This window comes from Panthera leo, chromosome B4 (genome assembly GCF_018350215.1).
Source record: "Panthera leo isolate Ple1 chromosome B4, P.leo_Ple1_pat1.1, whole genome shotgun sequence".
NCBI classification, from domain to species: Eukaryota; Metazoa; Chordata; class Mammalia; order Carnivora; family Felidae; genus Panthera; species Panthera leo.
Genome location: NC_056685.1, coordinates 78241691 through 78311423, shown reverse-complemented (window position 1 = coordinate 78311423; position 69733 = coordinate 78241691). Strand labels below are relative to the sequence as shown.

At 55.8% G+C, this 69733-nt stretch overlaps 1 protein-coding gene and 1 long non-coding RNA gene across 4 annotated transcripts; both read left to right on the top strand.

The window, feature by feature from the left end:
- The first annotated feature begins 20376 nt into the window (after nt 1–20376).
- On the top strand, nt 20377–21544 carry LOC122224583. Its single transcript, XR_006204860.1, has 3 exons — nt 20377–20599; nt 20770–20897; nt 21173–21544. It is a non-coding gene; the product is annotated as an uncharacterized LOC122224583 (long non-coding RNA).
- Nucleotides 21545–25932: 4388 nt separating this feature from the next.
- KRT80 (keratin 80) lies at nt 25933–51963 on the top strand. Of its 3 annotated transcripts, none has more exons than XM_042946618.1 (9): nt 25933–26624; nt 32459–32667; nt 37013–37073; nt 37335–37430; nt 44017–44181; nt 44626–44751; nt 45416–45636; nt 46105–46160; nt 51834–51963. In XM_042946618.1, exons 1-9 carry the CDS (start codon nt 26190–26192, stop codon nt 51845–51847), a joined length of 1383 nt encoding a protein of 460 aa, XP_042802552.1. In that variant the 5' UTR covers nt 25933–26189; the 3' UTR covers nt 51848–51963. The 3 variants fall into 3 exon arrangements, with proteins under 3 accessions (XP_042802552.1, XP_042802550.1, XP_042802551.1); XM_042946616.1 differs by lacking the exon at nt 51834–51963 and adding an exon at nt 46297–48202; XM_042946617.1 differs by lacking the exon at nt 51834–51963 and adding an exon at nt 46262–46386 and having other exon boundaries at nt 25934–26624.
- Nucleotides 51964–69733: the final 17770 nt, after the last annotated feature.

The following is a 69733-nucleotide window of genomic DNA, read 5'->3' as shown; positions in this document are numbered from 1 at the left end:
GGAGCACAATACTTAAAAACTTCATCAGTGACACGTTGAAAAAAGATAAGAACCTAATGAAAATGGTAGCACGGTTTTACACATACGAAATGGTTAAGAAACACATAAAGACTACAATAAATTAGGCATTTTACCTGGAAAGAGACTCAGTTGGCTTGTGGACGTGGGCATGGGAAGGGTTGCAGCTTGTTAGCTATGGTGAGGTTACTGCAAGTTACCCGCGAGAGGAAGGTTATCTGAAGTCCAGTGAAGGGTGGTCCCGCCTGGTGTGGGTGGGCGGCACTGGATAGATGTTAGAGTTGTACGCATTTTGTTATTCCTACACGACCCAGTTAGACTGGGTGCAGTTTTCTGTGTTCATCCACGTTCCTCACAGACAAAATTGTGCATGAGGAAACCTGAAATGCATACTACGCACGAATTGATCCATAATATATCGTGTCAAAACCAATTCTCATTTTCAAAACAACAACATCTAAATTTTTATTTGTTTTAATTATTTATGTTTATTTATTTACTTTAATAGAGAGAGAGTGAGCACAAGTGGGGGAGGGGCAGAGAAGAGAGACAGAATCCCAAGCAGGCTCCACGCCATCAGTGCAGAGCTCGATGCGGGGCTCGAACTCACGAACTGTGAGATCATGACCTGAGCTGAGATGAAAAGTCAAATGCTTACCAACTGAGCCACCCAGGTGCCCCTCAGTTTTTAAAATAAACAAACCTCACCTCAGTGTCGTGGGTTTCAGAAGGGAGCAGAGTTAAATGTGTGTGTTCAATCTGCCAGATTTAACTGGAAGCTGTCGGTTTCTTTACCCGAGTATCTCCCACAAGTAGACAGCGGGATCTTAGGGCCTAAGGACTGGTGACTCTATCTGCACATCCCCATTGTCTGGCATAGCATCTGACCTTCATTTGGTGCTCACTAATGTTTATTAAAAACAATTGACAGGAGGAGAGCCTGGGTGGCTCAGTTGGTTAAGTGTCCAGCTCTTAGTTTCAGCTCAGGTCATGATCTCATGGTTCATGGATGGAGTCCTACTCGGGATTCTCGCCCTCTCCCTCTCTCTGCCCCTCCCCCACTCGTGTTCTCCCTCTCTCCCTCTCTATCTCTGTCAAACATAAACGTTTTATTTAAAATCTGTAAAAAAAAAAAAAAGTTGACATGAAAGTTGTTGTGTAACCATTGAATGCATCAAACACAAAATTTTTGTGTAAATTTATGAGGACAGACTCTTTTCAATAGATTCCTGTCTCCAGGAGATGCCCTTGACTTCAAGGAACATACAGCCGCCAAACGTTCCAGCTGGAATTTCTCCAGTCAACAGTCCTTCAGCCCAGCTAGACACTTCCTGTTTGAAACCTAACAAGAGAGACCCAGAATGCTCTGGAAGGGGCTGCCTTCTCTCAGCCAACATTGCAGCTCCCACAGGCCCACTGGCAGGGAGCTATCTCTTCCCGGTATCTCCACATACACTGACATGGGGAGAAAGTACGTAGGCACCCCATGAGCCTCTGCGCATCAGGGCTCAAGGCCCACCTCTGTCAGTCAGGCTCCAATAAGGAGACAGCAGTCACACTATTTGAACAGAGAGAACTCAATGTAAAGAATTGTTAACCCGGTGTAGAGTGTTGACCGGGCACTTGAAAGGGTAAAAAGAGATATGACGGGACGGGCCCAAGGGGAAGCAGCTACCATAACTAGGTCTGAGGGAACAAAGAAAAGAGATTAGGGTTGTGTTCCCAGCAGGAGCAGGCAGGGGCCCTGCTGGTGCAGTAGCCAGGGGAACCAGGAGAGGGCTTCCTTTCTTCCTGCCTAATCCAATTCCAAAGCTACTAGGTGGGAAAGCAGGCATCCAGGCCAAGGTTTCTTGGGGGAGTTTCTTGTCCCAACACAGAAGACATCTGTGCTGAGGACTGTGGCTGCGAGGGGAGATTGGTTGTACACAAAGGAATGCTGGAAGAAGGAAACTAGAATGAACCATGCGGTACTGAGATTCAGATTGAAGGTATAAGCGTGCTCATGACTTTCAATATAGACAAATACATGAAAATACATAGATTTTGGGGTGCCTAGGTGGCTCAGTTGGTTATGCGTCCGACATCGGCTCAGGTCAGGATCTCACAATTGGTGGGTTCGAGCCCCACGTTGGGATCTGCACTGACAGTGCAGAGCCAGCTTGGGATTCTCTCTCTCTGTCTTACTCTCTCTCTCTCTCTCTCTGCCCCTCCCTGCTCTTCTTCTCTCTCAAAATAAATAAATACACTTAAAAAAATTTTTTAAATCACAATAGACTTAAAAAAAAGAAACTACATAGATTTAAACTGTATATGTGTGTATACATATACGCATATGCATATATATACATATAGTCCCTTACTTTCTCCATTGATGATGTTTTAGATTTTATAAAATATTATGTTTACTCTATATATCATATATTTCCATTAAGTCTCTTTATCAGTTGATGGGGGTGGGGGGAGGGGAAAGTGGGTGATGGGCAACGAGGAGAGCACCTGTTGGGATGAGCACTGGGTGTTGTATGGAAACCAATTTGACAATAAATTTCATTTTTAAAAAAAGTCTCTTTATCTCCACATTGTCCACTACCTGAACAAGTTTAGAATCACTGATCTAGAATGTTGGTCTAGAATGTTGGAGCTTGAAGGCACACTCATTCCTGTCTTAAGGGTCAAAAACTCATGGACAAGATTTCAAAAGCCATCAGCCCAGATCATGATTTCTAAATACCATTCCCCCCACAAAGGAAACCAAAGTTCCTTGGAGAAATGGCTAATTCCAGTGCCGGCAGCAAAGATGTCACAAAATGTTTCAAGATTATCTTCATCCAGAAAGTTAGGAAGTGTTTCAAGAATGGAGGGGATTAAAACAAAAATTTTTTTAGGGGCACCTGGGTGGTTCAGTCAGTTGAGCGTCTGACTTCAGCTCCAGTCATGATCTCATGGTCAGTGAGTTTGAGCCCCGCATCAGACTCTGTGCTGACAGCTCAGAGCCTAGAGCCTGCTTTGGATTCTCTCTCTCTCTCTCTCTCTCTCTCTCTGCCCCTCCTCCACTCACACTCTGTCTCTCTCTCTCTCTCTCTCTCTCTCTCTCTCCCTCTCTCTCTCTCTCTCAAAAATGAAATAAAAACATTAAAAAATTTTTATATTTATTTTTGAGACAGAGACAGAGTGCGAGCAAGGAAAGGGCAGAGAGAGAGGGAGACACAGAAAGAGGGAGACACAGAATCTGAAACAGACTCCAGGCTCTGAACTGTCAGCACAGAGCCTGACGCAGAGCTCAAACTCTGGAACAGTGAGATCATGACCTAGGCCGAAGTCAGACGCTTAACCAACTGAGCCACCCAGGTGCTCCTTCACAAAGTGCATTTTAAATACAAAGAGGAAAAAAGTAACTTACAGTGGTGGAAACTGGAAGACAGTCATCAAAGTTAACATCACCAGGGAGGCCTCGGGTGGCTCAGTCAGTTAAGCGTCCAACTTCGGCTCAGGTCATAATCTTGGAGTTTGTGGGTTTGAGCCCCGCATCGGGCTCTATGCTGACAGCTCTGAGCCTGGAGCCTGCTTCGGATTCTGTGTCTCCTTCTCTCTCTGCCCCTCCCTTGCTCATGCTCTGTCTCTGTCTCTCAAAAATAAAAAAAAAATTTAAAAGGTTTTTTAATATTAAAAAAAAAAGTCAACATCACCAGAAATGGAATAAATTGAAATCGTGCACTGCGTGATAGAATTCAGCACCTATCACTTCTGCGATACTCTGCCAAAAAGGCATAACACAAGTCTAATCACGACAAGACATCAGACAAACCCAAACCAAGGGACCTTCTACAAAATAGCTGGCTTATCATCCTCAGAAGTGTCAATGTCATGAAAATCAAGACTCAGGAACTATTCCAGACTGAAAGGGACCAAGAAGACTGACAACCAAATACACTAAGGCCTGATTTTGAATGGCATCCTTTTGCTAAAAAGGACGTTATTGGGACAACTGGTAAAACTCGAATAGGGTCTCAGGATCAGATGGCAGTGATGTATCCATGTTAATCTCCTGATTTTGATGGCTGTAATGTGGCTAAGTGAGAGAGAGAGAGAGAGAATGTCCTTGTTTGTAGAAGATACACATTAAAGTAGTTGGGAGTAAGGAGACATCAGGTCAGCAACTAACTCTCAAATGACCAAAAAATTTGTTTCTTTGTACTATTCTTGCCACTTTTCCATACATTAAAAATGATTCCAAAGAAAATAAATGCAAAAGTTTATTTCAGCTGTGGCCAAAACTCTGACGCTTTATCTCGCGAAAAACAAAGACTGTAGCCAGTTTGATCTGCCAAACCTGTTCATCTTGACGGTCTGGGTCAGGCTGCCAGGCGTGGGATGGGCAAACAGTTCTCTGTCCAGAGGATCAGGCTGGAGGTAGGGCTGGGGAGGGCTGGAATGGCAGCTTGAGCCATGGTTTATGCAAGGAAACTCAGTACTGACCATTCAGGAGGATGTTAGAAGCTATGGCCTCTAGGGTTTGGGATAGGAGAGGAAGCAAGCCAGGATTCTTTCCACACCCTACTAGGACTAAGCTCATCCTATAAAGCCCCAAAGGCTCGGAGAATGAGGAGCCCAAGGAAGAGAAGGGGAGATAGTGAGGGAGAGTGGAGAGAGAATATAACCTTTGATTTCTGGTATCGTCACACTGTTGACACATCAGTATGTATTTAATCCATAAAGTCATCAAATTCTGTTGTCCTTGGACCTCTGTGCCATTTCCCTGGGTTGTGTCCCCAGCAGGAGCAGGCAGAGGCCCTGCTGGTGCAGCAGCCAGGGGAACCAGGAGAGGGCTTCCCTGAAAGCAGGCATTCCAGACGCTAGTCACGCAGGATTTAGGCGGGTTTTTTCCTTTCCACCCAGCAAAGCTGCCACTTCATTTTTGCATGTCTTTAACAGGTTTGATAATTTCCCAGAAATAGTTCTGCAAATTTCATAAATGGGAAAGAAATACGTGTTTGTTGATGCGTACCTCTTCGGTGCAACTGTGAGCCACCATAAGGCCAGAAGAATGCAAGGACAACCTCATGTTGCACTCTTCCCACTCCCTCCCAGTCCCTAACAAGGGCTGGTCCACAGCAGGTGTTCAAGGAATGATTTTTTTTTCCTGCCTGTATGTGTTTTAACTGACTTTCTTCATGTTGGTGTGGCAGAGATCAATCAAATCACTACACCACTTCCCACCATTTTTCTGCCTGCGAAGGCTCTCTAGGGCACCTCATGCTAATCCGTGTATGTGAATGGCTAGAATCGTGTGTTTAATTACTGAGAGATGCAGCCGCAGCAATTTCTTACTTGACACATCCCCAAAGGCAAGGGAATTAAAAGCAAAGATGAACTATTGGAACCTCATGAAGATAAAAAGCTTCTGCACAGCAAAGGAAACAATCAACAAAACTGAAAGGCAACCAATGGAATGGGAAAAAGTATTTGCAAATGACATATCGGACAAAGGGATAGTATCCAAAATCTATAAAGAGCTCACCAAACTCCACACCCGAAAAACAAATAATCCAGTGAAGAAATGGGCAGAAAACATGAATAGACACTTCTCTAAAGAAGACATCCGGATGGCCAACAGGCACATGAAAAGATGCTCAACGTCGCTCCTCATCAGGGAAATACAAATCAAAACCATACTCAGATATCACCTCACGCCAGTCAGAGTGGCCAAAATGAACAAATCAGGAGACTATAGATGCTGGAGAGGATGTGGAGAAACGGGAACCCTCTTGCACTGCTGGTGGGAATGCAAACTGGGTCAGTCGCTCTGGAAAACAGTGTGGAGGTTCCTCAAAAAATTAAAAATAGATCTACCCTATGACCCAGCAATAGCACTGCTAGGAATCTACCCAAGGGATACAGGAGTACTGATGCATAGGGGCACTTGTACCCCAATGTTTATAGCAGGACTCTCAACAATAGCCAAATTATGGAAAGAGCCTAAATGTCCATCAACTGATGAATGGATAAAGAAATTGTGGTTTATATACACAATGGAGTACTACGTGGCAATGAGAAAATGAAATATGGCCCTTTGTAGCAACATGGACGGAACTGGAGATTGTGATGCTACGTGAAATAAGCCATACAGAGAAAGACAGATACCATATGTTTTCACTCTTATATGGATCCTGAGAAACTTAACAGAAACCCATGGGGGAGGGGAAGGAAAAAGAAAAAAAGAGGTTAGAGTGGGAGAGAGCCAAAGCATAAGAGACTCTTAAAAACTGAGAACAAACTGAGGGTTGATGGGAGGTGGGAGGGAGGGGGGGTGGGTGATGGGTATTGAAGAGGGCATCTTTTGGGATGAGCACTGGGTGTTGTATGGAAACCAATTTGACAATAAATTTCATATATTAAAAATAATAATAATAATAATAATAATAATAATTACTGAGAGATGGATAGTTAGCTGCCCTAAGAAACCAGTATGTTCTGGCTCTTGGAGATAAGAAGCTGACACTGGGGATAGAATAGCATGGCTAAAATATTGACTACTGCTAGGCTCACAGACCTGCCTCCCCACCATGGCCCACCCACGTGGGTCGCTGTCCGTTGTGCTGAATGGTCAGTTTGCTGCAACAAGGAAGGACAGATCCCCTGCCCAGAATCAGGAGTATAGGAGGGAGTTGAAAGTAGGCTTTCCCCATCATAGATATTCCCGAAAGCCTGAAGAAAGCTCAATGGGCCCTGATTGGAAACTGCTAGAATCTAGATAAAGGAGAGAGGTTCTCAAGGAACCAAGATGGAGCTTCAGATCTGGCGAGATGGATTTGGGAGCTCTGAGGGCAGTGAGGGTGTCCTCAGGCTGGGCCCATCCCCAGGGCTAGGGGTTCTGCCCCCAGGAGCAGCAACAGCAACAATGAACACAATGCCTTCTAGGACTTGGCTGGGCCCTTTTCAGGCGGTTCTATCTGAAAAGCATCTGCATATCACAGAGCCCAAGTCAACAACACCATCAGCCCACAGAGGTAGGGGTGCTCAGTTCAGCCCCAGGACCTTACCCTCCCAGCCCTTGGGACCCAGTTACTGGCAACGGACATCACATATATCCCATCCCATCGTGATAAGGTGGCAGCCAGGCGCGTGTCTGCTCCTGCCTGGGTCCAGCATCTGACCCCAGTGTGACCTTTCTCCTCCCCAAACTGGGCCTGACTCATGCCTCCAGAATGGGAACCTGGAGATTCCTGCTGCCCAGCAGTAGCTGACTCATAGCTAGTCCAGGGGTAGCTGTGGAAGGGACTCAGGGCGGCTGTCGGCAATCAGGGAGGAGATCCCTGTCATGTCCTGAGTATGTACCATGTACCACGTACTGCCACATTTCATTGGTATCCTGGAGGTGGGGGGGGGGGGAGGGGATGGATGGATTTCTGCCCGTTTTCTGCATGAATGAATGACATGTTATGCCCTGTGGTCCGCACACGATTCCCACACTCATGTGCACCCTGGACACACACGTGTGGACTTTGGGATTCCTGGGTTGTGAACAGGAGGAGGGAGGGAGCTGAAGCTGGCAGGAAGCCGTGATCCCCAACCTCGCCTGCAGGGGCCGCTGCCACAGACGGGAGCTCCAAAGGGGGAGAGCTCGCCTAGGGCACAGTCCTCCCGCTGGCCTGAGGCAGCAGGTGGCACCGTGGGGCTGCAGGCGGCCTGCTAGTCTTCAGGAGAAGGGGGACATTCTGGAGAGAAGACAGCCTGATTCCCTGCATTATCTGGGATGACCTCCTGCCAAGATGGGCAGGGGGCTCCAAGAGAAAGGAATAGACAGCTTGAACTCGGGAAGGGGAGAGTGGGGGGGAGGGGGGGCAAGTGAGTGGAATTGAGCCCAGGGGAACAGGAGGAGATGAGAAAGGGAAGAGGAGGTGTGGAGGGGACTGAGGAGCCAGGGGAAGGATAAGGGGAAGAAGAGTGAAATAGAGGGAGCTAGAAAGGAAACCAGAGAGAGAGGAGTAAGGAGGGCTGTGGGAGAGAAGAGGAAGAAGAAAAGTGGAAAGAGGATTCGCAGAGATGGCACGAGGAGCCTGAGAGAGTGCCTTTTCCAGAACCAGGAGCCGTCCTGGCAGGCCTCCCTTTCCCCTCTCCTGGGCTAGTCAGACAAGACCACCGTCCACCTCGCCCTGCCAGCAGCATCCCCCCTGGGGGGCTGCATTCTGCCCCAGGCCCATGTGAGGACAACCTCCAAGGAAACACGAGTGGCAGATGCCCCAGGAGGGCAGAGGCGGGGGCACTGGGTCAGGGCATCTCTCGACCTCACTCACTCAGCGGCTCCCCCGGGGTGGGGAGAAAGCAAGGACCCCTGAGATGGAGCTGGAAGTTCTTCTTATCGTCCGAATACCATTGGTCTGCTCTGGGTGGGTCCCTTCCCTCCGATTTCTGCTTCTGCGGAGTCAGAAGAGGAGCAGCAAATTGCAGAGATTTGGAGACTTTCGGAGCTAGGCGAGTCCAGGTGCCTAAACTGTCACCCCATCTTCCCCATCCTCCCAGCCCTGGGAGCCTGGGTAATGAGAGAGCAGTTGAGGCCGCAAGGAGAGAAGGAGGCCTCAGCCAGGACCGCGTCCACTGCTTTTCACTTTGGACGTGCCCCAGGCCCCTCCCAGGGCACTCCGAGAGCTTAGTGAGCATGCCCAGAGCCCACCCCCAGCCATTGTGTGGCCAGCGGAGGCCTGTTTGTCCATGGGCTCTTCCCCTTCCGGTTTCTGTGCCCTGGAACCAGGCCCAGGTAGAGAAAGCGTGTTCTTAATCGGCTACTCCAAGTGGCAGGGAGAAAGTTGCCCCACTCTCCATGTCTCAGATGAGAACACTAAGGTTTTGAGAAGCGACCTGTCTTATCTAAGGGCCTGTGGAACAAACCAGCCTTTGAGGCTTACAGGGGAGAGGTGATAGAGTCAAGGCCATGGTGGGGACCCTGGCCTGCTCTTCCTCCAGCTCTGGCTCCCTGCCTCAGGGTCACAGCCTGGCTCAGCCCCCGCCCCCAGATCCATACCCACTCCTCAATCCTCCCTCCATGAAACCTGAAGTCGGATCACCCCATCCTTCCCCATTCCCATAGCACTGCAGACCCTGCATCTGACCACAGCTCTCCCTGGCCTAAAAAGCCTTCAGTGGCTCCCACCTACCCTTGAGACACAGTACACACTCCTCAATGTGGTCGCCAAGACTGCTGGGTCACTTTCTGGCCTCATCTCTACCCACTCCCAGCCCAACTCCCCCCAGGGCCCTCCAGCCACACAAATGCTTTCAGGTCCCCAGCTCAGTCTGCAAGGCTCCACTAAGCCTTACTCCACACAGCCTCACATCACCATTCTGGGGGGTTCGAGGGCAGCCTTCACAGCTCCTGTAGCCCGCCGTGCTCCCCCTCTGAATGCCTTTCTGAGTCCCGCTCTAAGCAGGCAGGACCCACCCAATCTTTGCCAAACGATTGTCCTCAGCCCCTGGCACACTGCTCAGCACTTAGTAGGTGTTTTATAAGTTTTGTGTAATAATGGTTAGACTCTGTTTCAATGATGGTGTGTGTGGCACCCCTCTCCACCAGCGCAGGCCAAGGAGATGCTCAGGGGGGTGGGTAACCGGCAGCCACTTTCCTCTTGCCCTCCCCCCTCCCATGCTCCCTCTCTGGGCACTAAGCCTGCCCCTCCTCACAGGCCCACTGCAGTGCCGGAGGCCCTGAGGTCTATGCCCGGGACAGTTGGCTGGACAGTGAGAAAGTTGGGTGCACATCTCATCAACACAAAGCTCCCTGCACGCCTCGATCCTCTGGGACACTATGGTGGGTGGCCAAGACCGCCTGAGACTCCCCTCCCACCACCTGCCGGCAGGTTTCTGGGCCTCTGCAGAGCCCCCGCTAGGGGCTCCAAAGGGCAACATCACCTTGTTCTCAAGAGCTCTCCCCCGCTTCACTCTCTGGAGCTGCCAGAGCAGGGAGATGACGCACTCAGGCCCCACCCTTGGGAAGCTTCCCGGCTGGCAAATGAGGAATGAGCCCGTCACCCTGGGCCCAGACAGACCCAGCGACAAGGCCAGGCCAAGATGCGGGCAGACGGGTGCTGTTGGATGACGACAGCCCACAGTTCTAATGGCTACTTCTCATTAAGCACTTACTAAGTACAAGACTCCACGCTAAGCGATTTATAGATGTTTTTGCACCTACTCTTTCCCACAAGTCTATGGTGTAGCATCCTCCTTATTTTTGCAGATTGGAAAAGGAACCTGAGAGAGCTCTAGCAATCACCCTGGTTAGGCAACACACCTAACCAGTGGGAGGGCCGAAGTGCAAATCCAGGTCGGCCAACTTCAAAGCCTCTGTGTTTCCATCCACCCCAATTCATGGCCACCCCAAACTCTAGGTGGTGGGGGGGGGGTCCAGAAAAGCCTCAAGGACTCCTCACTGCCAATAGCATAACCTATCCCAGCCGAGGTGCCCCACAACCTGGCCCCTGCCTGCCTTTCTGCCGTCACCCCGCCCACACCCACCACACCTCAGATTTCTATCTGGACTTTTTCCAAGTCGAGCCCCCCAAGCTTGCTTCTGCTATTCACGCAAGCTCAAATGCCTGTCCCATTTTACAGATGAGAAAACAGAGGATTAAGAAGGCTAAGTAACTAGCCCAAGGTCACACGGTTGCTTAGAACCCAGGTCATTAGAGCATCAAGTAATAAAGCATTAATTTGTGTTACAGACAATTAGGGAATGGGAATTAGCAGGACGTGCTGCTAATGGGGCAGAAGAAAGTAGAGGAGAGAGATCAGGTGAATTCCAGAGTGGAGGGGACCAGGCCAGGCCTTGAGGAATGGCAGGAGACAGATGGGCTAACTTTAGAGAGAACAGTGTAAGAAAAGTATAAGGGCAAGAGAAAAAAGAGAGGGAGAGAGAGCATCTGGAAGGCCCAGTCCGTTAAGCATCTGACTCTTGATTTCTGCTCAGGTCATGATCTCACGGTTCATGAGATTGAGCCCCACATGGGGCTCCGTGCTGACAGTGCAGAGCCTGCTGGGGATTCTTCTCCCTCTTTCTCTCTCTCTCTCTCTGCCTCTCCCCTGCTGGCATGCATATACACATGCACTCATGCTCTCTCTCTCTTCTTCTTTTTCAAAATAAATAAATAGACTTTTTAAAAAAGCTTTAAAAGAGAGAGAGAGGTAGAGTAAGGGGTGTCAAAATTAAGAAGGCAATGTGACATGGTGGCAAGAGTAGTGGCATGGGGGCCAGGACACCCAATGTGTCCCACAAACGACTCTGTGATGTTGGACAAGGCCCTTCCCTCTCTGGGAGATGCCTTCTCTGTAAATGAAAGACTGATGAGCCTTGGTGGTCTCCAGAGTCCCACCAGGCCCAGTCATCTTAGGATTCTGACTGTGTGTGTTTCCACTGGGCCTCAAAACACAGGATCTAACACCAGACTCACTGACGTGGGGCACAGACTTGGACACCAAGTTCAAGCAGGAGCCAGCAGCCAACATGGCACCTGAAAGGACACACCGGAGGGCTGGTCCCAGTTACACACCGGGAGCTGTCCCTGTATCCCCCTTCTCCATGAATGAATCCGTGCTCTAAGCATGCCTGGGCTCCCCACAGTGAGTCCAGTCCTGGAACAGAGGGGTGAATGAGTCAAGGCGGAATTGGGTGCTCTGCCCACCAGTAGCTAAAAGCCTGGACCCCAGTTTATCCTTAGGAAAGGGGAAGAAAATGGGGATCGTTGACGAAGGGACAGAGAAAACTTCCTGGGAGTAAGGGAGGGGGTATCAGGACTAGAATAAGCTGAAGGACATTTGGGGAACAAGAAGGGTCCCCAGTCAAGACAGCGCTGCACCCAAGTACAGACTACGTTCCAGAACGCTCTTCCTGGAGTGTCTGTGGTAGAAGAGATGCCACGGGAGGGCTCCGAGTCAGCAGGGGCAGCAGGTGCATCACTAGAGACTGCGGACACGCGCGTGTGTGTACACACACACACACACACAAGCATCTGCACTAAGACCCCCATGTCAGTTCGCCCATCTCCCCACCTCCAAACTGAGCCCTTCCGACTTCTCCCACTGTCCAGAGAACATGTCCCTCATGTGCCGATGACAGGGAGCTCTGGAAGCCAAAGATCTCGCTGCCTCGCCCTCCTCCCTAGAGCTGCAATTCTGATGCATTTGCTTCCTTTCTGACTCAAGAGGCGCCAAACAGAAACAGGCCCACCCACCTCTGCGTGGCTGACTTCCACCCTCTGGAATGTGCACTCACCTCTTATCTTTCCTGCCTGTTTGACCTCCCAGTCTTGCCCTCGAGAACCCCGTCTCACTCACCCCTGAACGCTCAGTGAAGAATGAATGAGCCCTCGGGAGCCCCACTCCCTGGATGCTTGTGATTTACCAAAAGGCCGGAAACTTGAGTGCAAGTACCAGCTCCTTCACTTACTGGCGGTGAAAGCTGTAGCCTGAGTTTCCAGGTCCTACGGTGTCATGGTGAAGGCCACAGTGCTGCCCACAAAGCACGTAGCGCAGAGCCCCTAAACAAGCGCAGAATGAGCCCCGAATGAAGAGTGCTACACTTATTGCTGACACGCGTCCTGAATTTGAACTCCTTCCCTTGTCCCACTTGCCCGGCTCTTGAATAGGAAGTCCTTCTTGAAGTCTAACCTCAAGCCTTCATGACAAGGCACAAGCCGGTGTTCCGCCTCTGTTGGAGTCTGAGGACAGAGGCGGACGAGACTACACTGGCTGTTGGGAGAAGCCGCCTCCCTGCAAGGGGATGGGGCCAGGAGGGAGATTACGGAGGCGCCGGGCCCAGGGCTCCGCCATGCACCTGCCACGGCTCCAGTGAAGATCAGGAACCTGCCAGCTTACCCCACCCCATGATCTCATGGCTGTGCCTGCCAGGCGCTGGCTCAGGGAGCAGGTGCTGATGGCAGGGCCTGGGCACAGAGCCCAAGGACAAGAAGGCGGGAAGGCTGCGAGGGCCAACAACAGGGCTGTCCCCGAAGGGCTCCAACGCCAGGTCCCTCCGGCCTCCGTGTGCGGCAGTTGGCTAGTGACCCATAGTCCAAGCTCCTCCTCCCAGGCCCCCTCCCACTGCGCAATCCCCTAGACCAACGGATACGGGGAGGAGAGGCTCCCTCTTCTTCCCCAAGCGTCAGTCTCTCCCTTAGCATCTCTTTCAGCATCTCCCTGCCCCCAACTGCTGGCCCCCGGGCGGGATGCCACTGTTTTAAAGCATGGAGTTTGTTGGGCGGGAGATGAATGGTCAAATCCTATCATTCCTGAGGCTAAGTGCCAGTTTATAAAGTGACTATGAAGCCCCAAGTAGATGCCTCTGTCCCAGTTTCGGGGCGTCCTTAGAGGTGAGGACTGGGCAGGAACTCGGTCCCGTGTTCTCCCGTGTCTTGATCCTCAGTCACTCCTTCCCCATAGCTCCCCTCCACCCACCACAAAATCCACAAAATCCGTGACTGAGGTCGAAATGCCCTCCGCCCAGCCTCAGCTGGATAGGCAGCAGCCCGTGGAAGGCAGCAGGGGGACACCTGGTGGTAAGCCCAGGCCTTGGCCTTCCTGATTCCATCCCAGGGGTGAAGGGTCACCAGGGGCTCTGGACCACCAGAGGCTCCATTTGCCTCTTGATTCCAAGGTGAAGCCCTCAACCTGGGCCCAGAGCTCTGTCCCTCAGGGTACTCGTTCTGCTCCCCACCTCACTGTCATCTCAGCCCGGGCCCCCTGCCCATGCCTCCCCCACCCCCAACCAGGGAGCTCCTACCCAGCCCCCCACCTTCCAGCAGCTCGGCCCTTCTTCTCTGCCCCATCTCCTCCAGGGTTTGCCCCTCTCCCTCCTCAAACACCACACCAGCGCCAGTGCCCAGCTGTACCGCGGCCCCCACCTTGCACTGTGGGCTGAGATGTGCCAGCCACCTTCCAGGGAACCCCCGAAAACCATGACAGCACCCTCCCTCCAATCCTGGCTGTGTCCTCATCCCCCCTCCCTCCCACACACACACACACACACCACTCCATCCTCCCCTCCCCACCCCTGCCCTCCAGTCCCTCTCTGTAAAGGAAGGGGCTGGACTGAGGGCCTCTCCTGCTCAGGAGCTCTGTGAACTTGGTACTTCTCTACACTGCCCCAGGCCCAGGCCCAGGCCCAGGCCCAGCCCCAAAGCAGCCGAGCATGGAGACAAGTTGACTGTGGGCCTGCTCTCTCCCCATTAGCACCCTGGCCCCCCTGAGAAGGAGGCAGCAGGCCTGATTAAGCACCCCCTGCACTTCTCAGAATCCCCCTCCGCCTCCCCAGGGGCTCCATGCTTCCCCCTCATCTCTCTCCCCAGACATCCCAAGGGAAGGCAGCCAGGCAGACCTGGGCCACACTCCCGGAGAGAGAACCTGGCTCAAGGCCGCACCATATTTCCTTGTCATTTCCAAGTGGCCCCAGGTGGGCTGGGCAAGCGTGAGGCCAGACAATCCCCACCCAGGAGGCAGGGCAAATTCTCAGGGTAGCAGGTCACTGAGCCAAGGCTCTGGGGCACGGCTCCTAGGGACTGGCAGGTTCCAGAATAATGATGCTGCTGGGATGCGAGGCGCTTGCTGCTCCCCCTGCCTGCCCGCACCCCAAGGAAAGCCTTGTCCCTCCCGAGCCTGGTCAACACACACCCCTCACTCCACTCTGGGAAGCTTTCCCCAGCCAACCCCACCCAGCTCTTACCACCGCTTATTCCGCGTCCCCTTGGCAATTAGACCAGAGTTTTCCCTGTGTTCAGTTGTCCTTGGTTTATGTGTTGCTTTGCAAACGTTCTCAGAAAGCTTCATATTCCACAGTCATCACTAGCTGTGAGTCCCTCTCTCTGTTAATTAAGCCCATTTTGCCGGGATATGAGTCCCTGCCCTACAGAAGTGCCAAGAAAAGCTCTAGAATCGAAGTCACATCTCTCTTCCTGCAACTTGTTTCTCTTGAGAAGCAACGAAATTCTCAAAAATCAGCAGCTTCTCCCCAAGTCCAAGTTCCTGCCTTGATTGCCAGAGAGGCCCCACATAAGGTTGCATCAGAGCAGGAGTCTCCGGGGAGAACCTGGCAGGGGTCCGCTCTTCCTCAAGGGAAGCTTCTCCCTCCAGAGCACTGCAAACCTTCAGAGACCAGGTTCCCCCTTCCTGGCTGCTGGAGCCAAGCTGAGTGCTCATGCTGTGTCCCCACCACCACCACCCCTAGGTCTGCAGTAAGATGTAAGGACAACCTGGCCTGGTATTGAATCTGCACCCTAGCACTTGCTAGTTGTGTGGACTTGAGTGCTCTGGACCTCGGATCCCTCCTCTATAAAATGGGCACAATAGTAAGAACACTTAGAGAAGGTGGTCAAGACCGGAGTTGACATGCGTAAACCAGCCCGAAGCAGGCACCGTCGCGTCCCCATTTTGCAGAGGAGATCGCTGCAGGTCACTTCAAGGTGACACGGCCAGTTCAGGGGGTGCATTCATTAACCCGGAAAACCATCAGTGGGGCCCCACTGACCCCGGCAGAGTATGAAGCTCCTCTGCTTCTGCACAGAAACTTACGGCGGGAGCAGGCAGACCCGTAAGTTAGAACCCTCCGTAGGACGGAGCAGGTGCAAAGCTGGAGGAGAGTATGAACAAATTGTGGTGGGTTCGCAGAAAGCCACCAGCGGCCCCTCCCTGGCTCCCTCATCCAGTCCAAAAGGCTATTTGAATTTCATTTCAACCATAGCAGATGGATCTGTGGGGTCAGCAAAGGAGGCTTCAGCCACCAGGGTGGCTTGCCCTGGACCCTGTGAACTCCTGGGCCGCCCAGCTCCCTCACCCTCCAGGGGCGGCCCCGGACCGGAGCCTCTTGGGCACAGCCAAGCCCGCTCAGAGACACCATTCGCATTTGGGGAAGCGAGGAGGGCGTGGGGGTTGTGTGGGGGGAGGCAGGCTCCCGTCTGTGGGAGCTGATGCAGGTCAGGCTGCCAGAGTTCCAGGGCACCTGGCGGGTGGGAGAGGGGCCGCGGGGAGCCGCCTAGCCCCGCCAGCGACAGAGGGCGGGGCTCAGACCTGGAGCTTCCCGCCCGCCCGGGAATGCCATCCGCCAGCCACAGGTCCCAGCCCACACTGGGCACCGGAGGGCTGCGGGGGAGGGTGGGATGTGAGCTCCTCCCCACCCCCCGTGGACACCGGGTGGGGAATGTGTTGAGCTCGTCAACATCTCTCTGGCCACCGGCTGAGGGCTCCTGTGGCTCCTAAATGGTGGGGCAGAAGCCAGGTCATTAGACAGGGAGACTGTCATTAGTGCGGGCGATGCCACCACCACACAGACAATGGCAAACAGTCATTAGTGGCTGTGTCACAGGGGTGAGGCAACGTTGGCGGGGTGCAGGGAGCTGGGCTGGGGGAGCACACACTCGCACACTCACATGCTCATGCACACCCACGTGTGCGCACCCACACACCCACGTTCACTCATAAACGGAAGTGGGAGTAGATCCACTCACACCCTCACGTAGGCGTGTGAGTAGACACACGTCCACACACTTGCATGGCCACACACTCACACTCATAGAGAGACACACTTGCATGATTGCACACTCACCCATTTACAAGGGACGTGAGCGGGTATGCGCTCGCACACGTACACGTCCACACGGGGACAGCTGGGTGCCATCGCACACTTACGCATTCACTTGCTCGTGTGCGGGTGCGAGCAGACGCGCTCACACTCTCACAAGTCCACGCTCACGTGCAGAACGCGAGTAGGCACGCTCACACACTTGCACACTTACATGCTCACACGGAGGCGTGAGTCGGTGCTCACACCTGTTCCCACACCTCACATCAGTGTGATAGATACACTCATACGTTCACACCCTCCCACGGGGGCGCCAGAGACACATGTTCACACACTTGCACAGTCACACAATCGCTCACACACATGAGGTGTGAGGAGACATGCCCTCCCACCAAGGGCGCGAGTGCTTGCCCACTCCCACATTCACACACTCAGGGGCTGAACAGACATACTGCCCAGAAGGGCCCACAGGATCCAAGAGATGCCCCACACGCACCAGAGGGGAGGGCCATAGATCCTCCTGCAGCCGGGTACCCAGACACACAGATATCTCCCCACTGCCTTGAGATGGACTCACAGACACCCCCTCTCACACACCCCCTCCCATGCCACCCACCCCTCGCTTCAAAGGACCAGCACCCAGGATGGAGAAGGCACACGAAGCAGAAGCAGAGAGGCTGGCTGTGCCCTAAGGGCAGAGACCAGGTCTGTTTTAACACCATAGCCCCTGCACACCCCCATCCTCACAGCTAGCCGTGCCCTGCCTTACTCGACTCCCCCCCCCACACACACACAAAATGGGCCACCGTAGGCATGTTTCTAAGAACTCCTGAGCCCCGCAGTAGGGGAGAGACAGGAAGAGGAGGCTGGGATCCGAGGAGGAGGAGAGCTCCTGAAATCCAGCCTCGGTCCCAGTTTTGACCCTTCCCTCCCACCCACCCCTCCACCCATCAGTGGTTTTCACGTGGCAAGTCGTGGGCCCAGCTTCCAGTTCAGAGCATGAGGGCGGGGGCAGGAGGGAAGAGAGGCGGCCTGGAGCTTACTCATCAGACGCGGAAGGTGGAAGGCAGTGGAGGCTGAGTCCTGGGTGCAGATCCTAGCTCGGCCACGAGTTGGGCGTGTTGGTTTCCTGTTGCTGTTGTAACAAATAAATCACCATGAATTTGAAGGCTTCAAACAACAGAATTTCATTAGCTCACAGTTTCAAGGTCAGAGTTCCAAAATGGAATGAAATGGGCTAAAATCAAGGCACAAAGAGGGCTGTGCCCCTGCAGAAAGTGCTAGAGGAAGAACATTTCCTCATTCTTTTCTAGCCTCCACAGGCCACCCACTTCCTTGGCCCTTCCTCTCGAAGGCAATGGCCAGACGAGGCGGTCTCACTGCCCCATCCTTCTGCCCCCCCTCTTCGCATTAGAAAGACCCTTGTGATGACCCTGAGCCCACCCAGATAGTTCAGGATAATCTCCCCATCTCAAGCCCCTTGACTTAATCATGACAGCAAACTCCAGAAGTTAGCACAGACATATTTGGGGCAGAGCATCTTGCTGCCTGCCACACCAGGTGATCTTGGACAAGTCACTTCACCTCCCAGAGCCTCAGCGTCGTCAACGCAATCTGGAAATCACTCCTACCACATGGGTGGTCATGGGGGTTTAGAAAAGCCACGTGGATGAAGCACTGTGCCTCCCCGGGGTGGAGGGGGGGGGCGGGGAGGGAGGGCAGGGGGACTGGGTCCACGGTACCAGCCTCTCCCTTTGCAGCTTCCTGAGCATAAAGGATTCAGCATGGTGCAGGAGAAGGGTGGTTGAGGGGCCGCAGAGACTAGCAAGGGGGTCTCTGTGGGCTTGGGCAGGGGCAAGAACTGGGAGGGGCTGTGGGTATCTGTGAGGGTCCCTGGATCTGGGCAGCCGCGAGCCCCTGACATGAGGGGAGCCACCCCGTGAGGCTAGTGGCCCCCCCGCACCTGCAGTGATCTGAGCTAGGAAGCAGGGTGGGGCTGGGCCTGCCGCTCCGGCCTTCCTGCCCCTCATCTGCTGCCATCTGTTTGCAGGGCCCCGGGGCCAGCGGGTGGGCAGGAGCCCCAGCCCAGGCTGCTATTACCCTGCTAAGTGCAGACGGCAGAATGATGACCCAGGAAGATAAACCCCACATAGTGGAATCGCCCGCTCGAAAACACTCATTAGTCCCCACGTCTGCCCTGTGCTGTTTGCCCGCTCAGGACGCAGCCGTGGCATCTCAGAGAGGAGCTGAGGTCATCGGATTCCCACTGGCCGCCCTGCTCCAGCCAGTGGCCCTGGCTGGGCGCCCTGTCTGGAGTACCCCCTGCTACCCACCGCAGTCACTTCACTGGCCCAGCCCTGCACCCCACTCCCTCTGCTCCTCCACCCACCCCCCCTCCTCCTCCAGCTAACCATACAACCCCAGCTCTTCTCGCACCATCCCAGCCCCACCTCCTCCCAGCTTCCGCCACAACCTCGGGGTCTAACCCAGAGACTAAGACTCCAGTCAGCATGAAGACGCAACTGGGGGCACGTGGATGCTGAGTGCGTCAAGTTCAACCGCCGAGCTCCCACTGTGCTCAGTACGGGGGATACAGACATGAATGAACCAACCACCATAGCTCAGGCTTCCGTTCTCAAGATCCCTCCTCCTGTGTGCCCTGAAAGGCCCTGAGGACCCCTGGATGAGGGGGCAGCCCCACATGTGGGGTGGTGTGCAAGCTGGTGGCTGGCTGGCCCGGCTGTGCCTTTCCAGGACTGGCTGGCCTGTGTCAGCGGGCACAGTGCCCAGCACCACCGTGAGCTGCCACCATCCTGGCAGGCTCACAGAGGCCGGGCACTGATCGCTCAACAGAGAGCCGGACACAGTTTCGGTCTATTATCAGGGCAGATAAAGCAGCCGCCGAAGCTCAGGGAGTAGTTTGGGCTCACAAATAGGCGGCTCCAGATGCCCTCCCCCCTCCCCCACCCTGCCTTTGTCAGCCACCCCAGCCTTCCAGTCCCTCTTTGTTCCTCTCTGAAAGCAGCCTCAGGGAGGGGGACACCTCCTAAATACTGCGTGCACGGTGCCAGGAATGAAAGGGTGAGGAGGCTGGAAACAGCCGGGCAGCAAGCCCGGAGGCAGGGGCTAAACGGAAAGAGATTCCAGAGTTCAGAAAGCACTAGACGGGGAGGCTGCAGGGACCCGGAATGTGGGGAGAACACCCAAGTCATCACCCTGCCTGTATTCGCCCCACTGCTCAGCAGAGACCCAGGCACCCGGGAGAGACGCAGAACACATTCCCTGAGTGAAGGCACAGCAGGAGGGGTGGATAGAATTGGCTGGTTTCTTCAGTGACCAAGACTTGGCAGGAGTTGGGGGGGTAGGGGCAGCACAGGGACAGAATAGAGAAGAGACAGTGTTCCAGACCCTGTCTACTGGCGGTGGGGGCCTGGGGGAGGGAAGAAACCTTTACCTAAGTGGGCTGTAGAAACAAGTGCTAAATAATAAGAGGGCACACTGTGCGTTAATTCAACAACTATTTCTTGCACACCTACTATGTGCCGCTGATGCTAGAGCAATGAACAAAGCAAAGTCCTGCCATCATGAAGGCTGCTTTTGAGAGCTCCTGGCTCAGAGGGCAAGTGAGGGGGCCATTTGGGGAGACTTCCTACAGGGAGGGAGCAGGCGGACCTAGAGCTGGCTGGGTGGCTGAGCAAGGCTCAGAGCAGACAGGGTTGTTGGAAGGACCAGGGCCAGGCACAGTGGGAGACATGGAGAGCGAGGGGAGGCCACCAAGACCCCTGCTGCTGGGGGCAGCAGACAGCAGATGAGAGGGTGTGGTCTTTCCCAGGGAACCCAGGGGCCCCTTGGCCCTCCTTGGGAGGCAGTGAACCATGGAGGAAGCAGGGCCCTCCCACCAGCTTCCCTTTGTGCAATTCTTTTTCCTGCTCCTCTCCACCCAGAAGCAGGCCTGGCAACAAGGCTGAAACACCACTGGCAGAAACCCAGCACCCACACAGCCAGGCATGGGCTGGGGTTCCCCAGGTAGGCCGGGCCTATCCTACCTCTGGACCAGGGGAACCTCCCCCATATGTCCTACCCTCAGGTCCTACAGTGAGGGAGGGACTGGGGAGCTTATGGCTTGGTCCCAGCCCTGCCCCAAATGCATGCCTGACCAGCTCAGAGAGGCCTCTTCCTTCCTCTTTCTTTTGCAGGGAAGACCATCAATCTTCTCACCCACCTAAGGCATTTGGCCGCGGCAGGAGGGCCTCAGAGTTCCTACCCGATGCTGAGTGGGACCCAAGGGAACAAGATGCCAGGCCTCTGCGGGTCACCCGTGGTGGTATGTGTGAAACCCCGGGCAGAGAACCCAACATGAGCCATGGGCCCATCCCCATCGGCCCAGCTCAGCCCGGCAAGGAGGCAGCCAGGTCCCGGAGAGCAGGGGCCCCAGAGCCAGCTTCCAGAATTGGGGGTGTCTCCCCATCCTGACTTTCCTCCACAACCCACCTGGGGTCTGTCACTCTACACCACCCAAAGCTCTTTACATCGTGCCCTGTGTTGCAATTCAGTACAACAAGTGCCCTGTGCGGAAGGGTGGCCTTTTACTCATTCCAGAAATAAATGGCCATCAAGCACCCACTACATGCGAGGCACTGTGCCAGGCACTGGGACACCGAGGGACTAAACCACCACACCGTCCCCGCGTTCACAGAGCTTCCTAGGAGAGGCACACGTAAACAACCAACAACAAATAATTACAAATTGGGTTAAGTGCTATGAAGACAGGAAAGTGTAATTAGCCTGTGCTCACCTCTCTCTGGCCCCCGAGGCCTGCCCTCATTATAGAATACCCACAACTGCCTGACCTCTCCAGCACGCTGCTTGGCCAAGGACCTCGCTTCACCTGGCATGGCAAAGGATGTGACAACAGTTTGAGGAACATTTGCTGAGCCCAATTGGAGACAAAAACAATTTTTTTTTTATTTTTTTTAACGTGTATTTATTTATTTTTGAGAGAGAGAAAGAGAGACAGAGCATGAGTGGGGGAGGGGCAGAGAGCGAGGGAGACACAGAATCCAAAGCAAGGCTCCAGGCTCCGAGCTGTCAGCACCGAGCCCGATGCGGGGCTCGAACCCACGCACTGTGAGATCATGACCTGAGCCGGACGCTTAACCGCCTGAGCCACCCAGGTGCCCCCCAATTTTTTTTTAATTAAAAAAACAGCAAACTATATGCTAACTAATTTGGATGTAAATTTTAGAAAATAAAAAATAAAATTAAAAAAAAAAAAAACGGCAATCATGCAGGTGGATTGTACAATCGAAGTTTACAGCCACTGAAGCCCAGAGAGGCCGAACATTTGGCCCCGGAACCACACAGCTGGCGCGTGGTAGAGCCCAGACTAGAAACCAGCGTTGCCGTCCCCGGGTCCAGAGCTCTGCCACCACCATGCGGCCCTGCTGGCATATCCCGAACCACCTCACAGCCTGCGGGAGTCTCACAGCCTCCTGACCCGTCTCCGATGCCTACTTGGCAGGGCAGCAGGGTCCGGTGGCATCACACACGATGATGGAAGTGTTCCAAGCCTGTGCTCTCCAACACGGACTCATGACATCACTCAGCAGGTTCAGGGAAATAGGGCCAGAGTGGTGGGGTGGAAATCAGCAGGGGCTGTGGAGAGAAGGAAGGTATGGAGGTGATGAGACCCGGAGAAGAAGGAGAGTAGGAGCAAAGGATCCCAAGGAATCTTCCAGACTTTATCCCGTAACACACGGGGAGCCACTGAAACACTATGCAAAGTAATGAAACTCCTTGAATGCAGCTTCCCTGGGCCCCCGAGGCGGTCACTGCTCCTCTGAACTCCTCGGCGTCATTGATACCTGCCCCCTCTGGAGATGTATCCCTGTATCCCAGACGCCCTCAGACAGCTCAGTGCCTCTCCCGGGTCCCCATGGCCTGCTTGGCATGTGGAGGAGGCTTACATGGTCTCCCCATTCCTGAGACTTGGCCACTGGGCAGAACCTCCCTCCTGCGGCCTCAGAACAGGCCTGCTCAAAGGGACAGCCCAGAGGAATTAGGTGGGAGTTTCTCACCTCATCAGGCCAGAGGGTCCTGACCCAGTGAGCCTAGATGTGGATGTGCATTTAGGAGAGAGGAAGAGAGATAGCAGGAACCTGAACAGGATCATCTAGGAAGTCTTTCTAGAGGGGTCGCCGGGCCTCCCATCATGCCCTGGAGTGAGACTAAGATTCTTCCCCACATGGAGAGTCCCTGCCTGTCTCCCCAAGAGCCACATCCCGCCCCAGAGCCCCAGCCGGGCTGAAATAAGTTCACTGGAACATTCATCCAGGAACTATGCGTTGCTGTTCTGAGTGATCCCAGGCCCGCCTGCTCGACAGGCCAACCCTCAGGCCAAGTGCGGAGCAGAGCACATGGAGGAGACGCTGAAACTGTGACACATGGATGCCATTCCCACAAGGCCACCTAGGCAGGCTGCGGGGGCTCCGAGAGGGGAAGGAGCCCTGGGCCCGGGCCCTGAGTGGGCAGGACACTCTGAGTGCAATGGGTAGACAGGGAGACAAGAGAGAAGAGGTGGATGAGAAAGAAGGAGACAGATCAGAGGTTGGGAGGGAGTGACATAGAGAAACAGAAGGAAAGGAAGAAGCAGAGAAAATGAGAAACTCCCCTTTGCTTCTTGGGGGACCGATTTCAGGGGCCTTTCGGACATTCAGACAGTCCCGCCCACACCTCCCCCACCCCCTCCCCCGAAGCCCCACCTCTGGCCAGACAGTGCCCCCTGCTTCTCTGCCTCTGGGGGGGATCAGGATTCCATCCTGTCACCAGTTACAGGAGATCGGGGCGAAGGAGGGAGACACGGGTGGAGGGAGGGGCACTGAGATCTCCGTCCCTGGACCATGTAAGGACCAACCAGGACCGGCCTCCAGAACCCCAGAGGCACAGTGTCCTGATGCTGTCTCCAGCTGGGGGTCACCCACGCTTGCGCCCCACCTGAAACCCGAAGCGAGTTTGTTGTCAGTACCTCCAGGAGGGGTTTGGAGACTGCCCAGGTACCCGAACATCCCCAGAGAGAATGAAAATTCCGCCCACCTTCTGTCCTCCCTCTCCCAACCCCTGCCAGGCGTCCTGATTCCTGGGAGGCCTGAGCCCTTAGGTGGTGTGGCTCTGAATGGAGGCCGGGAGAGGGTCACATCGGGTCCTCTGTAAGGGTGGAGAGGCAGGGGACTGTGTAGTTGACCCCAAGGATGCCATCCTGGAGGTAGAGGATGATGTGGGTGGAGCTTGGAGCTGGAAGTGGGAGGGGCAGGGGAGGAGGAGGGGCTGGGTGTTTGGAGGAGTTTTGTTTGTTTGGAGCTTTTTCCGCTGCTCTTCCTGTTTGGCAGCCAGAGCTGTGACGGCCAATGGCCACCGGGACCCACACCCACCTCCAGCCAGGGCCCCAGGCCAACATGCCCTCCATGCCTCCAAGAGGCCCAGCCGCCCCCAAGGAAAGCCATGCAACGCTCAGGCCCCAGAGACGGGCCGGCCAGGCCAGCCTGGAAGTCAGGGACTAGGCCATTAACTGTGCCTTGTTAAAGCTCTGAGGCTGACAGAGGTCAGCACAAGTCAGCAAGAAACAGCAGACTTAAGTCAGGCAGAGGCATTTTTGAGAATTGGAGCACCCAGCTCAAAGAAAATTAGGAGGCACAGTAAGAAGGCCCTTCCTCTCGTTATCACGCTGCCCTTTCCGGGGGTCACCAGGCCCAGAGGCCAAGAGAAGAGGGAGGGCTCATAACTCCAACTGTCTGGGCCCAAATCCATCCCTGCCAAGTTGTGTGACCTTAGACAGGCGCTGAACCCCTCTGAGCCTCAGTTTCGTCCTCTGTAAATTGGGGCTGATGAGAACGAACTCCTCTACCTCAAATGTCACGAGGATTCAGAGAGCTAATCCGCGTGAAGCATTCAGGACATACCTGGCGTGTTGGCTGTCATTTTGGCAGAGCCCCCATGCCACTGCCTGCATCCCCCGTCCCCACAGAGCACACAGGGGTGGCCAGCGTGGGGGAGGGCAGGCTGCTGAGGTGGACCATATGCCATACGGATACCAGGTCGGGGAGGCCGGGGTGGGCCATGCGGTGGGTGCCGAGTGGGGAATGGACAGCACGTGTCAGAAGTGGGGACACAGACACCATCACAGTGACCCGGTCACCCAGAAGTACCTCGCCGGCCCGCCCCCAACATCAGAGCTGGGAACTCGGCCTCGGGATAGTCGTGGCCTCGGGGCAGATTCCTGTGCCCTAGTGAGCCAGAAATGCCCACTCTGTGGGAAAGAGGTCTGGCCTGGGAGGCGGGAGACCTGGACGGGCCGTGTCATCCGGGCACTGGCTCTCATCTCCAGCCCGTCTCTTCCTTCAGTCCCGGAGGGGCTGAGAACTCTCCTACCCCTGACCCCCTGAGCCTCTCCTAGACACTCTCTCTGCTGGGTTTCCACGGCCCCAGAGTGGTACGCCAGGCCCAGGGAGGGCACACAGGGCCAGCCAGCCAGGGCAAGAGTGCCCAGGACCATCAGGCCAGGCAGGAAGGAAAAGCAGGCCCCAGAGAGCCAGCAACCCGGGAAGGGAAAGAGCAGGGGCTCTGGAACTGCAGCAGGGTGGCACGGAGGGGGCACTCTGGGCTGACTGAACTTTCTGCCGCCCTACCAGAGGTTCTCTGGGAACCATGGGGCATCTTTTCTATAGATACTTCATTCTGAAGATGAAACAGGGGGAGGAGAAGGGAGGACGGAGGAAAGGAGAGGAGAGAAAGGGCGGGAGGCAGGGCCACATTCCCACAGCCCTTGAGGAAGAGCTGCATGTGACCCCTGCCATCTCCTCCATTAGACCCCTGGGTCTTAGCCACCATTTACTGAGGGCTTCGTGCCCTGCCCTCTGCTGAGTTCCGTGCATACACCAACTCCCGTGGCGGTGGTATTTTCATCCTCGACACAGAAGTCAAATGACCTGCCTGAGCTCACAGGGGCGGCGGGCAGCCAAGCTGAGTCTGGAGCCCAGGCCTCACTTGGCCTTGGCCATACGTTTCCTCCCCAGCCCCTGAAGAGTAAGTTGTCCCAGTAGGTGCTCAATAAATGATAGATCAAAGGAGGGAAGGAGGGAGAGAGGGAGGATGACAGGAAGAGACGATAAGCCGGGTAGACTCTCAGGCAGCTAGAAAACAAATAAGAAGGTGCTGTTTCCCAGTGTCAGGATGGCACGCTGCCCGGAACGGCTGCCCTACACTCAGGGAGCGCAGGGCCCGCGCTTGCCTCATCTTTTCCAGAAGTATGTGAGCTCAGATACGTCAGCCTTCAGGTATGCAGTGAGGTCTGTGGTGAGAGGCGCGCTCTCTCTCTCTCCTCGCTCTCCTTCCTCCTCAAATCTGCCCTTCCCCTGCAGCCACCCATCCCACCCAGCCCGCCAGCCAGCCCAGCCAGCCCCAGCTCCATGGAGGGGGGGTGGGTGGCTGTGAACAGCCCCCTCAGGCAGGCAGGTCTCAGGCCCTGGAACGAGCTGGGTGCGTGGTGCCGGGGGAGGGGCGGAAGCATCGCATCATCTAACAGGTTGGTCGGGCTGGGAGGCGTCCCGCCCTCCCGGAGCTAATGAGCACTGTAGGACAGGTGTTTGCTCCTCAGTCCCCAGCCTGCCCTGCCTGCGACCAGAGCCAGCTGCCCGCCACCCCTCAAAGGCTCACTCACACCCCCGTGCCCTCCCGAGTCCCGGGCCCGGGGGCCGCGATGGCCTGCCGCTCCTGCGTCGTTGGCTTCAGCAGCCTTAGCAGCTGTGAGGTGACCCCTGCGGGCGGCCCCCGGCCTGGGACCTCGGGATGGGGCAGCTGTGGAACCCCCGGGCCAGGCTTCAGCTCCCGCAGCCTCACGGGCTGTGGGCCGGCCGGCACCATCCCCAAGGTAACCGTGAACTCCAACCTGCTGGTGCCCCTGGACCTCAAAGTGGACCCAGCCATCCAGCAGCAGAAGAACCAGGAGAAGGAGGAGATGAAGGTCCTCAATGATAAATTTGCCTCCCTGATTGGCAAGGTGAGCAGATGTGGGGAGGGGGGGTTCCCAAAAACTAAGGACCTTCAGACCTCGGCAGGTGGCTGAGCTCTGTATTTCTGGAGCATCCTGCCCCACCCCTGACCCCAGCCAATGAGGAGCCGGCAGGCTAGGTCTGAGCAGAGAGATGGTGAGGGAAGTCCCTGAGCTATCCTAGCACTGGGGAAAAAGAGGCCCCAGGATGGCTCTAAGGGATGTCTGGATAATGATGTGCTTCATGGCCTGGGGTCACTGACACCAGGGAGGAGCTCTAAGTGCGGCCAGAAGGATACCCTCTCATAGGAACAGCAGATGGAGGCATGCTTGGCCGTCCTACACCAAGGCAGGCGGACAGAGGAGATAAGTCCCCAAGTCCATGCTTCACACCAGGCCTTGGCCCTGCTCAGCTCCTGGAGACGTGCCAGCAGGGCCAAAGGGGGCATGTGCGGCCTCCAGAAGGAGGCTTCAGGGTAGGGATGCCGAGGTACCATGTCAGGAGATAAGAATGCAGAGATTGGGTATTGAGAGTCAGAAGCAGACAGGCAGCCAAGCCTCCCCAGCACCCACGTGAGAGAGGGAGTGAGTCCCCAGCACCCAGACTTCCTAGACCCCACTGCCATGGCTGGTGTGCTGGTCCGGGGGCACTCCTGTCCATCTCTGCCCCAGGGCAAGGGCTTCAAGAGCTCTGAGAAAGTCCCGTCCACCTCCCAAGCCCACTCCTCATTCACCTCCTCCAGGAGACCTCTCCCGATCAGCCCTCCCTGGGCTCTGCACCCCCTGCCCTGCCCAGAAACGATGATCACAAAACTAACAGCTGCATTCACCGCTTACTACAGGCCAGCCGCTGTGCTGGAGGCTTTACAGATATATCTCTACTTCCCTCGACAACCTTATGAATGCAGTCATAATTTTAGGCCCATTTTACAGACGAGGAAAACTCAACGTCTCCCTCCTGCTCAGTAAACCAGAGCCCCATCCTTCTGCCCCTGCCTCCATCTTTCTGCACTTGGCCTCTGCACTTGGCCTCCCTGCTTCGGTGCTCCTCTGCACATGGCTAGTGTCCCCCATCAGGTGGGCGTTCGCGGAGAGGGGCAGAGGGAAGAAAGTAACGGGCATGGAACGCCTGCTTGTGCCCAACTCTCTGCGGGACCTTTGCAAATATGTGTCCTTTAGCCCACACAGCCACACTCCCCCGCGGCTATGTCCCCTGCTGTAAAGATGAGGAGACAGCCGCCCAGAGGTTAAGCCCCTTGACCAAGGTCACATGACCACCTAGTGTACAGTCTGGACTCGGGTTTGTTTCCTGCCGCCCCCGCCCCTCCCCCCACAGCTCATGTGCCCAGACCAGCATTCCCGTGCCTACAGCCGGGGTGGCCGCGGTGGGGGGGGATGAGGAGGGAAACGACAGCTGGAGAAGGACAACCATCCACTGAGGTGGCACATTCCCTCCCCCCGGCCCCCGCCTGGCCGGTTGTGCAGAGTCCCGTGCTGCTGGGCCGTGTGCCCTAGGAAAACAGCCTGCTACCCTGGGGAGGCAGGTCCCTGCACAGCCACCTCCTCTCGAAACCCGCTCTAATCCCTTAAAAGGAATGCTTCACGAGCTATGTAATTTGGCTCAGATGGGTGGCTTTTCTCTCTGAATGCCAGGGCTGATATCACCTTATGCCTCTGCCATGGGGACAGGAAAGGTACATAGGCACAGGGAAGGGGCCCAAAGGGTTGGGGTCCTGTGCCCGGGGCCAGGGCGACGCCCTCTAAGGTCTTCAGCAGAACTGGAGCCTCCCAACCCGAGAGCCTTGGCCTTGAGATGGATGTTCTTCAGGGTAGAACGCAAGGAGCCATGGGTGCTAGCCTCTTGGGGACCCTGATCATTGGGGCCAAAAAGCCCCAGCCGGCCCTCCAGCTCCCCAGAGAAGGTCTGTGAGCTCAGTCTGTTAACTCGTGTCCCTTCCCATCTCCTTGCAAAGGCCTCCGGGGCCCAAGGGAAAGCCCCATTTCTGGATTTGAGTCCTGGTGCCACCTCTGACCAGCTGTTCAATCTCGGGCAAATTATTTAACCTCTCTGTTTCTCAGTACACATCTGTGCGGTCGTCTTGTCAGGATCAAATGGGGTAATTTTTGAAGAGCATTTATAAAGCACTTACCATGTGCCAGGTGGGTTCTGTGTGTTAAATTTAAAAATCACATAAATGGGCCCAGCCCAGGGAGCTCTTGAACCCTAGGCAGGAGCCTGAGGGAGGGAGTGGGGAGAGCTTCGTGGGTAACAGCACAGCATAGGGCTAGAAGGAAACATATGGGCCCAGCGGCGAGATGCCATAACCAATGCAGGGGTGGGGGCTCTAGGCAAGGAGCAGGAACGGGCAGAGACCCTCCAGCTTTACATCCCCTCTGGGCCCTCTGAGGCACCAAGAGAAATCAGAGAGCACCAAGGAAGAGAAGGAGGAAGAGGATGGGGGGGTGACCCCCCAAGAGTCGGCCGGGGGTCCCTGGAGCAGTGTTATTTCTTCCATTTGCAGGCTCTGTTTCCTTGAGCAAGCTACTCACCCTCTCTGAGCTTCAGATTCCCCTGCCTGCTCTGCTCCTGCTCTGAAAGTGGCCCTGAGCTGTGCCCAGCAGGACGGGGACAGATACAGCCCAGAGAGGAGGAGGGGGAGTGAGCAGAGGCAGCAGGGGGGAGAGAAGGCTGAGGCAGGCAGGGAGAGGCATGCTGACCACCAGCAGAGGCAGCTGGCCAGGCACTCTCACCCTCACATGCAGACAGCAGAGGGGATGGAGACAGGACAAGAGAAAGGGCAGCCAGTAGTACCCCTGAGGGAACCTAAGAGGGGTGGTGAAGTACCTGGAGACAGAACCATGGGCACAATGTCTTCCCCAGGCCTGTGGGGCCTCTGGAAGCCTCTGGAGCCATCAACCTGCCTGCACACAGAAGGGCACGAGCCAGTATTGCCTGGAAGGCAGGGGATGTGACAGCCCCACCTCCCCACCACCACCACCCATGTGGGGAGAAGGACCTGCCAGCCCCAGAGTCACCTCTGTAAGCTCACCCGCTGGGACCGTGAGCTGGGGATCCAAATCCTCCTCCCCAGAGGCCCTTAGCCGGGAGCCCCAGCCTGGCCTGTTCAGGTTCCTCTACCAACAGGACGTGTCTCCCCACCCTGGCTGGGCCTACTGCTCAGCCGGGCAGTGGAGTTGGGTCACAATGAGTTCTGTGCTGCCGGGCTTCAGTGTCTTCATCTGTAAAATGGGATGCAGGTAGACCAGGGCTTTGCTCTCCGAGGCCTCTCCTAGAGCTGCCACCTGCAATCTAAAGCCAGGGGGTGGGGGTCATCCAGAATAGGGAGGAAGGGGAGTAAGAGGTGACTGTTCAGCAGCCTTGACAGGTTAGGGGCAATTAACTGGTTACCTGGCCCTCCCTAGGTCTTTGTGGCAGAAAGGGAAGAGCCTTTGGGCAGGGGAGATTCTGGATGGGGGATGAGTTTCCATCCCCTCCCACCGAGACAACGAGAAACCACCCCCCTCCGGAAGCAGCAGGGAAAAGGACTGCTCCATTTGTCACAACCAAAAGTGGCCTCTGGCTGGCCTGCCTGGTCACATGTACAGCAAGCGTCTCCCAGCAGGCTCAGAGCGAAGCATAGGAAATGGAGGTTAGGCTAAGGGAAGGACTTCCTGGTGTACAGGGGTTTTTGCTGCTGATGGGTGGAGGAAGGAGTCTCACAACTCTGCTCTCACCTCACCCTCAGTGTAAACACAGGGCTCTGGCTTGTCAAAACAGACGGAAGGTGGAGTGAGCAAATAGCGCCCCCACCAGAGATCCCTTCCACACACACGAGTAGGACCGAAACCTTCTGCGCCTCCGTCCCTCCTGCACCTGTTTGGCTGTGGCAACAGCAGACGGCAGGCTCAGGTTGGCTGTAGGCAGAACTTACCAGGACAAATGGGAGCTAAGAAAGGAAATGACGGCACGGCCTACCGGGCCCCATGGCCCAGTAGCCCAGCTGGTGTTATCTAACACAAATGTCACAGGGGACTTCTCAAGGGTATTACGGTCTCTCAGAAAACCCAAGAAGGTGGGCAGGGCAGAAAGAAAGAGGAGGACCCACCCAGCACCCAAATTCAAAAGAAACAGGGAGTCCATGAAGGTCCAGAGTGGGCGGGGGCATCAGACGGGACCGTCTGGGAAGCTTGACCACCAAGTCGCCACATGATCCCGGACAAGTCGCTTGACCACCGTGTGCCCTCACCTCCTTCTTTATAGGTGACGAGCACAAACCAGCTGATCAAAAGGCTCCTGGCTATGATTCTGGCTCTTTCAGCTATGATTCTGAGAGCCGGTGCCAGCAGTGGTCAGGGGAGCGGCCAGCTACCTGCTTGCGGTCAGAGGGAACGTCACCGGGCTGGTTATCTATCACAGCATCCCCGTGACAACAGCCTGCCTGTCCAGGAGCCAGGCCCCTGCCGTCTCTCCCCGCTGCCCCTGTCGTGGGCACCAAGTTGTAGGGATCCCACGAAGGGACCAGGCGGCTCCCAGTCTGACGGGGAGGGTGGTAGGTCTGGACAAGTAAGGAGCAGATGACCTGAGAACCCCGTAAGGAAAGGAAGGGGGGCGTCTTTTGAGCTGTGAGGCTTCCTGCAGGAGGGGTGCCGGGAGCGCATACAGGAGGGGCAGGGATGGTGGAAGAGGAGGGGCAGAGAAAAGCTGGAGCCCCGAGAGGACAGGCAGCCTGGGGGAAAGCTGGGGGCCCCCTCAGGCTGCGCTGGGCTGGACTGGGTGGAGGGAAGGACAGGATTCAAGAGGGATCCCGACAGCGCACGGTGGCTGGGGTGGGAGCCGCGGGAAGCCCTGCATCAGTGTACGAAGGAGGCGGGATGGAGGCGGTTTGAGAGAGGCCGCTGTGCCCAGAGCCTGCCCAGTCGTCACCCTCTTGGCAAAACTGGCCCCAACTAGAGGCAGAAACCATTCCGGGAAAGGCAGGTGGGTCCCAGGGCCCGCAGCGACTCCAGCAGCAGACAGGGGCCGCATGTTGTAGGGGGTAAAAGATCCTAAACCCCAACCGCCTGGATTCCACACCTGGCTCTGCCACTTGCCAATTTTGTGACCTTGGACAAGTTACTTAACCTCTCTGTGAAGTGTGGCGGAAGATAACCGTACCCAGCCCGGTTGCTAATGAAGCAAAGATGCCAAGCACATAGAACAAGGTTCCAGCACACAGTAGGGGCCGCGGAAACATTAGCTAGTAGGACTGTTCCAAAGCGCCTCCCCGGCTTCCTCTCCCAAATAGCCCGAGAGGCGGCCAGGGCAGGCCATAGCATCCCCAATTTCTAGCTGGGGAAACTGAGGCTTGGAGAGGCTACAAGTCCAGAGTTGTCGAGAGGATTAGCATTTCAGTACTAACCAGGCCCTCCCCTGCTGAGTTTCCAAGGCAAGATGAGACTAGGCTTGTCAGGTGGGGGGTGGGGGGGGGGGACGGCAGACGGGCCTCTGACACCCTACGTTCCCTGGGTCTCCCACCCAAGCCCCAGGCGGGCGTGGAGGGCCTCTCACATCATTGGCACATTCAGCCCCTTCCCTCCTCTCTCTGACCCTGCTCCTCCCCTAGGAAATCTTTGCTAATTGGCCCCGCCTCTCTCTGATGCCTCACCTTATCTCTCCATCTTCTGTTGGAACCATCAGTAAGTGGAGATGTGATCTGAATGTGCCAATGATGTGAGCGAGCACAGAGCAGATGAGCCACCACTGTGCAGGGAGGCCCCCATGCGGGCAGGCGAGCTGGCCCTGGGTGCCCGCGCACAGCCTGTCTGCACCCGACCCTCACACCGCTGCTCCCCTGTTCTTCCAGGTGCAGGCCCTGGAGAGGCGCAACCAGCTGCTGGAGACCCGCTGGCACTTCCTGCAGGGCCAGGACTCCGCCACCTTCGACCTCGGGCACCTCTATGAGGAGTACCAGGGCCGGCTGCAAGACGAAGTGCGCAAAGTGAGCCAGGAGCGGGCCCAGCTGGAGGCCAACCTGCTGCAGGTGCTGGAGAAAGTCGAGGAGTTTCGAATCAGGTAGGGCGCGCCTTACAGGGGCCGGGGGCAGAGACTGATGGGGTGGAGGGGTGGGGGGCAACCTGCACTCAGACGCAAGGGCCAGGGCACCAAGCCACAAAAAGAGAAGACTTCCTTGAAGAACATTCCCTTCCTAAGACTGACTTACTGAGGACGTACTATATGGCAGCCAGCATTCTAAATATTGGGAGGATATGACAGTGAACCCACAGCAACCTTTCCAAACGGTGGCCATGCAACAGAGTCAGTCTTGCACTGGCTGACAGCTAAGCACCCGGGCACCATCGCAGCCCCCGTCCCCTATCCCTTCCTCTTCTGCCCGTAAATACGCTCGCTCTCACCCACACATCCCACTAGCAATGGGAAGTGGTCACCAGCTAGAGCGACAGATGGGCTCCTGCCTTGGATACGGTTTGGAAATTCGATCTCAGTGGGGGCTGGAAAGGGAAGCAGGTGCAGGCAGGAGGCAGACATGGCGGGGTTTGGTGGAATAAAGAAACAATCCCCTGTAGGTGACATGTGCCTGACCTCAGTGGTCACCTTGCGATCTCAAGAGACGAGGGAGCCCCAGCCCCAGCCCACGAGACACTTATGGACCAAAAGGGGCTCCCTCTTTGCCTCCATCCCCTCACTAGGTCCGCGACCGCGGGCAAGTTGCTTAACATCCACACCTCATTTCCCCCTGTGTGGAGGGGTGATGGTGATGCTGAACCAGCCTGAGCCTGGTGTGAGAAGGCAGAGGGCTCATCATGGTGCCCGGCAGCCAGACATGCCAAGTCTTCTGTCCCCTAGAAGGCTGAAGTGGCCGTCACACGGTAGTGACCTTGACACAGGTTTGCTGAACCGAACTGGGCAGTCTGGAAAGGCAGACCAGGCGGTTGGGTAACTCAGAGGGGAGGTGACATCTTTGACCAGATAGTGGGCAGGGATTCCAGGACGAGGGAGGCTGAGACAGAGCAGAGAGGTGCCCCTTCCTGTGGTCCGGTCTCCTCTGGAGGAGGGGGTGTGGGGCGGGAGGCTCCTGAACCCCTCCCCTCACCTCCTCCAGCACTTGGCCCAGCCCCAAAGCCTTGCCAACCCAAGGCGAGGCCTGCAGTCTTGGGAGAAGCCAGCCAGGTGGGGCTGGAGCATAGAGCACCCTATCGGGAGTCCAGGGGTCTGGACTGTGGCTCAGCTCTCCCACCACCTCTCTGTGTGACCTCCCGTGCTCAGGCCATATTCAGGGGAGATGCTCACATGGGAAGCTCTCCCCATTCTAGAGGCCTCAATTTCCTCATCTATCAATCTAGATAGAACTTCTGGCCAACGGGCATGATCTGCAGCCCTGGCCAGGGCTCATCCTCATGGTTGAGCCCCTTTGTGCCTAGGGGCCACCTATCCCCAGCCCTGCCCTACCAGTTCCTATGGAAACCCATAGAAACCCTCACTGCCCATTCTGGGCTGCCTGGCTTCAATGTCTGACCATGATGAGGAGAACAGGGTCGGCATACCAGAACCCAAGACTCTATTCACTGATATCTAGCCAGTCTTCGGCCCCCAGAGAATCAGAGAATGGCCGGATGGGGGCCTTGGATCTTCCCTTCATGGGGAAGGAAACACAGCCCCAGAGAGGGCAGGGAGTTGTCCTCAGTCACACAGCCATGCACGCTAAGTCCCATGTCTAACCCAGCCAGCCGCAGTACAAGGCCTGCTCCTGTGAGTCCAGCCAGATCATATCCATGGAGGCGCTTTGTAAGTGGAAGTTCTGTACAAACACTACTTGTTGTTTTAATCTGGCTCAGCCTCCTCGTTTGGCCTGCTGCCTGCCTTCCATCTGCTACCTGAGCTTGCTGTTTGGGCTCAGGGCCTCTCTTCCCCTCTCTGGGTAGGGAACCCACCAGGGTTGAGGAAGATGAGTTTGGAGGGCTTCTCCGGATCTGCAGGCCAGAGCCAGGGAAGCTCCAGCCTGGCTGTGCAGAGCCCGGGGGCCCCCAGGAGCCAGGAGATGCCAGGCCAAGCCCTAACAAGGAGGGGTGTGCCCTGCCTCTATAAGGCCGATGAGATCAGCTTCACTTCTGGAAATAAACAAGTTGGGGGGGGGGGGCGGGTGCCGGGGTGGGTGTGACAAGCTGAAAAGGGCTGAGAAGGGGTTTGGGAATTGGTGGCTGGCAGACTGGCAGGGGATTGGGAGTGCGGCGGGGGAGATGGCATTTACCCAAGTCTCCATGAGGATGGAGACTTCCAAAAGCTTTGATGTAGCCAGGACCCCAAGGATCAGCTAGCTAACTCTTCTATTTATTAAGGATGAAGCAGGGGCCGGGCAAAGCCTCTTGGGAAACCATTTGCCCAAGGCCACACAGCAAGTGACTCAGGGGTACCATGTACAATTGTGCAAGAGGTTCACTGCACAAAAGCATCTGGTTGAGGAGGTGAACTAGGGCTGAAATCCAATGGAGTTGGTGAAGAGGGAGGAGGGAAGCCTATACAAAAGGATGGAAAAGGGAGTGAGGAGTAAGGAGGAGGTTTGACACCTCAGAGAACCCCCACTGGACAGCTCTCCCCACGGTCCTGCCCCCAGGCAGGCAGAACTCTGCTATCCAGATGGGAGGAGAGAGGGAGAGACCCTTGAGCACTGGGCTTATGTGGAGAGGGCCAGTCAATGAGGGGCTTCTCAGCTTGGGACTTCTTCAGGGTCACCAAATTTCCAGTGGGAAGTCTGGGAAGGAAGTGCAGAGAACCACCCACACTCCCTCTGCAAAGAGGCCTCCCACGGTTTTTGTCTCCAGAAATGCTAGAGGCCAAGGCAGAAGGGTTGGAGGACGGGGCCTGGCTTTAGATAGAGCAGAGCTCCGGTAATAATAATAGCTTTAGCCGGTACCATGCACTTTGTAAACACTCCATGTATTAACTTATATAACCCTCGTGACATCACTGTTATCATGACTGAGGCGCACGCAAGTAGCTTCTTCAAGGTCACGTGGCTAAGGAACGAGGAGCCAGGATCTGAGCCCCAGTAGTGTGGCTCTGGAGCCTGCTTGCACAGGAAAGAGTATAAGTAAACTTCCCGGGCTTCCCAGGCTCTGCTGGGCCCCAGACTGCAGACCAGTCTCCCTGGCCCACCCTCCTCCCCACCCCCACGACCTGCATCCTAAGAGCCCCCCTGCCCTGCAGACAGACTCTCGGAAGCCAGGGCAGTGGCTGAGGAGCCGGCGTGTGCTCAGCACACAGAGTTTCAGAGACCCCGTGCCCAGCGGGCTCTTGTTGGCTTGGGTCCACTCCCCTGGGTTTCTCAGGGAGGCTGGTGGAAAAGAGGGAGCCATTCCAGCCAGCTGCTGTGGGCAATGGGTGACGCTGCCTCCGTGAGGTCAGGGACCTGGGAAGGCGGGCGGCTGTAATTAGAGCCGCCAGTGATTCAGGCATTCCCTGGGGAGGAGGGATGAAAACAGGAAGCACAGAATCCCCACATCCACCCATCACCCTCAGCCCCAGGGGCCAAGATTAGAGGCAGGGGTTAAGATCGGTGACCCAGAGATCCCGTCTCCCATCCAGCAACGTTCTTATTCCAAACACAAGGTGGGCCTGAGTAAGGAGGAGACAAATCTAAGAAGAGAGAGAACCCACCTGCGTTGAGTTCTGACTCTGCAATATCTGTCATGCATCAGGGGTGGGCTTGGTCCAACCCCCACACGTGCACACACATGCAACTGCACCCCTGATAGGCGAGCCGAGGAAGGAGGGCTTCACCTGCCCAAGAGCACACTGTGGGTCCCTCTGGCTGCAATGTCCACACTCTCCCCGCCAGAGGGACCATGATGGAATGGCGTCCTACCAGTGAGCAAAGCAGACGAGGTGGAGGGAGAGGGTGAGCGGTGAGCGGGCATCTTGGAGCAGACTTGACCGAAAGCACAGCTTGCTGGAAATGGAGATTCTTGGGGGGAGGAGATAGGGAAAAGAGGAGAGAACAAAGGATGAAAGGGTGCTGTGCAATCCAGAGAGGCTTCCTGAAGGAGGCGGATATGAGGAAGAGCTGGGAAGGGGGACAGATGCCCCCAGGAGAGGAGTGGCTGATCATCTGGAAGGAGCGCGAGAATGGGGAGCAGATGTGCCTGCCTCCCCGGAGCCCGCACCGCGTGTCATGGGCCTAGAAGGGATGTGTCACAGAAGATGAGGGGCTACATCCACCTGAGGCAAGGGCCGCTTTTTTTTCCAATTGGCACAAGGCACCGAATGGGACAGCAGAGGCCCTGAGCCCCACTGAGGAGAGTTCATCCTCCCCCGAGTTCCTGCCACATGTGGCTGAACGGCCTCTCTCTCTCTCTCTTTCTCTCTGCCACTGCCTCGCCCCCCCCCCCCAACCTCATCCCAGGTATGAGGACGAGATCTCCAAGCGCACAGACATGGAGTTCACCTTCGTCCAGCTGAAGAAGGTAGCTTACGCTGCATGTCCCAGGGGCTCCTTCCCCGTGGACCCTCCGCCCTTGTCCCCTGAGGATCCCCCAGCAAAGCCTTCAGAGGCTTGAGTCCCGGGACCATAGACAGACACCGATATCTGTCCTCACCCTGCTGCTTCCCCCCCGGCACTGAGCCAGGGCCCCCCTGGAATCCACCCCCAGCTCCCAGGATGGGCACCCCTCTCCCGCCCTGGGACGCCGCCCTCCCGCATCACTCACCACTGCTCCCACCCTCAGGACCTGGATGCGGAGTGTCTCCGGCGGACCGAACTGGAGACCAAATTAAAAGGCTTGCAGAGCTTCGTGGAGCTGATGAGAAACATCTACGAGCAGGTGAGGAAAGGGGGCCGGTGTCCCACCGAGCCAAGAGCTCGGGGGAGGGAAGGGCGGCCAGCAACAATTTCCTCAACCCCTTCCTGCACTGCGGTCAATAATCCCACGTGTCCCCACATCACTCATTTCGTGGAGCACAGGCAGATTCCCAAGAGGCCTCTCTCTCAAGGAGAACCTGTTCCTTGGAGTGTGCTGGTGTGCAGAGGGCATGTGGGGGACCGGTGCATCCAGGCGAGGGTTGGGAAGTGGCCTTAGGGGCAGAGAACCAGGGGGCCTTGACCAGCTGTCCTTATGGAACTGATCTCTTCCCATCACTGCAGCCTAAATGGCGGGCACCCCCAGGCCCAGGTCTGAGAGGCACGCACTTCCCCCTCCCCTGTTTTGGGCTGAGGCAGAGAAGACCCGTAGTCAGATTCTTTGGTTCCCAGACAATGCTAGCTTCTGCCGGAACAAAAATGGCCCAGGAAATGCAGACAGGGGAGCCTCCAGATCCCTTCTGATTTGTCCCGAAGTCCTCAGCTGAGCCTGGGGAGAAAACGGCCCTGCAAGGCCGAGGGCACAGCCAGTGCGGTCAGCAGATGGGCCCTGCTGCTGGCCGGGGACGCCGGCCAGGTCCGTGCCACTCTGCCTCCAGGGCGTCCTCTGGGACAGATGTTCTCCTCCCCACCTGCCCCGCCCATGAGCCCGGCCCATGACCAGGAATACACCTGGGCATTGCCAGAGGCACACCCACCCACCTTCTTGGTCCGTGCTCCATTTGGATTTAGCAGTTCTTGGACCCCAAATCCTGACTCTTCATTTCCACCCCCCCAATCTTGTGCCTTTGGGCAAATTATTTCTCCTCCCTCTGCCTCAGTTTTTTCATCTGTAAAATGGGCTGAGTCATAACACGGGGCCCATAAGGTTGTGCTGATTATTCAATGCAGTCATCCAGGTAACAAATGGCTATGGCAAGCCTGCCGGGCCCCTAGCACCAATATCACAACAGTGGGCACGATGGGCAAAGTCCACGCTCTCGGGGGCTACCTGAGAGCTAAGAAGGGACAGGTAATGCGCCAGTGAAAGAACATGTGAGCAAGATCATTTGGGAGGGTGAAAAGTGCCAGGCTGCAGAAAGCCAGATGTGGTAGTGCTGGAGAGGGAGGGGAAGGTCAAGGATGGGAAGGGAGGGGCGGGGTCTCAGCAGAGGTGTGAGTGAGTGAAGGCCCCCGCTGGGGAGGTCCGGCCCAGGGGAGAGCTCAGTGGGTTTCGTGCAGAAGATCTGTGTAAAGCACCGAAGGCACGAGGGGTCTGGTGAGGAAGGGGAGAGGGAGAAGTGGCTGTGGCTAGGACAGAGCGGGCAGGGGTTGGCTTACACAGGGAATTTGGAGCTCATTCTAAGAGCACCGGGCAGCTCCCGGGGGGCACTGGGAGGGGTGGTACAGAGAGGGGAGGGGTCTGGCCTGAGCCGTCACGAGACCACCGTGCACACAGGGTGCTCAGTGCGCACGGCAATTGTTAGCGCGAGGTGCCTAGTCGGCGTCGGGTTGTAACGTCTGCGTGTCCACGGACTGCCGCAGGCTAAGAAGGCAACACTGACCCTGCGCTCCAAACTCTCCCCACGCCCGTGGGCCTCTAAGCTGGCACTCACAAAAATAGAACGCGAGCCATGTATGTGATTGTTTTTCCAGTAGCCACGTTTAAAAAAAAAAAAGAAGCGGAAAAATTTAATTTTAATAATACGATTCATTCGGCCCCGTATATCCACAATGTGATTATTCAGCATGTAATCGATACAAAAAAGGAAGAGGCTGTTTTACATTCTCTTTCTCATGCAACAGCTCATCTCCGTTCTGACTAGCCACATTTCAAGGGCGGGCTATCACACGTGGCTAGTGGCTACCCCAAGGGGCCAGGCAGATGTAAGCAAAGGGAGGTGCCAGCCACAGCTGGCTCAGGGGCCAGAGAAGCACAGTGGGACGTGAGTAACCCCAGGAGGGCTGGACGCTCTAGTTTTGACTTTGAGCAGACACCAGATCAGCAAAGCACGGCTACAGGGGCGCCTGGGTGGTTCAGTCGGTTAAGGGTCCGACTTCAACTCAGGTCATGATCTCACGGTTCATGGGTTCGAGCCCTGCATCGGGCTCTGTGCTGACAGCCCAGAGCCTGGAGCTTGCTTCCGATTCTGTGTCTCCCTCTCTCTCTGCCCCTCCCCTGCTCACGCTGTCTCTCTCTGTCTCTCAAAAATAAATAAATGCAAAAAAAAAAAAAAAAAAGCGTGGCTATGTAGCCCACCTCTGCATTTCAGAAAACAGGCCTTCCCTCTCCCAACACACACACACACGCACACACACACACACACAGGCCAGGAAGCCTCAAAAGCGGATGACCAGGCGCTTCTCTGGGCCTCATCTATACACTGCAGCTGCCTGGGCAGCCCTCTGCCCCTCACCTCCCGGGGATCTACTGACAACCCCCTGCAGGCAGGCGCCCCTCCTAAAATGCCGACAAAGAGAACCTGATGGGTCTAAGTTGATTTGGTGCCTGCTTGCCTGCCTTCATAGTGCCCGGGAGGCTGCTCCAGGAATATAGGCTGCTTTGCCTCCGGACATTTCACCCTGGTTTCATCACCTATCACAACAACAGTATGGTTAGCTACTGTTTATTGAGTACCTACTATATCCCAGGCACTGTGCTAAGTGTTTTCCAGGTGTAATCTCATTCACTCCTCATAGCAACCCTATAAAGGTAGGCATGATGATTAAGAGAGCACAAACTTCAGAGCAGCTTGGATTTGAATCCTGGCTCAGTAATTATGTGAGCTCCAGCACGTTCTTTTATCTCTCTCTAGACCCCAATTTCCCTATCTATAAAATGGGAAAATAATAGAGCCTAGCTTACTGGCCTGTTGTGAGGATCTATTTTGTTACTATACGCTAAAGCAGGGGCGCCTGGATGTCTCAGTCGGTTGAGCGCCGACTTCAGCTCAGGTCGTGATCTCGCGGTTTGTGAGTTCGAGCCCCGCATCAGGCTCTATGCTGACAGCTCCGAGCCTGGAGCCTGCTTCGGATTCTGTGTCTCCCTCTCTCTCTGCCCCTCCCCTGCTCACACTCTCTCTCTTTCTTTCTCTCTCTATCAAAAATAAATGAACATTTAAAACTCGCATATATATATGTATATATATATATATATATACATATATATATGCTAAAGCAGTAAGAACAGTATCTCGTATATGGTAAATATTAAATGTTAGCTGGTTTCGGTTCTACAATTACACCCATTTTACAGATGAGAACATGGAGGCTCAGAGAGGTTTTAAAAAACCTGGCCAGGATCGCACAGCTAGCAAGAGGTGGCAGCGTTCAGAGCCCAGTGCCATTAAGCACTCTATTTTACTGAGCGGCAGTCAATTACCCCCGCAGAGTCACCACCTCCCCTGACGCAGGAACCACAAAGAGGGTGGTCACGCACGTGGCAGTCTCCTCTGGCTCTGGCTCCGAAGAGAAGCTCTAAACTGCACACTGGCTCAATTGTTGCCAACTTGGAGGTGCACATGCTCTGTAGGGCCCATCCCGTGGAGGCTGCCTGCACACAGCCTGCATTGTTACGTCCTCTGCAGCCCAGCAGGGCCCAGCGTGTCGGAACAGGTCTACAGATGTTCTGCACCCTCTGTTTCCTACTTCTGTTTACTGAGCTCATGCTTACTCTGCCTCTTTCCAGAAAGGGACTGAGTCTGCGCCATCGGCTCTGTTTGCCGATCCCTTCTCCCTCCCTCCCGACAGTGCGTTCTGACAGTGCCCTGGCCTTTTCCTGGCCCGTGACAAGGGCCAGCTCATGCCTGGGCTAGAGGGCTTTACGTGAAACTTCCTATGCCCACTGACCTCCCCCCCCCAGCGTGTTGACCAAGGAAGCCCCAAAGCTGCACTCCCGAAACCATCCACAGCCAAGCCCTGGCTGGGATACTGGTTCCAGGTGGGAAATGTCAGCCTCCAGTGGTGACCTGGGAACAGCAGAGGTGGGACATGGGTCTGTAGGGACCATCAAGCTTATTCTGACAAAGGGTTGGGGCTTCCCCCTGCTTTTGCCCAGAGATCTTTGTTAAGTGCATTTGAAGAGCAATGAAAATCCTTCATCAGGAGACTTCAAGGGGCAGCTGGCCACCAGGCTCAGGGTCCTGCCAGCTCCGGGATGGGGACAGGTTGCCCCCAGCGGGCCTTCTGTACACCCACCACTGCCTTAAGCTTCCTTCTGCACGTTCCTTGTCCCCTGGGAGGCCGGCGGGTGAGGCTGGGCAGCCAGCAGACAGGGCAGGGGGGGTGCCTTCCTCCTCTGGCCTCCAACCTCTCTGTGCATAAAGACAGACCGAGGCTCAGGAGGGGGCCCGAAGTCAGCAACGAAGTTCAGAATATGGTCACAAGACAAAAACTGAACGTGGATCCGAGCAGGTCTCACCAACTGCCAGTTTTCAGGAAATGCAGGGGGCACAGGAGCGGGTTTAACACCAGCACATGGCACAATCAGTAAAATCCAGACTGTGGGGCTTGCTACAAGGCAAGCAACCCAGTGTTTTCAGTAAGAATAGCGAGGCAACTGGGTGACTCAGTCGGCCAAGTGTCCGACTCTAGGTTTCAGCTCATGATCTCATGGTTCGTGAGTTCGGGCCCCATGCCAGGTTCCATGCTGACAGTGCGGAGCCTGCTCGGGATTCTCTCTTTCTCTGCCCCTCCCCCACTTGCTCTCTCTGTCTCTCTCTCAATAAAAGTAAATAAATAAACTTAAAAATTTTTATTTAAATAAGAAAAATAGCAAAAGAGAGAGAGACAGAGAGGAAGAGAGAAAGTTGGAAGGGTATCTATAGAATAAGAGAGACTTAGAGACATATGGCCCAATTGCACTAGAGGGACCTTCTTTAGATCCTGATTCAAACAAGCAAGCAAGACAGAGAGAGGGAATATATATATCTCAGAAAAATGGGAACAGGGACCAAAATTTGCTGACTGAGGCAAAGGTCAAGGGTGAACTGTGAATGCCAGTAGGAGTAATTGTGCCGTCTGTGCCCCACGCCCTCCCTCCCCCCAAGTGAGCCCCACCCCTGCCTCCCAGGGGGCCCGCCCCCCTCCCTGCCACCTGACTCACTCTGTCTGTACAATGTTGGCCATGGACCCTCGCTCCTCCTTCCCGCACCAGTCCTGCCCAGGCCTGGGTTGTTCCGCACCTCCAGGGGAGGTGGCCCAGGGCCTGAAAGGTGACACCTTGCAGCCCCTTATGAAGACCCCTGTCCCCACCTGCCTCTCTCTATGTACCCCTAAGCATTCAGGCCGGAAGCTGTCAGGCTGCAGCCTGGGGCTAGAAAGATAGACCGGCTTCCGCCCCTGTCCCTTCCCCTCTAGGGGAGCTTAGCAAGAGCAGCAAGGGCTCTTGGAAGGCAGTCTGCACGCATGGCTGTCTCCATAACCTCTCTGTGCCTCATTCTCTTTCCTGTCTGTGATCTGGGTCCTGCCAGCCTGGCGAGGATGAAATGTGAGGTCTGGAAAGCACTTAGCACATAGCCTGGCCCGTAATAAGCCCCCCGAGAGCTGTTACCACTTCCAGGGGTCTCTGAAGATGTGGGCTGGCATTTCCTTTTTTTTTTCTTCCCTGACAAAGTGAGGGAGCAAGGGCAGAGGGAGAGAGAGAATCCCAAGCAGGCTCCACGTTCAGCGTGGAGCCTGACGGTGGGGCTCAGTCCCACGAACCGTGAGATCATGACCTGACCTGAGCCGAAATCAAGAGTCCGACGCTCAACCAACCGCACCGGGCTGGCATTTTCGAAGCAGAGGGAAGGACAGAGAGGAAGAAGAAAGAAGGACCCTAAAAGATGGGGAGAAAATGAAAATATCAAGGCTAAAGTGTGTTGTTGTGGGCAAGCTCCTCAGCCAGATTGGAGTGGGGGGGGGGGGGGGCGGGGGGCAGGTTGTGGCAAGTCTCTGGGGTGACTCTGAAGTCACCTCGGCCTCTGCCCCTGGCAGGGGAGCAAGGAGGACAGTTTGGTCAGCCTCCAGCCCCATTCCCGCCTCTCATCATTCATGGGCTCCCATTCCAATACTTATTCAACAAACAGTGTTCACTTCCAGATGTGGGGGGTGGGGTACAGAGAGGGCAGTGGCTCCCCAGGCCCTTGGGGAGCTCCCATCCAGAGGGGGAGGCCAGGCTGCATTACCACTGAGCCATGACAGACTAGAGGGGCCACAGCCTCCCCACCAGGCATCCCAGGCCTTTGTCCCATCAGCCAGGAGCAAAGTGTCCCACCCTGGGAGAGGTGGGGACACCGAAGAGAAATAGGCTTTCAGGATGAGCCTCTGGAGCCAGGAGTCCCTCACTGCCCTGTCCCCTCTACCCAGAGAGGGAGGCAACACTGGGTGAGTAGGGGCAGCGAGCTGCTTCCCAAGAGTCGGAGCTGAGGGCAAGTGGCCGAGAGGCACCCATCACTGGGTCATCCCTCCGGGAGGCACAGAGCGTCACTCTCCACTCACCCTGGGGACTCAGGGACCACGGGGATCTATGGCTAGCTGCGGGTGTGGTCCACCTCCACCAGCCCTGAGCCCCCGCGTCTGTGCCCGGCCAGGAGCTGAAGGACCTGACAGCCCAAGTGAAGGACGTGTCGGTGACCGTGGGCATGGACAGCCGCTGCCACATTGACCTGAGCGGCATCGTGGAGGAGGTGAAGGTCCAGTATGATGCCATCGCGGCCCGCAGCCTGGAGGAAGCCGAGGCGTACTCCCGGAGACAGGTGCGGGGCTGACTGAGCCGGGCGGGGAGGGGCTGAAGTCACCGGCAGCTCTGTGCGCTGACAGTCTGTGAGAGGGACGTGGGGAGCACAGGGACGGCGTGGGGAGCACAGGGGCGGCACAGCCAGTTCACGGGCAGGTGTGGACAATGTGAGAACCCAGCACTCCAGCACTGCCGGCCGAGAGCTGATGCGCTGGGGGACAGGTCACAGTCGATGGCCTCCAGAAGCCACCCAGTAACATCAGGCCAGGGGTGGGTCCAGCCAGAGTCAGGCATGGAGGGGGTAGGAGGGCGAGGCTGGCCTGGGAGTGGTGGCTGCAGAGGAAGTGGAGCTGGGGAGGGGGGCGCTGGTAAGAGAGAAAGGGAGCAGCAAGGGGCAAGGGCAAGGGCACAGGGAGGGATGCAGTGAGCTGCCCCTCACTGCCACCTCCTCCGCACCCTCCAGCTGGAGGAGCGAGCCGCCTGCTCAGCTGAGTTTGGGAACAGCCTCCAGAGCAGCCGCGGCGAGATCGCTGACCTCAACGTGCGCATCCAGAAGCTTCGATCCCAGATCCTCTCCACCAAGAGCCATGTGAGTATCTTGAGGCCCCTCCTGGGGGTGAGGCAGGGAGGAGTGCAGGGGCACACACTCTCTCACCCTCACGCACAGACACACGCAGACACATGCTCACATGCTGAGGGCATGCAAAGCACTGGGCAGGTCACTTAGCAGCTCTGTGCCTCAGTTTCCTTACCTGTCCTAAGATGGCTGTGAGGATCACGTGAGCATTGCATGTAAAGGTGCTCTGTAAACTGGCCAGCACCGTGGGTACGGTGCAGAGCGCCAGCACCGTGGGTACGGTGCAGAGCACCAGCACAAATACCCAGAACCCACCTCCTCCCTCCCAGGCCTCTGGCCAATGATACAGAGAAGAGAGCAGACGCCCGAGCCCAGCGTCCAGCCAGGACAAGCCTTAGAGCAAGTGCTGCCCTCTCAGGACAGCTGAGACCGGCTCCTGGGGTGGGGGGTGGGGGCTGCAGAACTTCCCTCTCTCATGGCCTCCGGAAAGGGTCTCCTTAGGTCTAACTGGACTCCCTCTTGCCTCAGGGCAACCCGGCACCACACCCAAGAATAAACCGCCGCAAAGCCCTCCTTGCTGTGCATACCTCCCCCTTGGACAGAGGTGGGCTCCCGGCCCACTCTCTCCTCCCGCCCAGTGCTCGCTAACCCCTTCCCTCTCTCGTCCTGGCTGCAGTGCCTGAAACTGGAGGAGAACATCAAGGCGGCCGAGGAGCAGGGGGAGCTGGCCTTCCAGGATGCCAAAGCCAAACTGGCCGAGCTGGAGGCCGCCCTGCACCAGGCCAAGAAGGACATGGCCCGGCAGCTGCGGGAGTACCAGGAGCTCATGAACACCAAGCTGGCCCTGGACATCGAGATCGCCACCTACCGCAAGCTGGTGGAGGGCGAAGAGTGCAGGTGAGGGCTGGGGCTGGCGGGGTGGGGCTGCAGAACGGACTGGACACGGGTCCCACGCAAAGCCAGCCTCCCCTTCCAGCAGGATACGTGAGCTGGGAAGACCTGGGGTCGTGTCCTGGCTCAGCCACTTACAAACTGGGACCTTGGCCCATGCGTTAAATCCTGTTTCCTTATCTGGAAAAGGAACTGACCGTAACACAGCCTACGGTGGGGAGGATTGATACGATTCTGCATGCAAATGTCTGTCGTAATTAAGTGCTCAGTAAATGTTAGATACTTAGGCAGGGGAGAGGAAACAGAGGCCCAGAGAGGACAAACTGGCTAGCCAGGGTCACACAGCAGGCCAGCCCAGGACTGCGAATAACAGCCCAAGAACTGCCCTCCACCTGCCACTCCCCAGGGTCCCAGGCCCAGAGGGGCTTAAGCCACAGGCCCCCTTCACATCCTACCATTTCCCTCCTCCCCCAGGATGGACTTGCCTTCTACCGCCATGGTCAGCGTTGTGCAGTCCAGATCCAGAACCGGTGAGTCCACTTGCCCTAGGAACCCCTGGTGGGGAAGGGGACACGGTGGGGGGGAGTCATGACCTTGAAGGCATCATTTTAAGTGGCTCCCAAACCTCCAGCCCCTTCCCTGCCCCACCCCTTATGTTCCCTGTAGCTGCCTCCAAGTCTGGCCTTTCAAGAGCCCCTTCCCGGATAAAGAAGAACAGAAAAGGCCCTGTGATCCAAATCACCGAAATGTCTGAGAAGTTCCTCTCGCAGGAGTCAGAGGCCTCAGAGTAAGGCAGCTGGACCCCAGGAGCCCAAGTCACCCCCCTGCAGCAGGAGGGACTTAAGCTAGACTCAAGAAAGCAGCTTGGAGCCTCTAGGTTGGGAGGGGAGGCAAACCTGACTCTGAACGAGACGGAGAAGGGTTCACAGCAGGGCCTGCTTTTTTGTGGGCTGCCTGGGGTGGCACAGGACTGTCGCCGGCTCTTGGGAATCACTCCACTCCATCTCGGTATTCCAGTCCCACCCTTCCAACCTCCTGGCCGGAGGTTTTCCCAACTGGGTAAACTGGTATCAGGGGTCAGTTTTATCACCACATCCTTGCTCTCCTGAGGCTCCTCCCCAAACAGAGGGCTCTAACCGAGGAATCTTTGACCCTTTCGCCCAACCCTTGCCCTAAACTCGCATCTCAAGCCTTGCCTTGCCTCTGCCCCAGGACTGAGGCGGGTGCCCTCGCTCACCCAGCCCCAGCCAGCCATGAATCAGGGGCTGGTGAGGACTGTTTGGGCACCCTCCCCACATCTGGCGTTCCTGGGTGCTGAGCACCCCCGGGCCCCCCAGAGACCTGACAGTATTAGGGAGTGAAAGGAGGAAGTTCCCCAGGTGTGTGGGCCCTGAGCCCGGGGGTCAGCCCAGACACCTGTGCCTCTTCCCTCCTCCTGTGGGTCCAGTCAGAACTGGACAGGCTGCCCAGCCAGCTCCCGGCTCCTTCTCCAGAAGCTATTCTTGCCATGATAAACCCCCCGCGAGAGGGAAGTCCGATGGCAGCCTGGGACCAAGCAGGAGAATGTGGCCCTCCCCTCTCCTCCCTGCCATCCTGCGGTTCACCACCCTGCCCAGGATCCAAGCTCTCTGCACCCGCATCTCCCGCCTAGGTGTTTCCAAGCCTGGAACTTGGCCCTGGTGTGCCAGGCCCTGGAGACCCCTAGGCCCACCCCTATCATGAAACCCTGGGCCATTTCCCATGAATCCCACCTCTCGGGGTCTCTGTTCTCTCCATCAGGCCGATCAGATTGACCCTTCCCTCCTTTGTATCACTGAGGGGCCCAGGAACACCCCCGCACCTGTGGGGTGAGAGCCCCCTCCTCCCACCACGCCCACTCCCCTGCCTACAGTGGGGCCATGAAGAAGGCACAGTCCAGGCAGGTCTGGGAGCTTCTGAGCCCTTCAGATTGGGCGGGGGAGCCCCAGTGACAACCAAAAGGAATTCCGCGTCCAAAGAGAAGATCAGGGCTGGGAGGAGCGTTCTCTTTCCTCATCTTGGCTCTCACCTCTGGGGCTCACAGGGAGATCCTGGCAGCTCCAGCCCCCTGGGTCCACAAGCCACCCTCCCTACCTGCCCTTGCCTCTCTCTACTGCTAGCCTCAGTCTTCCTTTCCTTCATCTCAATTTCCAGGACATGGTCCCCAAGGCCCCTGCGAGGCCTCAAGGTCCTCCAGCCTGTGGGGGGCGCTGAAGGGCCACTGACTCTCAGGCTGGAGGAAACTCAGACATAGACTCATCCCTGAAGTCCCCAAAGGGTGCTGATTGCTGCTCTTTCTCTGCCTATTTATTGGTTTCCAAGGGAGCAAGTCTTCAGTGGGGATGCAAGGTATATAAAGTATATATATTATTTTTCATAACTTATGTGGCTTTTAACTTATTGCTTCCCTTCCTGTTTCTGCATAGTCAGTGCTATATTTACTATCTGGATAAACAACACATATCCCAGCCACCCCAGCTGGCTGGCAGACTATCTCGGGGCAGTGCCCCCTTCTCCCTCCAGGGGATGAATAAAATGCTGAGATTTGTCCGTGGAAAAAGCTGTGTGTCTGTTTTGATCTGTCCTCTCAGGATTGGCCAGTCACTCACTGATCACACAGGTTGACCACAGGACTTTGGGGATCCTCCAATTATGGGGAAAGGGGTCCAGGGACTTATACCTTCAGACCAATGCAAACTTGGACACAAAAAGGTCTCCTGCCCCACCACCCTATAATGAGACTTGCCCAGTGTCAACCTACGTTCCCGACACCTCCTGAGGTATCTAGGCACCACGTGGCCGCCTCAGCAAGCACAGACAATGGGGGATTCCCCCCAAGCTCTTCACCGCGACTGTGGGGGTTGGCACAGCCCAGAATATATTCTGATGGGTACAGGCCTAATCCTGTCAATTCAAATTTTAGATCAACAAACAAGGATTCAAGGACCTTCTCCAAGCCCAGCCCTGCATTAAGGCACCCACAATTGTTCCCCACCCCTCCGTCTCAGGAAGCTCACAGTCAAGTCGAAAGATAAGCTATCTACCTAAGAGAGCCAGCCCGAACTTCCTAACCAAGTGAGAAGTCCAGGGAACCAGAGAATCAACACAGGCTTCTTGGAGGAAGAGGGGCTTTAAGTGAGCACGAAGGAGCTAGCTAGACAGAAGGAAGAGCAGGTGTCTCAATGACAGGAAGCTTGAGAGCAAAGAAGGGACTTTGAAGCGTTCGTGTCCTGGCTCACCCACTCACTGAGACCCCAGACAAACGGAGCTTCATTTTCCTCATCTGTGAAATGGAGCATAGACCTCCCCTACTCACCAGATAGGGTGTTTGAGGATTTGACAAGATAGCTGTGTTCTTTCCTATCAGGAATACCACATCCTTCATTTCCAGCACTCTGAACTATAACAGGATTGTGAGAAATGTCACTATTATTATAGCACGTGTGTGGATTAAGCCCACTAGTTCGAATACCAAATAACAGGCAAAAAATGGGCCTCGGGCTGGCCCTCTTGGGGCACAGTACAGCCAGTCCCCCGGACTGGAAGTTCTGAGACTTCTATTCAGGGTTGATCCATTCTTCCGAGGTTGATCCATTCTTCTGAGCAGAGCCCTCGAAATTCAGCAGAAACTGCTGGATAATCCACATTCCCATCTAGGAGAGGTCTAGAACTGAGACTAACTCGCTCCTTACTCTATTCTATTACTTTCTGGATTATGACTTTCTAAATACTAATTTGAATGTCTGGATCTGAATATGAATTTCAGAGCCAAAAATTATACACACACTTGTTATTTCCTTCCTTCTGCTTTCTTTGAATTTATTATTTTTTTTAAGCCATCTCTGTGCCCAACTTGGGTCTCGAATTCATGACCCTGAGATCAAGAGTCGTATGCTCTACCAACTGAGCCAGCCAGGTGCCCCTGAATTTATTATTTTTACCATTTTCAACTTCTTGAGTTGAATGCTTTAGTTTTCCACCTTTCTTCTTTTTCAATATAAGATTCTTTGAAGACCATAAGTTTGCTTTTAAGAACCATTTTGACTGCTTCCTATTTTCCCATGTAGCATTTTTATCAGCATTTCATTTAAAAAAAAAAAAACTTTACTCTTTAACTCATAAGTTATCTAAAAATTTCCCCACACCTGGGTCACTCATCTCCAGACATTTATTGAGCGCATACTTAGTCTGTGCCTAGACCTACATGGATGCTGAGGGAGACATTAGATTCACCCAACACTTATCCCTAACTATCTGCTTTAGCCATGTTTCACTTGCCTGCTTTGGTGCCTTTTATCCAGAAGACTCTCAACTCCTTGGGGGTGAGGATGGCATCTTATCACATCCCCAGGGCCTTGCACGGTGCCTGGCATGGGAGGTTTTCACTAAAAAGTGAAATTGATGACAGAATGAATGAACAGTGTACCTTCCCAACTGAGGCCTCCTGGCCTAAATGAGCCATGCAAGTGAGGGTGCGGCTCCTTGACCTTTGTATCTCCCGTGCTAATGCAATGCTTGGCACATTGAAGGAGCACAGTTAGTGCAGGGAGGGAGGGAAGGAAAAGAAGGAGGGAGGAAAGGAAGGGAGGGAGAGAGGGGGGAGGGAGAAAGAAAAAAAGAAAGAAAGAAAGAAAAGAAAAAAGAAAGAAAAAAAGAAGAAAGGAAAGAAAGAAAGAAGAAAAGGGAAAGAAGAAAGAAAACAAAATAAGAAAGGAAGAGAAAGAGAGAAGAAAGAAAGAAAGAAAGAAAGAGAGAGAAAGAAAGAAAGAAAAGGAAAGAAGAGAGAGAACAAAATAAGAAAGGAAGAGAAAGAAAGAAAGAAAGAAAGAAAGAAAGAAAGATAGAAAGAAAAGAAAGAGGGAAGGAAGGAAGAGGAAGAAAGAAAGAAAGAAAGAAAGAAAGAAAGAAAGAAAGAATTAAGTGCCGCTTTCCTAAAGGTGCATGGGAGAAGAATGAGACACAAACAAGTCAGCTGCAAGAGAAAGGGAGCAGAGGACAACAGTTTGGAAGGACGGTCACCGCGAGCAACTCCTCATTCTCATATTTATTGGGAAAATCATATAAATCACCAATAGACATCACTATTCATTATATTGTTTAAAGAGTGTTCTCGGGAGGAAAACAGAACTTGTTGAAGCATGTAGCGGGAGTAATGGTTGAGCAAGCACAAAGAATCTGATTAGACCCATAACAGGTGGTCATGGTCTCTGAGAAAGTGGAGAAGTACGAAGAAACAGGCGGTGTTCCACCCTGAGCGGGCCAGGCGTTCCCAGCTGCTTGGCTTCAGCAACGTAAATCAACTGCCTCCCTGGAGAGACATTTCAATAGATGTTCTTCTTAGAGCTATCTTGTGTATTGTATAGTTCTAGTTAATGTTTTCCTCCAGTATTATGTCTGAGGGGCCATTACAAGGAAGGAAGAGGAAGGAAAGGAAAGGAAAGAAAGAAAGAAAGAAAGAAAGAAAGAAAGAAAGAAAGAAAAGAAAGAGGAAGAAAGAAAGAAAGAAAGAAAGAAAGAAAAGAAGAAAGAGAGGGAGGAAAGAAAGAAAGAAGGAAAGGAAGGAACAAAGAAAGAAAGAAAGGGAAGGAGGAAAGAAAAAAGAGAAAGGAAGGAAGGAAGAAAGGGGAGGAGGAAAGAAAGAAAGAGAAAGAAAGGAAGGAAGGAAGAAGAAAGAAAGAAAAGAAAAGAAAGAGAAAGGAAGAAAGAAAGAAAAGAAGAAAGAGAGGGAAGAAAGAAAGAAGGAAAGGAACAAAGAAAGAAAGGGAAGGAGGAAAGAAAAAAAGAGAAAGAAAGGAAGGAAGAAAGGGAAGGAGGAAAGAAAGAAAGAAAGAAAGAAAGAGCAAGCAAGCAGGAAAGAAAGAAAATTATTCTTATCTGCTGCACCTTTCTTACTCCCCCTCCCTGAGCAAGCTCCCTCCTTCCTCCTCCTTCCCACTCCCGCCCTCTAGAGGGATTCACTGAACACTTGGCCAAGGATGGACCCCTGCTCTGAGTAAAACAAAACCAAGCCCCTGCTTGGGTTGGGCTCTTTCTTCTCCTTGATCTCTGGTCCTCCTAACTACCTGTGAGACGGACAGGACAGGTATCGTTAGCTGAGGCCCAGAGAAGCCAATCACTATAACTTTGGTCGTCCAGCAAGTGAAAAAAAAGCATTATGGTTTCATGGAACCATTTTTTACCTGCAGACTGTGTGCCATAAGGGCATGAGAAATGACCAACCCCAGGAGTTGGTGAAATGGAGACTAAAGACCCCCACCTTCAGGGGCGCCTGGGTGGCTCAGTCGGTTGGGCGGCCGACTTCGGCTCAGGTCATGATCTCGCAGTCCGTGAGTTCGAGCCCTGCGTCAGGCTCTGTGCTGAGAGCTCAGAGCCTGGAGCTTGTTTCGGATTCTGTGTCTCCCTCTCTGTCTGACCCTCCCCCGTTCATGCTCTGTCTCTCTCTGTCTCAAAAATAAATAAACGTTAAAAAAAAATAAAAAAAAAAAAAGACCCCCACCTTCAAACACAAAGGGTGGTGAGGTTGAGCAGTTACCCAACGGCTGGTGCCCAGCCTAAGCCCCTGGGGCTCAGCGTGGATGATCAGAGCTCAGAGGTCTTGGGCCAGGACTAGCAAATCAGCACCCTGGTGGCAACAGGGGGTCACCCTTCCTCCAAGGGAGTCCTGGGGGCAGAACCCAAGAGAGGCCCTGTGTGCTAGGGATTGACAGCATGACCTCCCCTCCTGCCCCTTCTGCTGGTCTATTTAGGCCTTAGAAAAAACAGCCAGAAGGCAGGTGATCCCTATACTTGGAAAACTCCAGAGGCTGATGGGGGGTAGGGGGTACCCACAAAGAAACAGAGAACCAGAGATGCCTGGGCAGAGCTCAAGACCTCCACACTGGGGTCTGCAGAGCAGCTGGGGGATGTTAGTCAAAGAGGGCTTGGAGAAGGGGAAGGAAGCAGCTTGGAAGGAGGTAAGGAATAAGGAGCAGAAGTGGCCTGGAAGAGGGAAGTGGAACAGATTTGCTCAGCCTCCCGCCCGGGGAAAAGGGTAAAGTCACCAGACAGGAGCACAGGAAGCCTGCACTGAGAATGAGGAAAACCACAGAAGCTCCTGTCATGAGGTGGGGGAACCCCTGAAATCCCCACCAGAAGGTGAGCCAGCTGTGAACCGTGTCATTCAGCTGTGCATCGTGCTGTCTCGCAGGGCGCCAAGCATACAAGCGGTGCTTACTAAATGCTGGATAAATGAATGGAGGCATGAATGGCAGGTGACTGCAGCTACTGCAGGACGGAAGATGTCCCCCCCCCCCCCCACCGAGGACTTCTGGAGCCCCTACTGTGTGCGGCACCCAGTGCTAGCCCCCGCAGGGAGGGAGGAGGGCATAAAGGGTAAAATGGAGTCCTTGTCCTCAAGGGGCTTCTGGCGTCCGGCCGGGATCGGGCTCATGGTCTCCTGTTGTGCCGAAGGCCCCTCTGTCGTGATTGGCCGTGTGCTCTCCGCGGGACCTTGGGCAAGTCATGTCCCCTCTCTGGAGTTTTTTCTCTGTCTGCAAAATAAAGGAGTAAGCTAGGTGCTCCTTCAGGTCCCTTGGCTGTCAACACCTCAGCGCCCGCCCATCCCCTCCCTACCCACCTTGATTCCGTGAGCACCTCACCCTCCTACAGAGGCAGCAATCAGAGCGGCTGAGACGTAGCCTGTACAGAAAACTCGGGTTCTAGTTGTGTGGTCTTGGGCAACCTCCAGGAGATAAGAGCACCTGCCTCCTGGGTCTGTTGTGAAGCTTTAGAGAGATGACGGACGCACGATAAAAGACTTTTAGCCCAGTGCCTGGCACATGCTCGGTGCTTTAAAATAGCAGTAACACAGCAAGCGTGCGAATTCTGAAAATCTCCCCCCTTATCCCGTGGGGAGTTGGAACCGGTCCCCTACCCGGCCCAGGTCCCCACCATCTGCCCAGCCTCACCCGCCCCTTCCCCCCTCCAGGACAGACCAGGGCTCAGAGCTGTGTTTGGGAGCAGCTGAGGATTGGAGGGCAGGGAAGGGGCCCGTGCCTCCGTCCCTCCGGTTGCCTGCCTGCGGGAGCGTCAGCCCACGTTGCGTTAGGGGAAGGTCCGCGCCGGCCGGCGAGCACCGCGATAACCACTGCCCCCTGCCGGCGGCGGCGAGACCAGCACTTCCCGGGAGCCGGGCCTCCTTGGGCTTCCCGACCAGACCGAGGGAGGAGGAGGCGGCGGGGCAGAAAGGAGGCGGGGCGGGGCACCTGGTGTCTCAGCGGGTTAAGCATCCGACTTGGGCTCAGGTCGCGATCTCAAGGTTTGTGGGTTTGAGCCCCGCCTCAGGCTCTGTGTGCTGACAGCTCGGAGCCTGGAGCCTACTTCGGATTCTGTGTACCCCTATCCCTGTGCCCCTCCCCTATTCACGCTGTCTCTCTCTAAAAAAAAAAAAAAATTTTTTTTAAAGAAGGGAGGCAGGGCTGCGCTTCCCAGCGTTCAACCTGGATCTCCAGTCCCCACACACTTAGCTCAAACCTCAGGCCTCAGTGGTCGGAGGCTCCCAGGGCTGAGCGAGCTCTCTGCCCACCTGGCAGGGGCAGGGGCAGCGCCCTGCCCTGGGAGGGCGGCCACGGCCCGCGGGCCCCAGTGAGCCTGTGCCCACCAGAGATGTGGCTCCCTTCCCCCAGCCTTGGCTCCTCTCACTTGTCGATCTCTTTTTGTCCGCTCAGGTGTGGCCTCCTCAGAGAGAGACCCGCCCACCCGAACTAGCCCCTACTACCTCCAAACCACTTTTTCTTTCTGGCTCGGTTAACGCCCCCCCATCTGGTGTTCTCACAGCACTTAGCACAACCTGCTTTTATTGATTTTTCCTTCTCTGGTCTATCAGTTGGTACCTCATCATTTCACACAGAAGTGATTCCATGCGAGTAGCTGATAGTGTGGGTACTGAAAGCTGCAAGGACAAAGGGGAGGTGGGTGCTGAGGAATTCTAGGAGGGTAAGCACAGGAGGTAGTCCCATTTCTAGGGCGGAAAGAGGAGCCTTAACCAAACCCAGGGGCTCAGGTGAGGGCCCCAGGGAGCTCCTTCTTGGACACCGGGGCAGGGGCTTTGGACAGAGTAAAATGTTTTCCTTCTGAGGGAACAGCTGGGACTTAAAGCCTGGGCCACTGTTCTACCAAGACGGCTAAGGTTCCCTGGGCTTCCAGAAGGCAGCCTGCACGTGTGCCCCAGCTGGAGAGAGTGTAACACCTGCAAATCCCCTACTGCAACCCCTCTGTTCAGAAACGACCAACATCCCCCCAAAATCAACAAGTGGGACCACATCAAACTAAAAAGCTTCTGCATGACAGGATCAACAAAATGAAAAGGCAACCCACAAAACAGGAGAAGATGTTTGCAAATCACGTATCTGATAAGGGGCTAATCCAAAATATATAAAGAATTCATACAAGTCAGTAGCAAAACACACACACACACACACACACACACACACACACAGCCAATTTTTAAAATGGGCAGAGATGGTCAACAGGAACATGAAAAGGTGCCCAACATCACTGATCATCAGGGAAGTTTAAATCAAAACCACAGTGAGGTATCACCTCACACCTGTCAGAATGTCTAGTATGAAAAATACAAGAAATAACAAGTGTTGGGGAGGGTGTGAAGAAAGGGAACCCTCGTGAACTGTTGGTGGGAATATAAATTGGTGCAGCCACTATAGAAAGTATGGAGATTCCTCCAAAAATCAAGACTAGAACTTTCATATGACCTGGCAATTCCACTTCTGGGAATACATGCAAAGGAAATGAAATCACTACCTCAAAGAGATATCTGGACCCTCATTTTCACCGCAGCATTATTCACAGTAGCCAAGATATGGAAATAACCTAAGTGTCCATCTATGGATGGATGGCTAAAGAAATTGTGCTATACTGTACATATACAATGGAATACTATTTGGCCATAAAAAGAAGGAAATCCTGACGTTGGTGAACATGGATGGACCTTGAGAGCATTGTGCTAAGTGAAATGTCAGACAGAAAGACAAATACTGTATGATCTCACTTATATGTGGAATCCAAACAAACAAAATCATAGAAGCAGAGAACAGAATGGTGGTTGTCAGAGATGGGGGGGGGGGAAGGAGGGAATGAGAAAGGAGAAAAAGGAAAGGAAGGAAGGAAGGAAGAAGAAAAGAAAAGAAACAAGGAAAGAAAAGGAGGGAGAGAGAAGGAAAGGAAACGAAACGAAACGAAACGAAACAAAACAAAACGAAAGGAAACTAAAGGAAAGGAAAAAAGGAAGGAAGGAAGGAAGAAAAGAAACAAGGAAAGAAAAGGAGGGAGAGAGAAGGAAAGGAAAGAAAGAAAGAAAGAAAAGAAACAAGGAAAGAAAAAGGAGGGAGAGAGAAGGAAAGGGAAGGAAAGAAAGAAAGAAAGAAAGAAAGAAAGAAAGAAAGAAAGAAAAGAAAGAAAAGAAACAAGGAAAGAAAAGGAGGGAGAGGGAAGGAAAGGAAAGGAAAAAAGAAAGAGAAAGAAAGAAAGAAAGAAAGAAAGAAAGAAAGAAAGAAAGAAAGAAAAAAAGAAAGAGGGGAAGGAATAAAGAAGGAGGTTGGGGGAGGGAAGAAAAAGGGAGAGAGGGTGGAAGGATCACCTACCACCCTACTTTGATCGCTAGATTTTTTACATCTTTGATTTCTTTCAAAGGAAGAAACCCGCCTCTCAACTATGTCCCAACTAAGGCATGTGAGTTTGGGGGAGGTTACCATGGCCACTCAACTTCTGTCCCCAAAAGAGCAAGAAAGAACCAGAATGCTCCTGCCTTCTCCTCCCCATCCCCCAGTCCTCCAGCCCCTAACAGGTTTGTGCCAGTGGTGGCCCAGCTGCAGCTGCAAAGCCGGGCACCTCCCTCCAAGGAACGGTGCTCCCAGCACTGAGGAACGCATGCCTCAGAACCAGCACTGAGCATTCCATTGACAAATATTTATTGATGCCTGCGACGCGCCAGGCACGTGTTAGGCTCTGATGATACAGCGAGAACAAATCTGCCCGAAGTCTGCTCTCATGCGGACTTTGCATTCTTGTGGGGGGAGGCAGATAAGAAAGAAATGTATTGTACAAGAGATCGTTGGCCAGATGGCAATAAGAACCGCTGCGGGGAAACATACAGGAGAAAGGAGCACGGGGAGTGTTGGAGGTAGGATCGCTTAATAGGGGGGGCAGAGAAAGCCTCGCTGAGAAGAGGACATTTCGTCAAAACCCAGGAGGGGAAGAAGCAAGCCACGTGGACGCCCTGGAAGAGCATTCCAGCAGAGGGGACTGGCCGAGGGCAACAGCCCTGGGGCAGGACCCCGCCTAGCACGTTTGAGGACCTGCAAAGGAGGCCAGCGTGGCTGCAGCGGAGGGAGAGGGGAGCGTGGGAGGAGACTGGCCAGAAGCAGGACTCCAGCTTGGACTGAGTGACGTGAGGATCTCCAGTGGGGAGTGGCTGGATCTGTCTCTGTGCCAAGAGGTAGAGGGCCAGAGCAGAACAGTACGATCTGGAATTTTCCCAGCCCTGCACTTGACAAGAAATAAAAGGGCCCTCTCTGCCAGTCTTTCTTTTAATCCACAATTTCCGTTTTAAAGCATCAAAACGAGGGGGTTAGTTTTCAGTTCAACAAGCCCTAGGACACCCCTTCCCATCAGAATGTTAGCTCCCAGAGGCAGGTGCTATGTGATTTGCTTATCACTGGACCCTCAGTGTTTCACTAAAGGGCCTGGCACTTAGCAGGTGCTCATTAAATATTTGTTGAAGGAAAGTGAGGACATCCCCGGGACAGCGTGCTCAGGCAACTTGTCATGACCCCCATGGCCACATTGTGGGTCGAGGCCTGTGTGGGGCACTGAGCACACATCACCCCCATTTCAGGAGAGGTTGAGTGACCTGTGGTCACCCTGGGACAGAGCTAGAATCTGACCTAAGCCTGCCTGACTCCAGGGCCGTTGCTGTCTCAAAGCTGTCACACTGTCACAAAGGCCCAGCACCCTTGCCAGGTCACTCCCAGCTCCACCCTGTTCACCCAGGGCCCTCTAACACCAGCCCAGAATGCTCCAGAGGGGGAGGGGGCTGTCCCTGTACCTGTCCCTCTGAAGGTCTGAGAATCTGTTGGTGGAGGAATTAAGTCTGTCCCCCCGGGGTAGGGGCGTATATCTGTTCCTCTGGGAGTCTGCCCCAAGTGGTGGGAAGTTTGTGCTTCCACTCCTACCCCCACCCCACCTGCAGGTGGGTCTCTACCGTGGTTCAGCCCTGCCCTGCCCTGCCCTGCCCTGCCCATCCTGGTCCCGCTGCCTGCCTGCAACGCCTCTCCCCGCCATCCGCAGGTCCCGAGCGCCCCCTGCTGACCGCGGCTCCGCCTGCATCTCCTTGCCCCACAGGAGTGGGAGAGCAACTGTGCCTACAATTTGGGCTACAATTTGGCTTCAGCCCTTCTCTCCCATACCCAAAGGATCCCTTCTTGGGTCCTCTCACCTCTCCATCCCCTCCGAGGCTGAGGGAGGATTACCTAGCACAAACAGAAAGGGGGACAGGACACAGCCAAGTCCCCCAGGGCCCCAGGACTCTCCTGTGGTCTCCCTGGGGAGCCTTGAGAGAGGCGGGTAGAAGAAGGGAGGCAGGATCAGGGTTCCCTGGGCCAGTCCCCTGCTCAAGGGCTGAAGAAAACCGAGGCCAGCCCCAGCCCCAGCCTTAACCCCTCTCATTCTATGCACCCTCCTCTTATCCAACTCTGTGCCTGCCCATCCTATCTGTCCCCAAAATTACCTTCTTTCAAATCCTCCCAAGTCCCGGGGCTACCCACAAGGCCATCAGATGTCCTGCTGGGGCACTGACACCTGTGCCAAGGCAGGAGCCCAAGAAGGGGACGGAAGGTGGGTGAGCTGGAGAGGAGCACGTCTGCGCAGGCACATGGCTAGGTGTGGATGTGCACACACACACTCACCATGCACAAGTGTGCACACAGGGATGCAGGTGCACCCTGCACACACATGTGCTTGTGCACGCGAGCATGGAATATGTGTCACATGCTCATGCACGGGCATCGTGGGCACGCCTCCACGGATGGACACGGGTGTCTACACCTAAGCAAGCATCCTTAGACGCAGGCCAGTACGGGGCCGCCATCCAAGCGCACATCTCCACACACGCTGATGCTCCTGTGCACACGCGTCCACACACATCTGGGGGGGAACTACACTCCGGAGTCAGAGAGACCGCAGTCTGAACCCTGGCTTTGCCTTTACCACTCAGTTGCTCTGTGGCCTTGCATGTGTGTTACCTTTCAGAGCCTCAGTTTCCCTGTCTTACAGACAGGTAAGAGGGGGTACCTGTGGGTTGTAAGGATCAAAGGAGCTAATGAATGGATGGGGCCGGTGCATGGTAAGCGCTCAGCGGGTGTCAGCAGGCAGAACCCCTGCCTCGGGCCTGCGTGTGACTGCAACTGTAAAGCGACAAGAAGGGCTCCCATCCGCAGTTTGAGGCCATGGGTCCCTGAGCCTGGAGGCCCCCGGCACAGGCACACACATGCGCATGCACACAGGGGCTGCTCTGTGTGCCTCCGCTGTTTGCACGGGCTGCTTAGCTACCAGCCGAGTTGAAGGGCACATGGGCCCACTCGGAGCCCGGCCCTCCCACCCCGGCCTGTTGGGACAGGGCCTGGCCAGGATTCCTGCATTCCTGCTGCCTTCCCTCCTCCTCCTGGCCACAGACACGGGTACAAAATGGAAGACTCCGGGACCTACTCGTCCTCCAAGCCACCATAGGCTTTGCCCTGCCCACAGCAAGTTGGGGGTGCTTTAGGGGGCCTTCCCCGAGACTGGAAAACTTGAGGGTCCTCCTGGGGACTCTGCAGCCTGCCTAACAGCCCCCTCCCCAACTCCGTCATTTCCACAAGCAGGAGGCTTCTGAGACCATGCCTCAGGCAGGTGGGAGGTGGGAGGCCCGTGGGCCCATAGTGCCCTGCCCCCCACACAAGCTGCCCCCACGGCCTCCTGAAAAAAGGAAGCCAGCCGATACCCCTGTGACCTCCTCTCCCTAGGACCCAAATCCCCTCACAAAACTGTGTCCCACCAGGCCACCCCTCCATGGCCACCCCAGTGCCTGGGCCCAGAGGAAGAGGAGCTCCTCGTCCTGGGTCCCAAGCAGGGAACAACCTGGGCTGACAAGCTAATTTGAAGAACTTTCCAAGGGATCAGGGACAGCCACATGGCAGGCTGCCCCTTAAGAGTGTCCCATTCAGTCCCCAAGCCCCCAGCCCATCAGGCCCCAAAAGAATGATCTAGGATCCTTCCCCTTGCCCATTCTCACCCCCAGATGGTCAGGGAGCACCCAGCAGGAACTGCCGCCATATTTAGTGGACAGTGAGAGCCACATTCTTTTGTCCTCTGGAAACTAAACTGGCCCAAAGGTAAGCAGTGCAACGCACTTAGGCCCTTCCCCTGCCGGGTCCCTCCAAAACAGCTCAGGGCCACCTCAGATGTGGGGGCATAGAGAGTAGCACAGGCATCCCAGGAGTGATATCCCAGCACGTAAATACAGCCTACTGCCCCATTTTACATATAGATAAACGGAGGCCCAGAGAGAACAGGGGCCTTGCTAGAATCGCACAACGGAGGTGAACTTTAGGCAGGGAGCTGGGCCTCCTGATCCCTCCCCACACCCTCTGGAGACAGCCAGGGCTCCAGCGGATCTCTCACTCTGAGCTTTGCTCTGTGTGCTGGACCAGTCCAGCTGGTGGGGTAGAAAGGTACATGGGGGACACACACACCAAAATCAGTGGGTATTGTGCTGGGAGAAGGAACAGGCTGCAGGAGGCTTCTTCCCAGGGCCCAGCCTTAGAGCTGACAGCATTAACATTGCCCGGACAGGGTCCCTTCTGGAACTTCTGTGGCCTGGACTATGGCCAGAATGAGCAGGTCACTGGTGTGACCACAGACAGACCTGAGTTTGGGAAAGGAGACCCTGAAGATACTCTTGAGATCCACACCCTCTCCACTACTATGGCTGTGCAATTTTAAACCAACCAAAAAAAAAAAAAAAAAGTGTGGCGATAAGGAAAGGGGAAAAGAGCCTCAGTATACCCATCTGTCAAATGGAAATGGGGTTTGTATTCTCCTTGACCCCTACCCCCACCTAACGCTGCCAGAGCCTGCCCTCCATGGTCTGAGCCTCTCCCTCTAAGCCAGGAATGTGCCTTCCCACTCCTCTGTTTCAGCCCTGCAGGCCAAGGGCAGAGTCAGCAGGACTTGAGAGACTGAGCCAATGTCCAGTCCCCTCCGGGCTCCATGTGTCTGGCTTCCACTCAGTGACACCAGACAGGAGAAGCCAGACCCAGGCTATAACCAAAACAGGCCAAAGCTGGCATTTCTCTTTTCAGCTACTTTGCGCCCCACCCCCAACCCCTACCATCCACACCCAATCCGAGGACCACAGTTATGGGACAGGGTGGGAGTACCGTGTCCCTATGGGGAGGACCATAGGGCTCTATTCTGGGGAGCCGCCTGGCCAAACTGCCAGTCTGCTGGGGGAGGTGAGGAGGGACCACCACCCTTTGGCACTGTCCTGGACCACCGTCCATGAACGTCTGGGATCATCGCCCACAACAGTCCTGCAAGATAGTGCCCTCGCTCTCTTTTAACAGATCAGGAAAACGAGGCCCAGGACTCTAGCGCAGCTCCCGCTGCCTCCAGCAGGACAGGTAGAAGGCCGCCGAAAGGGTACCGGGGACCTAGGTGGCCCGGAGCCACCCACCAACGGGGCAGGTGTGTGTGTCAGGCCGCTGTCCGACGAGGGTCCCCCGGACCCTGAAACTCAGTACCTCGGGGCCCGTGGCCCTGGCAGCCGCCCCAGCGCCAGTGCCCACCCCCTCGGCGCCCGGACGGGGGCTGGGCCGGGTGTGGCGCCAGGTCCCGGGGCGGGGCTCGGAAGCCTCTGTTCCCGCAGCGCCGACACCTGGTGTCCGCCCGCCCGCGGGCCGGCGTGCCCGGGCAGGGAGGCCGCTCCGGGCCGCCCGGACCGGACGGGACGGGACGCGGGCGGCGCCGCCACATCTGAGCCCCGCCGCATTCCGGGGCGCCCCGCCGGGGGCGGGGAAGGAGGAGCTTCCCAAAGCCTGTCGGGCACCGCCTCCTGCCGGCCGCCGCGGGCTACTGCAGGTCCCGGAGCCACGTGACAAGGGGGCCTCCACTGGGGGGGGGGGCGCGGGGCGGGCAGCTCAGGGGCGCCTCCCATGGTCCCGGTCCCACCACCCCCACTGATCACTCACCAAACACTTCAAAGTGACAAAGCCAGAGCCTTGTGGAGGTCTTGCCCTCTACCCTCTTTGACTCTGCCAGGCTGAGCCACCCCCACAACACCCAATAATACCCCTGAGATCACACTAGCCACACACTCTGCACACAGCCAGACTCCAGAAGTAACCTCCAATTTCCAGACTCCCCTTATCTAGGAAGAGGACAGAGCTGGAGACTCCTCTCCCTGACTCTGAGCGGCTCGGACATCCGCCAAAGCCCACCTGTCATGCTACCCTCGATGCCCACTCCAATGCCTGCCTAGCCTGCCCCCTGGGAGGCAGAAGAGACAGCCAGGGTTCTGACAGGCTGCTGTGTGACCTTGGCTAAGTAACGGCTCCTTTCTGAGCCTGTTTCCTCTTCCATGCTCTGAGGGGGTGGGCTTGGGGCTGTGAATTCACATAAGGATCTTAAGCCCTGTGGAGCATCCCTTCACTTATAGACAATAAGATGAGGCCACGCCAGCCACCTTCTCCACCTGGAATGTCTGCCCAGTCCTTACCTGGACACTCTAAGACCCTTCAATGTGTCAACAGCAAAATGCTTATACAGCAACCACTGTTCTTTCTGCTTTCTAAGTACTCACATTTAGCAAATCTGCTCGGAACAGTCTGCATGGCCCATACCTCTCAATCTCTCTCTCTCTCTTCTCTCTCTCTCTCTCTCTCTCTCTCTCTCTCCTTGGGTCTGTCAGTAAGCCTGAGCCTGGGCTTCCATGGATTTCGTGTCTGGGCCACCGCCAGGGCCCACAGTGTGTCAGAACACTGCACAGCCTATCTGTCCCTCAGCCGGAGCCCCCTTCCCTGCCATGGTGCCCACTACTCAGGCAGCACTGTGGGCAACAGGTGCTGGGGAAGGAACATGGACTCTAGTCCCAGCCACAGTGGATGCCATGTGGCCCAGGGCAATGCATGAGTCTCTCTAAGCCCTGGGTTTCTGAGCTGGTTGGAAGAGGCCATTTCGAAAACCATGTTAGTGATGCCCATCTGGGATTCAGGGTGGCCCTGGGGGTGTTTGCTTCACAATGTGCTTTCCTCTCCTGGGGTCACGGTGCTTTGTACACAGGAAGTGCTCACTAAATGCATGAACTAACAGCTGTTCACAGACTGCGACCCTGCTCTCAACCCCACTCCGAGCCAGGGGAACTAGGAGGGGCTATACCCTCTGCCTTCCATGCCCTGGCCCTCCTGGCTTCTAGAATCTCCTCATGGATCAAGGTCCAGGCCCTGAAAAGTCAGTGACAGGGAGGTGCTAGGGCCTAGCACCAGCCTACAGGCCAGAAGAGAAAGCTAGCCCAAGTTCACACATGTTCAGATGCCCCCATTAGAGCACTCTGAACCAAAGGTCCCTGTGGGCAGAACCTACAGGGCTTACCCCGGAGCTTCCCATTTGGAAAGTCTGGGAGAGTCCACTGACCACAGTTTCAGCTGCCCGTAATAAGCCCGTTACAAACATTTATTGAGCACCAACCAGCATCAGCAACTGCCCAAGACACTGGGAATACAGGCTAGTTCAGAACACAGAGAAGATGCTGGAAACCAGCTCAGGTGCAGAGTCAAAGAAAAATCTGGGGCAGGAGGCAGCACTTCCTGGAGAGGGGCGTGTGTGCAAGGTGTGGGAAGCCAGGACAGGGCCAGCAGGCTGGGGAAGGGGCGTGGCGAAAGGCATTCCCCGTGGGAATTCAGAATGGAGCCTCAGGCTTCCCCAGACCCTGCAAGTGGAAGCGGGAATGCGGGTACTTGCAATCCTGACCTCCAAATTAAGGTGGCCTGAGCACTGGGCAGTCTGCATCCTCCAGTGGACATGGCAAGAAGAGAGGGGGTTCAACACACAGCAGGAGAGACTCGAGTCAGACAACAGGCAGAACTTCCCGTGAGAACTTCCAAATTCCAAACTGACAAGACACTGTGGGGTTCCCTGTCCCCCAGGGCCTTCAGGAACAGGTACCACCCCGGGGGCTTCAGGAGGGGTCCTTTCTGCACCATGGCAGGGGGTTGGGGCAGGACTCTAAGGACTGCTCCACACAGGGGAGGCTGGGAATGGGAGAGGACAACTCAACCATTCTTACGTGTTTGGCCTGGTTTCCTTCACACAGAAGTTGCTTCGTCAGCTCCCTGAAAACCTCTGTGCAATCACTGTGCTGGGAAGCTCCTACACCAGAACGGAGGGAGGAAAGGAGGAGATGGGCGCAGGGCTCCTCCCTCAAGCCAGGCTTGGTACCTGGCCCCCACCCTGTCCTCTCCCAGCAGGGCCATCTCAGTATACTCACCAAGCAGAACCTAGCGCCCCGCAAGGCCCAGGGCTAGACGGACAAAGAGTCTCCCCCAGGAAACAGGCAGGACTGGGGGTCAGAAGCCCTGGGCTCTAGTCCCAGCTCTGGGGCTCAGTTGCCCAAGGTCCACGGTGAGGGGTTGGATTAGATAACATCCAAGAACACTCCCAGCTCTGAAATTTCTAGGACCAACAGGAAGACACGCTCCCTTCCTTCACTGTGCCCACAGGGGGTCCATGGCTAGAGCATGGACTGACTCCAGGCCCGGCCCTGTCCCTACCATTAGGTCAAACCTCTGTGATAAACTCACCACCACGTGTCCTGGCAGAGGGCTGTTACCAGGGTCAAATTCAACAATGCTTGTAAAATGTAGAAATTTTGAGTCAGTGCTTTTATCTCCAGGGCGAAATTCCAAGATGGGGCACACACAGGATGACCATCTCCATGGAAGGATACAAAACACATTGCACCCGAGGGCTGGGGCGGGGTGGGGGCTTCTGGGGAAGGTCAGCTTCTAAGACAAGTATTACAGGCAGGAAGGCAGGTCTATGGGGAGAAAGAGAGAGCGCCTGCTTCTTTGGGCTGTCTCCACTGGGCCCCATTGCTGGCAAACAGGCAAACTGAGGTAGGCCACGTCACCTGGAGAACTGACCAGAACTGCCCAGGGAACCCCAGCTTCCTTGGAACAGGGAGGGTAGGCCTTTGCCTAGGGAGCCAAACAGTGCAAGAAAGGAGGATCCTGGGCTTGGGGAAAGTGGCTGGCATGGCTGGGTCTTATCAAGTGTCTATAAGTGAAGGGACCCTCCGTAGGGCTTAAGATCCTCATGTGACTTCACCCCCCTAGCTCACCCCCTCACTGCACGGAAGAGAAAACAGGCTCAGAAAGGAGCAGTCACTTAGCCAAGGTCGTACAGCAGCCTCTCTGAGCTCTAGCTGCCTCTTCTGCCTCCCCGGGGGGGCGGGCTAGGCCTCCCCATGCCAGAGGCCCTCACCTGAGTCTGGGCTGGTAGCAGGTGCCCCCTGAGGTAAGGAGGTGGGGGCAGGGGGACACTGTAAGGCGCAGGGCCAGAACTGGGATACCACCCCAGCCTAAGCTACTGTCCTGCCTAGGTAGGGCGGGGAGGCCTGGAGGCAGGGAGGTACCTCTCCTCTCACCTGGCAGACAGCATTTGTTACCTTATAAGGTGCTTTCTCCTCTCTCTCAAACAGCTTCTGACAAAGAACCAGGTGGGGTTGTGGGTGGAGGGGGGGTGAGGCCAGCTCTTAGAACTGCACCCTGTTCACCTACCCAATGGCACCCGGTAACCAGCTACCCAGGCAGCCCCTGGTCTGTTGGAGAACATCCACTAACCTACAGGTGGTCTCTGAGCCCCAAGCCTGGCCTGGAAACAGGACCCTTGGGCTCTCCTGCCCCCTCACATTCACACAGGTACATACACATACTTGTGGGGAAGGCTGGCGGTCATGTAGAAACCACACTTCCTGTCCTTCCCCGAGAACAGTGAAGCCTGGCTCCCCAAAGAGGGAGCTGGCCCTCCTGCCCCTTCCCCCAGAGAAGACAGATGGGGACGGTCCAGGACTCCAGCAGGTCCGTGTCTGTCTCCATCCTCAGAGGTCTAGAAAGGCCTGGGACCCAGGCCCAGTGGCTGGGAGGGGCTGCTTCCTCGCCCTAACCCTATGGGACCCCTGCCTGACTCTGAGTGAGAAGGAGTGTTGAGGGGGTCCCAGTGATGAGCTACCCTGAAGCAGAGGCCAGGGGGGCAGGCCGCTACCGCAGTACCCGCACACGTGGCAAGGAGGTTGAAGGCAGGCTGGCCACTCACTAGCATCTCTAAGCCCCAGGTCCTTCATCTGTAGTGGGAATGATAGTTTCCTCCTCTCAGAGTTGTTTTCGGGGTCCCGTGGGTTGACACTTTGGAGAGGAGTACATAGTGGCCTGCAAGTGCCCTTTATCGGGCAGCTGGGGGAAGGGTCAGCTCCCCCCTCAGGGTCTGGTTGTGTCCGTGGGGCCCAAACCCTGTTCCAGCTCCTCTAAGGCTCTAATTGGAGGTCACAGAGCCGTTGGTCACCGAGGAACACCTTGGAAAGTGCTCACAGCACCACTGTGCCCCAGGTTGCCGAGTCCTGGCCTCAGCGCTGGCTGCGCATGTGGCTGTGTGTGTGTGTGTGTGTGTGTGTGTGTGTGTGTGTCTGGGGTGCCGCCAGGCTGGCTGGGCCACACCCTGGTGATTCAGGGCTGCAGCATGCACCCTACCCGGCTAGTGGGAGAACAAAGCCACCAGCTCAAGTCCCCGGCATCCAGCCTGAGTCACACTCAGACACACCCAGCCAGGTGCCCCTTGCCTCCTGAGCCAGACTCACCCCAAGGGATCTGCGGTGCAGCAGAGGCAGCCCCTCACCCTGCCGACCAGGGCCATGCCTGGGTGCAGCTGGCTGAGACAGGAGCCGTGCCCAGGGAAGCCCGGAGGTCCCTGGCCCAGACCAGGACCACCAGCCCACCGCTAGGGCCCCCAGACTCCAACTCATTCCAGGTGGCAGAGTATAGCCCCTGTGGAAGCCTAGGCCTGAGGTTCAGGAGGCTGGCTCTTTAGGAGGCTAGACTCAGGGAGGGTAACAGAGGACAGGGGAGAGGCTGTCCATGAAGGCCGTGGGCCCTGGTCAGTCTGGGTTGGGGGCATATGCTGCGGACACAGCCTTAATCCTGGGCCCCCAAGTTGGACCCTGAAATGTGTGGGGGATCATGACAAGGTGAGACAGCCAGGCCTTCCGGGTACCACTGTGGTGAAGGCCAAGTGGAGAGCAGGCCCGGTTTCCCCACCAGGACCTGGGAGTGAGGGTTGTCAGGAGAGGGGCTAGAACTCACCCTATGAAGCCCCCATGGCCAGCGGTGGCTCAAAGAAGCCAAGGTCCCCCGACAAGCATCCTGGGTAAGAGAGGAGGCCCGGGCAGGAGGCCAGGCAGCCAGCCGGTGGGGCAGGGGGACTGTATTCACTAGCAGGGTGTAGCCCCAAACCCAGGCTCTGTTCCGTGTGAAATGGGGCCCCTGCTTCAGCTGATACCCAGGCTCCTGAGTAGGTTCAGGGCTCAGCTGCAGAATGCTGCTTCTTCCGGCCCCAGCCTGGGCTCAGAGGCTGGAGGGGGTCCTGCCACAATGAGGGCCAGAGCACCTGGTCTCCAGCCAAGGCCATGGCTGAGAGCACCCCACCGAAAAGGGCGGGGACACCACAGGGCAGACAACCAAGACCCTCAACAGGTTCCAGGCGCACCTAACCTTAACATGTCAGCCTGACCCTGACCCTGACCCTGACCCTGACCGTGACCCTGACCCAACCTGACCTGACCCCAAACTGCGCCTCATGCTAACCTGTGTCTGCCCCACCTCACCCCTGAACCCATCTCCAGATCTGACGTTTTGCTAACCCCAACCCTACCGCCACATCAGAACCATACCCCAGCTCTCCCCTAAATCCCAACCTCGGTGTTTCCCTATGCCCAAACCCTAGCCCATCCCAAACCCCCGATCTGATCGGCACCCACCGTCAGTCCACACTTCTGCCCACGGTTCCCGCATCAGCCCTACCCCTGCCCTAACCCCACAACAGTTCTCCAAACCCTGCCTTCCCAGGCCCTCCCTGATCCTAACCCCTCTTCCACATCCCAGCGGCACCCCACACCGGCCTCTGCCCTCACCCCAACTCTACCCTCAGCCCTCCCCCACAGACCCACTTCCACCCCAGCTGTCCACGTGCACCCAGCACATGGCCACGTCAGCCCATCTGACAGTCAGGGACCTCTGCCAGATCAGGCTTGCCTGCGTGCGTCAGGCCTGGCAGGGACCCAGAGCAGCAGGTCAGATCCCACACAGCCAGGCTGGGAGACGAGATGGAAGGACCTCCCCCCGGGTACAAGCATCAGGCCCTCTGCCAACAGCACCAGCTCCTGCAGCCGGGGCTCCTGGAGGCCCCGTGCTAAGACTTCTGTGGGGGATCACTCAGAACCCGGGCCTACCCTGGCCCTCCTCCCCTCCTGGCAGTGAAGGGGTTGGGGGGCAACTGAGAGCAGTCCAGTGCCTACCCGGGTCAGAAACCCGCTGCAGCACCGCCCCTGCCCCACTGAGGTTGGGGACAGGGTACCAGCACCTCAAAGAAGGGGGTCAAACCCAGCCCCTGGAACTTGTGCCAGCATCCCCCAAGTGCCACAGCCCCTCTCCCAGCACCCCCAGCCTCTGCCCCTGGACCGTAGGCCCAGCAGGCTGAGCTCAAGGCCATCCTGTGCCATCTGCGGAGGGAGGAGCGGGGCTGGCTGGTGTCAGCACCCCCTCCTTCCCCTGGGCCCAGGCTGCATTCCTGGCAAGCCAGGACCTGCCACTCGGATAAACAGGCGAGCTCAGCACCCTCCTCCACCTGTCCCCCGAGCTTCCTCCGAGCCTTGAGAGCCTTGAGTCTCCGCAGCGGTGGCTATTACAGCCGGCTGCGATCTGTCCCTCAGCTCTAGCCTGAGGCCCTCATGCTGCATTCCAAGACTCCCCATGACCCCTCTCGGCCAGGCCCACGTCCCCCAAATCATCAGGCCTACACAGCCCCTCTCACTCCCAGATGCCTTGCACCCACAGCAGCAAGATGATCCCGGGGAGTTCTTTCCTTAGCCCATCCCCTTCCTACCAGAAGTAGGAGTGGAGTGGGAGAATCAGAGCCACAGCTCCACAGTGGGCAAGGGTGGCCCAGAGAGGTCACAGCCAATCACATATCACCCTGCACCGTTAGGGCCTAGACTCCCTTGCCCCACCTCAGGCCTCAGCCGGTCCAGGGCTCACCCCAGAAGCCTGGATAAGCAAATGGGGCCTCTGGAGGGAGGCTAGGGAGAGGCGGGGGACTCAGGGGATGGTTATGCAGGGCCAGGCCCATAGGCCAGGGCTTCCCCAGACAAGGGCCATCTCACCAGCCATCTAACCTGATTCCTTGCAGTCCACAGGGAGAAGTTTTTCCTCCTCGCCATCCATCTAGGCACCAGCCACATCAAGGAGGCCCAGGCACCTGTGGCCCGGGGACCACTCCATGCCATCCCAGTTGGTCTCCTGGCTCTGGCCCTGTCCCTCCGCTCCAGCCCTGTGCCGAGCACAGCAACCTCCCTGCTCTGGCAGCCCAGAGTTTTCCCGAAGCTCGGTTCTATCATGGGGCCACGGCCCCCCACCCCAGACACTTCTCATTGCCTGCTGCCTATGGGATTCACTGCAGGCCTCATCACCAGCAGCCAAGGACCCCCACAACAGGCCAACCCACCGTGGCAACCTGACCCTGCTGTTCTCCAGCCACCCCCTGCCCTGGCCACACAGGGCCCCCCAGCCTAGAGCCCTCCCCTCTGAGAGAAGCTCCCCTTCTCCAAAGCCCAGACCACTGTATTCTGTCTCTGATGGCATCCCCATGTCCCCTGTCCTGTGGCTTGGCGGTAGGTCTTTGCTACCCCCTGACCTCCAGCTTCCTGAGGGCTGGAAAATGGTCTGGACACAAC

Bases quoted from the DNA above. Each gene is read 5' to 3' on its own strand.
- KRT80 (XM_042946616.1), top strand. From the start codon at position 26,190: ATGAGCACTGTAGGACAGGTGTTTGCTCCTCAGTCCCCAGCCTGCCCT. The intron at 26,625-32,458 runs GTGAGCAGATGT...CTGTTCTTCCAG, and splicing joins TTGCCTCCCTGATTGGCAAG to GTGCAGGCCCTGGAGAGGCG. The intron at 45,637-46,104 runs GTGAGGGCTGGG...CTCCTCCCCCAG, and splicing joins GTGGAGGGCGAAGAGTGCAG to GATGGACTTGCCTTCTACCG.